The sequence below is a fragment of the Lactuca sativa genome, chromosome 2, assembly GCF_002870075.4.
Source record: "Lactuca sativa cultivar Salinas chromosome 2, Lsat_Salinas_v11, whole genome shotgun sequence".
Classification (NCBI taxonomy): Eukaryota; Viridiplantae; Streptophyta; class Magnoliopsida; order Asterales; family Asteraceae; genus Lactuca; species Lactuca sativa.
In genome coordinates this window covers 220,484,095-220,556,183 of record NC_056624.2, presented here as the reverse complement: position 1 = coordinate 220,556,183, position 72,089 = coordinate 220,484,095, and the positions used below count along the sequence as shown (strand labels likewise).

Below are 72,089 nucleotides of genomic sequence, written 5' to 3'. Positions count from 1 at the left end.
TGAGAAGTGAAAAAATAAGCACTTTTGTAAGTGTGACGAGGAATTCACTTGTTACAAGTGTGGAAAAACTGGGCATTACACCAATTAGTGTACATCCAACAAGAAGGTGTGTTATGGATGTAACGAATAAGGGTACATTTATAAGGACTGCCCGAAGAAGAAAGAGACAACAAGGCCTAATGTTCTGCCGATGCCAAAGGCAAGAGCATTCCAGATGACCCTGGAAGCAGCAAATGATGCAACAAATGTCGCTTTAGGTACCTTTCGTGTAAATGTATTTCCCACCAATATTTTGTTTGACTCTGGAGCAAATTACTCCTTTATGTCGCATAAATTTGGTGGAAGACTAGCATTGCTTGTAGATAAACTTGATAATGCTCTAGTTGTAAAAGTTGTCAGTGGCAAATTCATATCTATTAGCGATTGCATTAAAACCATCTTCATCAATTTAAACGGGAATAAATTCCATGATGAATTGTTACCCATTGAGTTCAATGGCTTCGACATCGTACTAGAAATGGATTGGCTTAGTGCAAACAATGTCGAGATACTATGCAAGAAGAAGATGGTAAGAGTAAACCCACCTGGAAAAGAGCCATTTATGGTGTACGGGGACAAACATAGAGTGAAGTTTGGAATCATTTCCCTGATGAAAGCCAGAAAATATTTATCCAAGGAATGCACGTCATACTTGGCATCTATGATCGATGCAAATAAGGATAAGAAATAGATACAAAGAATACCAGTGGTGTGTGACTGTCTGAAAGTCCTTCCCGAAGATCTTCCTGGATTGCCCCCTGATAGACAAGTAGAGTTTCGAATAGACTTGTTGCCAGGATCGACGCCAATAACAAAACCACCATACCGATTAGTGTTGGGTTTTGAGCATTCTAACACTCCTAAGTGTACATGCAACCATAAATACCTTGGATCTATGTTTTCTCTATTATACATGCAATTATGAACATTCCAAGGTATTATCCTAATCTAGCTTACAAAATAATGAATATAACAAGATAGAATACATACCTCTTTGATGTAGAATGTCTTCATGAAGCTTGAGTGCCTAGTGCCTCAAGTGTGACACCTCAAATGGTTCACACAACACCAAATACACTTGGAATAACTTGAGAGAAACTTAAACACTCCTAAAATCGGCTAGCCCTTTCTTTAGAATAATATTAGTGCTGATTTTGGTCAAGAATAAGATGCACATATAGTTAGGGTTACACCATGTAAACCCTAATTGGCATGGCCTTTCATTTCCATGATCCATGGGTACAAAAACACCATGGAGCATCCATGAAGTATCATATGGGTTTTAGCCCAACTAGATAATCCATGGAGCATTAGCCCACTATATAAGTATGGATGATTTACACAATCAACCCATATATTTAATTAGTCTTCTTTTGGTCACTTAATTAATCCTAGATTAATTCTTGATCAATACTAATTAAATAATCTTATTAATATATTAGAACTTATAATATATTAACCAACCTTAAGTGTTATTTCTCTCATTATAGTCTATCCAAATGCATGATGCCATGCAACCCAAATGGACCATGCCGGGTCGGGTCAAGTCTTACCAATTATAGTTATGGACTTAGACATTAATCCAACAGTCTCCCACTTGGATAAGTCTAAAACTATTATTGTGAATGACTTTAAGAACCGACCGGCAATCGTAGCTCTCAAAAACTTCTGTCGAACTCTGACCTTGTAGATGAACTCTGACCTTTGTCAATGACTTGTCCATTAGATAAGGGATCATATATTCCTCCATTCTAGATATCTTATGGGCTAAGACATGGATTATAATCATTCTCTCTGTCCATTTGTTGTTTCCCGATTTCCGATTTATGATGACTGACTAATTGAACAAATCAGATCAGTCCTGGCCCGACCGAGCACTTACATTTGTCATCATCAAATCATAGAGGGTCCCATGGATATCGCTTTTATCCCGAAGGTAAAAGGAATGGATAAACTTCGACTCATATGGCTTGTTCTACTACTTGTTGAATCATACACAAAGGCACGTTTTATAACACCGAGTTACCGAATGCGTTTTCGTGCAATCAATGTACAACCAACTCATATCTCTAGGTTTGAAGAATATAATATATTATCGTCTCCTGATCTCTCGTGATAAAATCCATGAAGTGATTCCAATGAGCGCGGTTTAAATCCAATACTCAGAACTTATGAGCACTCATGAGTGTTGTAGCCCTTTGTCCAACATCTTAGACATCTACAAGCCAATCCATGACAGTCTTAATTTATATCTACTTCCAACATTGTAACATCCCAAAAATACGAGCCAAAATTTTCATTTTTAAAACATATACTTAACAAGACATTAGAAATAAAACGTTCACCGATCAAATCATTGCATAAAAGATATCGCATGTCTGGAAAAACATTTTATAAAACATAATAATGTCAGAGTACAAATCCCCAGGAAGATCTCATATTGCGGAATACAAGGCATGTGTGTGATGTGCCGCTACCGCGCCAGCTCCTTCCCCTTCGAAGAAGAGGTACCTGGAACCCAAACTGAAAACTGTAAGCACGAAGCTTAGTGAGTTCCCCCAACATACCACATACCATACAATCACATAACATACATATATTGTCAGGCATATTTGGGTGCCGAACCTACCCCTTCGGTCCTCTCGACCGGATACTGACTAGTATATCTGGGAGTGGCCTCCCCTTCAGTCCTCTCGACCGGATACTGACTAGCATATCTGGGAGCTGGCCTCCCCTTCGGTCCTCTCGACTGGATACTGACTAGCATATATGGGTGCTGGTCTCCCCTTCGGTCCTCTCGACCGGGTACTGGGGACTATTTCACCCCCTACTACTACCACATAACACATATATCACATAATATATCTAGCATGGTTGGGCATGACCGCCCTTCGGCCCTATCGACCGGTAATCTGGGGGACTATCTCCCCCTACTGTCACTAGCACGTAGCATCATATCATACTAGCACAATAACATATCACAGGTAGTAGCAACCCTAGATGAATATCACAGAGACAATCATCTATCATACAATTCCTAATGGTGGGCCGGCATTGTGGCCGTAGACCCACCACTACTGGAAGGTAACTCACCTCAAAGTAGCTGCTGATCTGCGTGGGAACTGACTGTCTTCTGCCGTTGTTGCCCCGGAAATCCTCCGGCTATAATTCCCACAAAACACTCAATCAAATACTACTAACCGACCTCAGGGTAAAATGATCATTTACCCCTAACCAAGCCAAGAGTCAAAGTCAAAGTCAACTTCCAGTTGACCAGACTCGCCGAGTTGGCTTGCCAACTCGCTGAGTCCCTATCCAGTCGATTAACCATAATCTCGTCTCTACTCGTCGAGTTAGGCATTGACTCGACGAGTTTTCCTTCTAACCGATGTCCAATAGTCCTTCATCCTACTCGCCGAGTTGTATGAACAACTCGTCGAGTTCATCTTCATCCGAAGAACATTCTATGCTGAGACTCGCCAAGTTGTATGAACAACTCGCCGAGTCTGATCTCGAGGCAAGAAGATTGCCTTGGACTCGCCGAGTCAGGGCATTGACTCGCCGAGTTCCTTCATGGGTCATTCTGGCTTCCGACTCACTGAGTCACACCCCATGACTCACTACTCCACTCTGCAAACACGAAAAGGGGGAAAACTCGGGGACTCGCGACTCAACTCGCCGAGTCTTTCACATGAAAATACTATATACTCGATTTTGCTTGAATCCAGCTCATGCCATACATAGATCTGGGTTTCTAGGGCTTGATTAACACGTAAAGTTTCCAACTTTACGTGTAAATAAATACCAATGAAGGTTTTAGGGCTCAAAATGCACTAAAAGAGTAGATCTAGGGCTTTCATGCAATATGGCTCCATAAAGGCGGTAGATCTAAGCTCCTGGAGCTCAATCATGCCTAGATCTAACGGTTAATCAACTTATTACAAACCCTAATTCATAATCAAGATTGGAAATTGTCACACCCCCAAACCAAGGATGGCGGAAACGTTCGAGGGTGGAGGACTTCATGTAGAGTATCACAACAACGAGTATAATAGTGCTCAAAGTAAATACAACCATCATAAATATAACTGAAAAAGTTACACCAAAGTATATGTTTACATGATTTGAATCAATTACATTATGAAACAAAATGAACTGTTTGACGATTTATCGTCCCATCCTCAAAACGTTGTTGGTTTCCTGTTTTCACTGAATTCCTGAGAATACAAGTAGTTTTGAAAAAAGTGTCAACACAAAGGTTGGTGAGTTCATAAGAGATTTTATTGGAGAATTAGACCATTTTCCTTGTAAAAATGATATGATATGTATTCAGAAAATCCGATATTTTCTTTATAAAGTTTATGTAATGTAGTCTCATAACCGATGACCAAAATGTATAAGTAACCTTTCTTATTAAAGGAAAATAAAATGTGCTTAAATTGACATAAACGCACTTGAATTAAACGATGTTCCCGAAACTTCTATTGTATGTTAATATTTGATGTATATGTAGTCCTAAGTCTTAGGACTGAGAAAATAACAAGTATCGCCTATACTTAAAGCTATAAATGTGGTTTCAAATGATGTGTAGACATAAATACCAAAAACCGAATGTAGTCAGTAATATCGGTACTTATTGAGATAAAAGTGATTTTAAAATCGACATAAAAACCCATTAAAGTTTTATAAAAATCCCGTAAACTTTATGTATTGTTATATCCTTATGTGAGCCGCTATAATCATACTTAAGACTAATCAACCTGCCACGACGTTTCTCAGGCGTCGAATAACTGAAATGACAATTATCACCCGTAGACCTGCAGGTCCAACTGTAGCTAGCAGCAAGGTGTGGGGTGTCAAACCCAATATAGATCTATATATAACTATCACGTTCTCCCTCCAGGAGACTCTGATTATAACGTACAGGATTTTATATTCCGCACTCGGACGTACGGAAAGAGAATGTCTCACAATCTAGGTTAACAAGTTTACAAGTTGTATGCGGGAGTGTAAAACCTTTCTGTATGAATGTACCCTTTTCGTACGTGTGTGTTATGTGATGTATTTAAAACTATACCTATTATAGTTTTATCCAAAACGTTTGTAATATATAAGAACTCTTATATGAAAAAGTGTTAGGATTATAAAATCCATTAAACTATGCTTATTATAGTTTATATATATACGTGTTCTAAATGAATGAATAATCTTATCATGAATGACTTATTTTCAGTTTATGATGATAAAATTTACAACATATCACATTCAATACTTAGAACTTGAAATTATCCACTTTGCTCAACATTATACAAAGTGTTGTAAAAATTACAAGCTGTTAACAAATTTTCAGCCTTTCTACACTGTTTTTGAAAATTCATAGAAAAATCATACGAAGTCGAAAACTGAATCCGTAAATTCTGGGAGTTCCCAAAATGTGTCTAGTTTACTCATAATTTTTATCATGATTTTTAATGACCTGTAACTTAGGTGAAAAAGTCCATAATCACAGACTGGTCCGGATTGGTGTTTGAAATGATAGGCAGTTTTGTAGAAATCACCATAAATTGTAGAAAAATCGTATGGAGATGTGCAAGTAGTCATTTTAAAGCTAAGAAGTGGAACTACATGCACCTAAAACAGTTTTGAAAACTAAAATGTTTAAGGTGTCCAAAACAGTCCGTGAATGGAGTCTAACTTTTCTGATGAAAGCTGTTAGAAAATTTTAGTTATGTTCTTGGTGTTTTAACTTGTATTCCCCCCCTAAAAACTTATGAAAACATGAAAATGTAGGGGTATGAACTCACCTTGTGTGATTTCAGTAGATAAGTGTTGAAGAAGAGGAGTGTTCAACCCAAGAACACTTGAAGATTCGCTTGAAGATTCGAGGCTCTAACACAAATTTAATGGAGTTTGTGTAAGATACTCATGATTTGAGTGGAAATAATCGAGATAATCTTAAAGGAAATGGATTATGCTTACCAAAGGTGGAGGAAACTCTCAAGATCAGCCCTTGAATCTCGGATTTCTAGAGAGAGAAAGTGAGAGAGAAAGGAGTTTGATCTTCTTGTGAATTGAGAACAAATGAGAGAAAATGAGGAGAGAGGATGGATATCCAGCTCTCAAAACATGGAGATGGCTTGTGGGGAAGGTAAAAAGTACAAGGAAGTGACAAGGTATGGTGGGGAGGAGTGTGAGTTAATCATGGAGTGGGTATGGGGTTGCTTGTGTCATAAAATAAGGTAAAGTCAACACTCTTCTTCTTGTACTTTACCAACTCCTTTTTAAATAAGATTTTATCCTTAAAATGTGATTAAATCATAAATTTAGGGGTCTTATAATTAAAAATAAAGTTTTGGGTGAAAATCCCATGTTAAAATAATTAAAAATGGGTTTAAAATGCAAAAATATGCAAAAACGGGGCGAAAATGCAAATTTCCAGCGTGTTTCTTCGGATCTAGGCCGAGGCTCGGTCAGCTGGGCTCGGTTCGGACGCGGGTGGCTGGGTCCGGAGGCGAAGGCGCGAAGCGAAAGCGGGGGTTCGGTCAGAAGGCTCGGTCCGAAGTCAGAAGCGAGGGTCAGGAGGTTCGGTCCAAAGGGAAGCCAGAACCGAAGGAACTGTTGTGAACAGTAATGAACAGTACCTTCGGGTTCGGTTCTTCCTCTTATGCGATGATCGGTTCGGACCTTCCTTCTATGCGCGGTTCGGCTCGGATGAACAGTGGTTTCGGTTCGGTTCATGGGTCAGCAGCTTCGGTTCGGCTCATGAACAGTACTTTCGGTTCAGACCCTCATGAATAGTACTTTCGGTTCAGACCCTCATGAATAGTACTTTCGGTTCCTTAAGAGGGGTTTCGGTTCCTAAGGTCCGTTTTTCGCGTAGACTTCCATTCTTGGGCTATTTTTCGCCAATTTCGAGGGTCGGGATGCCCCGAGTGATTATAGAAAGTTGGGAGAGATTTCGAGAGAGATTTGAGAGAGATTCCTCATACTCAGAGAGATTTGGGAGAGATTTCACATACTTAGGGAGATTTGGGAGAGATTTGACATACTTGGAGAGATTTCACGTACGGAGAGATTTGAGAGAGATTCCTCATACTCAGAGAGATTTGGGAGAGATTTCACATACTTAGGGAGATTTGGGAGAGATTTCACATACTTAGGGAGATTTGGGAGAGATTTGACATACTTGGAGAGATTTCACGTACGGAGAGAGATTTGGGAGAGATTTCACATACTTAGGGAGATTTGGGAGAGATTTGACATACTTAGAGAGATTTGGGAGAGATTTCACATACTTAGGGAGATTTGGGAGAGATTTGACATACTTGGAGAGATTTCACGTACGGAGAGAGATTTGGGAGAGATTTCACATACTTAGGGAGATTTGGGAGAGATTTGACATACTTAGAGAGATTTGGGAGAGATTTCACATACTTAGGGAGATTTGGGAGAGATTTGACATACTTAGAGAGATTTGGGAGAGATTTCACATACTTAGGGAGATTTGAGAGAGATTTGACATACTTAGGGAGATTTGGGAGAGATTTGACATACTTGGAGAGATTTCACATACAGAGAGAGATTTGGGAGAGATTTCACATACTTAGAGATATGTGGGAGAGATTTCACATACTTAGAGATATGTGGGAGAGGTTTCACATACTTAAGGATATGTGGGAGAGGTTTCACATACTTAGAGATATGTGGGAGAGGTTTCACATACTTAGAGATATGTGGGAGAGGTTTCACATACTTAGAGATATGTGGGAGAGGTTTCACATACTTAGAGATATGTGGGAGAGGTTTCACATACTTAAGGATATGTGGGAGAGGTTTCACATACTTAGAGATATGTGGGAGAGGTTTCACATACTTAGAGATATGTGGGAGAGGTTTCACATACTTAGAGATATGTGGGAGAGGTTTCATATACTTAGAGATATGTGGGAGAGGTTTCACATACTTAAGGATATGTGGGAGAGGTTTCCCATACTTAGAGATATGTGGGAGAGGTTTCACATACTTAAGGATATGTGGGAGAGGTTTCACATACTTAGAGATATGTGGGAGAGGTTTCACATACTTAGAGATATGTGGGAGAGGTTTCACATACTTAGAGATATGTGGGAGAGGTTTCACATACTTAAGGATATGTGGGAGAGGTTTCCCATACTTAGAGATATGTGGGAGAGGTTTCACATACTTAAGGATATGTGGGAGAGGTTTCACATACTTAGAGATATGTGGGAGAGGTTTCACATACTTAGAGATATGTGGGAGAGGTTTCACTGGTGACCTTTTTGAGTGTCCGACTACGCACTGCAAGGTCCTTAAACCCCGTTAAGCCTTGATTTGGGATCTTGCATACTCCCGATGAGTATGTAACATTGTTGTATCGGTTTGGCTTTCTACGTACCACCGTTTTAGGTTAAGGAGATTTAGGTGAACGCACTTTTCGATTTATGATCTCTCATTAGAATAGAGAGTTGTTTAGAAGTTACGTAACGTAAACTCTAGTACTCACGGCAAATTGGGTTGACCGGTTTGACTTGTTGACTTTTGTTGACTTTGACTTGACCGAAAATTGACGGTTGTCACAGAAATGGCTCAAGAAGGACTTTAATGGAGCTATAAGGGACTATAAGCATGAAAACATATGGAAACTGAGTTATACCTCAAGGAAATCACTGAAATAACACCAAGATGTCTGGCCTCCTTCTTCTCTTCTTGATCTACTCTCCTTTGCTCTCAAAATCTTCAAGAAAACACACCAAAGCACTTCAATCTCACAAGGAACAAGGGCTGGACGATATAGGGAGCTCTGAGGGTGAAGGGGGCAAGCTTGGGGGCGCATAAGATGACTTAAATAGGGTGCAAACCCTTGAAATTAGGGTTTCATCAGACAACGGGGACTCGCCGAGTCCAGAATATGGACTCGCCGAGTCGCCAACTTAAACGTGCTCCATATCCCGTCTCTACTCGGCGAGTCGGGCCTACAACTCGCCGAGTCCAAGGCTAAAAATCAAAACACTTAGATAAATTTTACATACCAGGAACCAGGTGCTACAAACATATGACCGATTGTGGATGGTTTGAATAACTTAGTCATCCAGAACAATGACCTAGTTTATTCTGGAAGTCAAAACATGCAAAATGAAACACACGAATAATTGAATCTAATATGGTATCAAAACCTATGAACATAAATAAAACACCTTTTATTTATCACCATATGATTACACATTATTCATTGTATACTATTTCAGCTATCAACTTTATTCTTTAACTTAAAACAATAGTTGTCCCATGCTCCAAGCATGTACACTATGTTTTCTAAACACTAGTCATGCCACACACCAAGTATGCATACTATGTTTGGCTATTGATCTTTACTTTGTGAAATAGATCAATTGAACATAACTCCAACGATCCTCGTTTCACAGTCCCAAACCCTTACTGCAAATGCAAGAATTCCAAATTAATGTCATTTACTGAAATCTGTTAGATTCTAAACTTATATGCATTGATCCTCTTGTAATGATTATGCACAAATTCAGAAAGACTTGACAGCAACCATTACAGAGCATTCCAAAGGAGATCAGCTCCTTGGAAATATCCTTCTTGCATTAATTTTCCTAATCTTACACAGATTGAATAATTTATAACTTTGAAACATTTCCAGATTCCATTTTGACTATCACTTCTGAACAAGAGTTGCCTCCTTACAGATTATGTCAATATGATCTTTCCAAAATTATCACTATACTTCCAACTGTCCTTGAGCAAACAATCTTTGGTAAACCTTAGATTGTCTTCGACAATTGTTTAATCCTTTTAATCATATCCAATTCTAGACCTTTTCCCCTCTTAATGCCCCAGGCAGTTGGAAAATTTTAGAAATGATGAATATAGCACATGTAATCGATCCTATATCTGAAGCATATGGGACACGGTTCATGATGTCTCACATAAAGACTAAACCAGTCTTTTGCTATGACATTTCCATTTCTATTTGCCAAGTTCTCATAACTCATATTATGAAAAAGGATGTCATAATCATAATCGAATTTTAGAACGCAGATAATGGACTCATATACAAAATTTCCTTATGTTGAGCCATTCCAACATGAAATTCATATATATATATATATATATATATATATATATATATATATATATATATATATATATATATATATATATATATATATATCCTTGACTAAATGATTAAAACCTCGCGATCTAAGCTTATAGATTTGAGATGAAGTATAATTTCCTCTCCCTTAATTATAGCAAAACAACTCTTTCCCAATTGAAACTTTTTATTTTCTATAATTGACATTGCTAACTTGCAACCTTTATCATAATTATCATGCTCCCACTAACATGATGATTATTAGCATAACACTTATGCTCCTACTAGCTTTGACATGTACTCAGAAATCAGTTGACTTTCTTACAAAAGTTCAGATTTCTGATACTATATTGTTTTGATAAAACTTTATCAAAATCATACACCTCTTTTAGATAGCTCACAGGTGTGTCTAAACAATTTTAGAACTATGAAAAGGGATGTCGTAATCACAGTCTCAATTGTTTAGACCTTTTTGCCACTTCTTACGAGTCCATGTTAGTGTGTCGATTAACCACACAGCTCCACTAACGACTTGGAGAATGCAAATATCACAATTGCTATCTAGCTAAAATCTACTTAGTGGAATTGTTTCCTCACCATCATTTTCATAAATCGGAGAGAAACCTTATGACACTTAGATTTAATAGTGTATGTGTAACGACCCGTCTCCGGTATGATAATTCCTTGGTATTTATTTGAATCTTTGCAAGAGGGACTCGGCGAGTTCATAGCCTGACTCGCCGAGTAGGGTCGGGAATTCGAGCACGTGATTAGCTGGCGACTCGGCGAGTCCATATTCTGGACTCGGCGAGTCTGTCCGTCTGGGAGAAACCCTAAATCCCCGGGTTGCCCACTATTTAAGCCACCTTATAGCCCCCAATCTCGCCTCCTTCACCCTCTAAAGCTGTGAGAAAACCCTAATTTGTTCTTGAGTGATTCTAAGTGATTTTGTGTGCTATTGTGAAGGCTTGAAGAAGGAGAAGAAGAAAGGAGCAAGGAGAAGGATTGTAGAGCAGAGATTCAAGGGGAAAGCAAGAGCTCTTAGAGGTATTTTCGGATTTCCTTCTCTTTTATGCCTTAAACCCTTTTTTTTAGATCTTGTTAATGCCTTCTTAAAGCCTTATGTTGATATGAAAGCTCTCTTATGCCGAGATATCTTTAGATCTGTTTATTTAGGAGTTGTAGAGCCCAGATCTATTGCCTTTATGGGTCTATTTTGCATTTTAACCCTAGATCTACCCCTTTTAAGCATCTTTTAGCCTTTATTCCCTTGTTCATGTGTTTGTACACGTAAAGTTGGAAACTTTACGTGGTAAATCAGCTTATTGGACTCAGATCTATCATTTGTATGTTTTGGATTCGAGCAGAATCAAGTGTAGAATAGTTGCATGGCTGTGACTCGGCGAGTCGGAAGAACGACTCGGCGAGTCGAGTCGCGAGTCCCCGATTTCTTCCTTTTTGAGCGGTGTCGAGTGGGACCAGTGAGTAGTGGAGTGGACTCAGCGAGTTTGAGGGTAGACTCAGTAATGGAGGGACTCGGCGAGTTGTTCATACAACTCGGCGAGTCCAAGGCAATCTTCTTAAGCTCAAGAACAACTCGTCGAGTTGTTCATATGACTCGGCGAGTCGGATGAAGATTGTCTGAGTTTTTGGATCGAATGAGTACTCGTCGAGTCGATGCCATACTCGACGAGTAGCAGCGAGTAGGGTCGAGGAGTGAGAATAGGGACTCGGCGAGTTGGCGGCCCAACTCGGCGAGTCAGGTCAACCGAGAGTTGACTTTGTCTGAGAGTTGAACTTGACCAACAGTTGACTTTGACCAAGGGTAAAAGAGTCATTTTACCCAGTGCAATGTTTAGTATTTGATTGAGTGTGTTTATGGACTTGTAGCCGGGGAGATACCGGAGCAGCAGCAGTTAGCCCTTCGAGCTATTCACTCAGCAGCCAGTTTACGAGGTGAGTTCCCTTTCAGTAGGAACGGGTCTAAGGCCTCAATGCCGGCCCGTTTAGCTAGCAGTAGTATCCGGATTTTTATCCGATGCAGTAGTTAGCATGTTTGATGCCTTCGTGGCTCAGACAGGATTATGTGTGTTCATGTTAAGTGATACGTTTATGTTATGATCAGTCAGCTTCGGACTTCGGTCCGATGTCAGTTTCGGACTTCGGTCCGATGTCAGCTTCAGACTTCGGTTCGATGTAGGGGACAAGGTCCCAGTCAGCTTCGGACTTCGGTTCGATGTAGGGGACAAGGTCCCAGTCAGCTTCGGACTTCGGTCCGATGTCAGCTTCGGACTTCGGTTCGATGTAGGGGACAAGGTCCCAGTCAGCTTCGGTCTCCGGTCCGATGTAGGGGACAAGGCCCCAGTCAGTCAGCTTCGGACTTCGGTCCGATGGAGGGGGGCAAGGACCCAGTATGTGCTTGATATATTATTTGTATGGTATGTGGTAATTTGGGGGAGCTCACTAAGCTTCGTGCTTACAGTTTCAGTTTTGGTTTCAGGTACTTCCGCCAACAGAGGGAAGAGCTCGGGTTGATGGCATCGCACACACCACAGCTTCAGTTTTTATCCTGGGAGTTGATCTAGTTCTTGATCTTTATATGACATGGACATGATACAGTTTTCCGCACAGTGTTTTATTATTATTTTGAGATACATCATGTATGGTTTTATGATATGACACTCAGATTATGGTTTTTGGTTATGTTGAAAAATGAAATTTTTGGGTCGTATTTTGGGTCGTTTCAGTATGTGTTCTTATCCATGTGAATTGTCAAAACCATAGTCACAAGACAAAGATAATGTCCAATCCAAGCTTATATGGACTGAACTCAATCTGAATTTGTAACATCCGGAATTTCAGGTATTATATTTATTCATTTTATTTTGAGTTTTGTGGAAGAACTCGGCGAGTTGGTGCGAAGACTCGTCGAGTAGAGACGCGATTTCTCACCCGGATTAATGACCGGACTCGGCGAGTCTGCGCTGTTTAATGAAACCCTAATTTCTCGAGTTTGGGGCCTATTTAAAGGGCCTTATGGCTGTCATTTGTGCTCACCAGTCCCCATAGTGAAACCCTAGTGAGCTTGAGCGTTTGAGTGAGATAAGGAGCCATTGTTGACCTTGGAGGTGTTATCTAGCAAGGGAAAGGAAGCAATAGCCAAGGGGAAACAAGAGGATCAACTTCCTGAAGATCTGAGGTCCAGAACATCACGTTTGAGGTACTACTTTTCGATCCATTTATGCTAAGGTGATGTTCATGTTGATTTAGGGCATATTGAGCCCTTTTGTGGCTAGATCTAGTGTTTCCCTGGTCCCTTAAGTGAATTAGGTCCTGGATATGGACCCTTGGAGGTCCAGAGTGTCCCCTTGTCCAAGTTTTTTATGAATCCATGGAGGTCTTGAGTTGGGATCTTTGTGCTTGAGGTCAAAACACCATTTATGAGTCATTAGGTGTGTTATGAACGCTAAGACTTGAACTTTACGTGATGAATAAGCTTGGAAGGACTGGATCTATGAGTTAGTGGAGCGGATCTGACCTCAGAAGGTCGTTTGGTGTTGTGCATGGAATGCACTCGCCGAGTCCATTCCCAGACTCGGCAAGTTGGTGCGGGTTGTTCAGTGATTTCGAACCAGGAGTTGAGTAACCGAGTCGGGTGAGTGACTCGGTGATTCGGAAGGGACTCAGAGGAATCGGGTCCCCGTAGAGACTCGGCGAGTCCACGCCAGACTCGGCGAGTTGAGTTAACCATTGACTGTTGACCAGAGTTGACCAGTGTTGACTTGATAGGGTTAGTCAACCTTAGTTGGGAAAGTGTTAATTAGAGATGTATTGTGTTATAGGAGGACTATAGCTCGGGAGATCGAGCACTAGTGATTTCAGAGATTTGCGAGTTATCGAGATACGCGAGGTGAGTCTTCTCACTATACTATACCTTGAGTAGGTAATCAGAGTTATGTGACAGAGTATTTGTATGCTATATGTATGTTATGTGTTGTACTGCATTATTTCTATGTGATTTATGTTGTGCATGTTTATAGAGTTGGAACCGGAAGGTTCACAGAGTAGGGTCCATGGACCCACAGAGTTATAGCCTCGAGTGGCTAATATGTGCTACGTGTGGTATTTTGGGAAACTCACTAAGCTTTGTGCTTACAGTGTTTGGTGTTATTTGTTCCGGGTACTAGTGATGACCGCGGGAAGGCGCCGACCTGATCAGTACACACACGAGATTTTTATGTTATGAGATCTTGGGATTTTTATATGTTATGGATTTGAGTTTAAAACACTGATGTTTTTATGAATACTAAATGAATTATGCTTTTATAAAATGCGAAAAATTGTTTTGAAATTTACGGTGTTACAGAATCCCTTGCCACCTGGTAGCTCAAGGGTCTGTCATTGCTTCCAAGTTGTTATGCAACCAATTAAGAACTTTAAGAACTCATATGTGAATCCAACTTTAATTGGAATGGGCACAGAATATGTCAACACGATAGGTTATAAACCTCAAGTCGTGTGCTAGTGAAGAACTTCAGGTTTTATTATTGATTAGTTCTTGAGACTTTCAAGACCTTTAAGACTCCCACTGTCCTCTTGACATATAAGGCTTTCTTGTCAGATATTCAAGAGATAGTGTGGATTCTAATCAAGACACGCACTTCACACAATTGGCCTGAGTTGGTCTTTGTTTTATCCAAAACATCACAACTTACTAATTTCAAATGTACAAGAGTATAAAACTTTTACTCTTACATTTGATAAGTGTTTTAAACCTTATTTAAGACATGTCACTCAAGTTACAATCTTAGAGTATAACTATAAGAATTGTTTTTGGAATGAAGTATGAATCATCTTCTTGATTTAACCACTTCAACAATTCATAACTCATCTTCTTAACTATCAGAATGCACTTAGAGGATGAATTGTGATAAGGTCTCAAAATCATTAAGATGGTCTTAAAACATGATACTAAAGTACTCTCCCATCTTTTCACATTTGAGAAACTTTTATCTTTCTGCCTAAATTGATTCTTCTTATTCGCTCCGCCATACATTGGAACTTTTTCCAATGTCTCAGAGTTACACTTAAGCTTGTAAGTATAATCATATTTACTGAGCTTTAGTAAACTATGACAAATAGTCTTATCGATCTTTTGTGGTGGACTTAATCAGTGCACAGGAAAGTGTACTCAATCCTTTACTTGACTCACACATCCATGTGAACAAGTAGTTAGTCTTAATTCTTCCAATGCTTGAAAGTTCTCATTCATCATGCTATACAACTTGCATGATTTCAAGTTTCTATCCAACTGAAACTTGGGTGATGAGAATCTTTCCTTATTTGGTAAATTTAGACACTATCATAAATGAAAGAATCAAATTCATATTTCCAATATTGCTCTTAATGGAATCTTATAATCAACAAAAATTTCCACAAACGCCATTGTAAGGATACATAAAATAAATAAAATCTAAAATTTCCTTTTATTTTAAAAACTTTGCCGAAAAACTTATCCTTACAATCCATATGAAAACTTGTTGTTATCTATTCCTAAGCAAAATATCATAACTCCTAAGAAGTAGCTCAAGAATCCGATGTTTAAACTATGCGATAGAAATCCATCTATGCGATCAGATTCAGCATATTCTTTCTTTAAGTTCCTTCACTTTTCTTTGATTCTTAAAACATCAACATGTGACCAAGTCACATCATGTAATAAGAATCTCATAATAGAAACTTAGCAGAGTTAGATAGTGAACTTTACCTAAAGTAGAGTCAAACTTATTGACTTTAACATCCTTAGGTAAATTTGGCAGCTTCGCAACCAATTCCCCTCCTTTGGCAATTTAAACATATGGACCCTTTGGTAATGGTACATGGGACTATCACTGAATTAGATTTTCTCTTTACCATTTGGTCAACCTAGTTGACTATGGCTGATCCCTTTCCACTGGGAAGAGAGAACTTTACTAGATATCCAATGTCATCATTGTCAATGTCCATAAAGTTTTAGGAAGTTGATCTTAGCAAATAGATAAGATCATTAAGGGTCTTGTCATAGTCTATTTCATAGGAGTCCCAAAGGAACTCACTATGTGACTTAGAAAGTGATTGAACCACCAACTTTCTCAAGACTTTGACACCCAACTCTCTCGGCCTGTCAGTATGTGACTGCATCTCCAAGATGTGAGCACACCTAGACCTTGCCTTGCCAATAGGGCTTGAGTGACCTTCAACTTTTAGGAACTTGTGGGTTAGGGAGAATAATTGGAGGAGGTGAAAGAAGTATGATTTCCATGGGAAATCATCTTCATTTAGGAAAGCTTGTTTCAAGAGATCTGGGAAGATCATAAATGTCTAAACCAGACATGTTTTGGGAGATATTCAAGATAGTTGATCTAAAGTCCTTAATATAACACCCAATATGAAATATTAAGGCTAGGACCCTACAAACTATTTTATAACTTAGAAGAGGGATGTCGTAATCCAAGCTATAAAATATTTGAAGGTAGGTGAATGACGATTCACCAATTTCCACCAAGATAAACGAAATGTATTATTAGGTTTTAATTGGATTTGAAATTCCTAGATCTTTTGAGATTCATTGAACTGTTCAATGGAATGTTTCAATCTTGAGTGTGCCCTTCAGGTTTTGTGACTGGGATGCCGAGGATCACAAAACAAGGTGTGAAGTAACCATGCAAATTACTTGGTACCCTTAAGTGTTTACCCCTCAATCGATGTGTCGGTTAACCACACACGCTCCATCGATACTATGATAAACATTAAGTTACCCTTTTCCTACCTTGTTAAATACGAGTTAGTGTGTCGGTTAACCACACACGCTCCACTAACCGACTTAAACAAAGTGCAAAGTGTAATTTCATGGATTAGCACCTTATTCATATTTTCCTAAGTAACTAAGATTAGGTATTTATAAATGGTTTAGTTACTTAGTATTTATCATTAATACTTTTAATGAAGGGAGAATTCTAGTCCTTGTCCTACCCGTTCGGCTAACGACCCTCCACCGGTCAAGGAAGCGGTGGGTGAGAGTAGACACCCATTAAACAGCCATTTTATAGGCAGTAACCTTATACCCACCTTATTGACTGGCTTCGTGAATGAGGCCTACTAACGGTAAGACTGACTTTACTCTTATATATATATATATATATATATATATATATATATATTAACTTATAATATTATAAAGTATAAGGGTTGAATTTTAACTTTTAAAATTCTAAGGGCTAACTTGGAATTAAAGTATTCATAAGTGAAAACTTTTCAAATTCCAAAACTTTAGGGCAAGTTTTGAAACTATTGAAAAATAATTAATTCCATAACCTATGTGTTTAAAGTAGTTTTAATCCAAAAACTCTTCAAGTTCCATAACTTGAGGACAAGTTATGGAAGACTTTAAACTAATAAAAGAATTAACTTTTCTTTATTTTATAACTTATATAATTAATTAAGGTTACACGTTTTATTACTTAATGAAGTGACTCTTGAACTTCCATAACTTGAGGACAAGTTATGGAGTCATAAAACCATTCAATGAGACAAGACTCTTCATTTTGTAACCTTTGCCAACTTTTATGAGTTTATGAAACTTAAATGTGACGTTTCATATAACTTGATGACAAGTTACAAAAACACATTTTAGAATCAATTGTTAGATTAAAATGGATTGAAAACACATAATCAATTAACTTTTTATATTAATCTAAGCAACTCATAAGAACAAGATAATTCAAATCAAACTTTTTCATGTAATTAGCCTAATCACTAAACTAATACAAAACATGAATCTATTGACAATTATCTTTGAAATTGGATTAGCATGAACATTACCACATCAAAACAAGTTTATAAGTCCAAAAACAGCTTAGGGTAATGTTCCTAGTCCATTTCTAGCCAAAAAAGTCGAATATATGCTGTCTGGGGGTCCAACTCGTCGAGTGCATGAACCAACTCGGCGAGTTGGATCGATTTGATCACTTTTTAGGCATGGAATCGCCGAGTCTGATGCCCAGACAACAAACAACTTCGATTCTTTAAGCAGTTTTGCAAGTATAACAAGAAAACAAGCCTAGGGTCTGATACCACTGTTGGGTTTTGAGCATTCTAACACTCCTAAGTGTACATGCAACTCTAAATACCTTGGATATATGTTTTCTCTATTATACATGCAATTATGAACATCCAAGGTATTATCCTAATCTAGCATACAAAATATTGAATATAACAAGATATAATACATACCTCTTTGATGTAGAATGTCTTCATGAAGCTTGAGTGCCTAGTGCCTCAAGTGTGACACCTCAAATGGTTCACACAACACCAAATACACTTGGAATAACTTGAGAGAAACTTGAACACTCCTAAAATCGGCTAGCCCTTTCTTTAGAATAATACTAGTGCTGATTTTGGTCAAGAATAAGATGCACATATAGTTAGGGTTACACCATGTAAACCCTAATTGACATGGCCTTTCATTTCCATGATCCATGGGTACAAAAACACCATGGAGCATCCATGAAGTATCATATGGGTTTTAGCCCAACTAGATAATCCATGGAGCATTAGCCCACTATATAAGTATGGATTATTTACACAATCAACCCATATATTTAATTAGTCTTCTTTTGATCACTTAATCAATCCTAGATTAATTCTTGACCAATACTAATTAAATAATCTTATTAATATATTAGAACTTATAATATATTAACCAACCTTAAGTGTTATTTCTCTCATTATAGTCTATCCAAATGCATGATGCCATGCAACCTAAATGGACCATGCCGGGTCGGGTCAAGTCTTACCAATTATAGTTATGGACTTAGACATTAATCCAACAATTGGCACCAACAGAGATGAAGGAGCTTATGATGCAGCTTCAGGAGTTGTTGGACAACGGTTTCATTAGACCTAGTTCTTCACCCTGGGGAGCTTTGGTGATATTCATAAACAAAAAGGATGGGAGCATAAGGATGTGCATAGACTATATAGTGCTGATCAAGGCAACGGTGAAAAACAAGTATCCATTGCCAAGGATTGACGACCTGTTCGATCAACTGCAAAGTTCGAGCTATTTCTCAAAGATTGATCTATGGTCAGGATATCATCATCTGAAGGTGTGAGAACAAGATATTGAGAAAACTGCATTCAAAACGAGATACGAACACTATGAGTTATTGGTTATGTTATTTGGACTAACCAATGCTCCACAAACATTTATAGATTTGATGAACATGGTTTGTAAACCATTCCTTGATAAATACGTGACAGTGTTCATACACAACATTTTGATTTACTCAAAGACCAGCAGGAGCATGTCAAGCACCTACGAGAAGTATTAGAAGTTTTGAAAAGGGAGAAGTTGTACGCAAAGTTATCCAAATGTGAATTTGGATTCGAGAATTCCAATTATTGGGTCATATGGTTAACCAGGAAGGAATAATGGTTGACCCAGCACAATATTGAAGTTGTGATGAAATAGGAACGGCCAAAAAGTCCCACTGAGATTCAAAGCTTTTTGGGATTAGCTAGATATTACCGAAGGTTTATCCAAGGCTTTTCTTCGATAGTTGCTCCATTGATAGTTTTGACCCATAAAGGAGCTACATATACATGGAGTGAGAAACATGAAGAAGCATTCGAGAAATTAAAGAAAAAGTTATGTGAGGCACCGATTATTTCTTTACCTGACGGAGTTGAAGACTTCAAAGTCTATAGTGATGCATCTGAAGTTGGGTTAGGTTGTGTTCTGACCTAGAGAGATAAAGTGGTAGCATATGCATCCCGAAAAATGAAAGAGCATGAGAAGAACTACCCCACTCATGATCTGTAGTTGGCAGCGGTAATATTCGTATTAAAGATATAGAGACATTATCTTTATGACACAAAGTGCAAACTCTTCACTAATCATAAGAGTCTCCAATATCTCTTTGATCAAAAGGAATTGAATATGAGATAACGACACTGGATAGAGTTGTTCAAGGATTACAACTGTGAGATACTTTTCCACCCTGGTAAAGCAAATGTCGTAGCTTTTGATCTAATTCGAAAAGTAAACCTGAAAAGAAAAAAGGCCAATAGCGCTAAGAATAAAAGTTGTTTGAACGATTGTGGAAAGCATTAAGAAAGCTCAGGAAGAACCTTTGGAGAAAAATGACCGAAAAAGGATAATGTTTAGGCAAAACGTTGGTGTTCGGTACAAATAGTCAAGGATTGAAGGTATTCCAAGATAGGATTTGGGTGCCTAAGATGGGAGGAATAAGATATCTTGTGATGGAAGAAGCTCACAAGACCATGTACTCGATTCATCCCGGCAACACTAAGATGTATAGGGATCTGAAACCTTACTACTGATGGCCGATGATGAAGCTCGATGTTACAAAGTATGTGGCAAAGTGTGTAACTGATGGGTTTTATGCATAAGAACAATCCTATGTGCTCATACAAACCCTAATGCTTGGATCTAGGTTTCTCTATTGCACATGCTTTGAATCCAAGACTAACAAACTTAGATCTAACAAATTACAAACTGAATTAGGGTTTATAGAATTACCTTTGATTGTTATATAGCAATAACAATCAATTCCTTGCTTGAATTGGCCTTAGAAAGCTTAGTGCCTCAAGTGCTGCACCTCTAATGGAGTCACAAACACCATATACAACTTGGATGAAGAGGAGAAGGAGAGAGGCTGCCCAAAAATGGCTGGAAACCCTAGAGAATGAGTTGTCCACGTTTTTGGGGCATAGGGGCCCTTTATATACATGTAGGCTATTAGGGTTTACAACTAGGAAACCCTAATTTGACTGCTTAGGCCCTAAGCAGCCCATGGACTCCTTAAACATATCCCTTGGACGATTTCTAATGGGCTTCCCATAGAATTCGTCCAACCTATATATTATTAGGTGATCCATAGCCCAATTATAATTATCTTATAATTACAACTTCAGTCCCCTAAGTTTAATTAATCTCTTTTAGCCACAAAATTAATTAACAATTAATTCTTGACTAATATTAATTAAACAATATGATTTCTCCTTTAATATATTATTCTCATAATATATTAATAAATCATATTTAAACCTTTCTCTCCTTAAATCATCCTACATATTGCTATGGTGAAGGCAACCCAAAAGGACCATGCTCATAATCGGGTCAAGTACATACCAAAATAGTTATGGACTTAGACACTAATCCAACAGTCTCCCACTTGGATAAGTCTAATAACTATTTCCCATATGACTTCAGAACCTGATCAGCAATCGTAGCTTTCAAAAGCCGCTGTCAACTCTGATCTTATCAGATAGCGTGTCCTCTAGATAAGGGATTATATATTCCTCCATTCTCAAGATATCATATAGACATAAGACATGAATTTTAATCATTCTCTCTATATTGTTTCCCGACTTCCGATTTATGATGACTGACAACAGACTACAATTGAACACATCAACTTAGTCCCGGCTTGGCCAAGCGCTTAGGTGTCATCATTAAATCATCGAGAGGCCCACAGATATCGCTTTTATCCCACTTTGGGTAAAAGGAATGGATAAACTTCGACTCAAATGCTCGCTTGCATTTATTGATCGAGTCACACACAACAATAAGTTTTATAACACCAAGTTACTGGTGCGTTTACTTATTATCAATGTGTAACCGACCAACAAATAACAACTCACACGTCTCGGTTTCAAGAATATACAATATTATCGTCTCACTAATCACTCGTGATAAATCCATGAAGTGATCCAAGTGAGCGTGGGTTTAATCCAATACTCTAATCTTATCAAAGCACTCATGAATTCTGCAGCAAACTTGTGCCATGTCTCAACGCTTCAGACAATCTACAGACAGATTCATGACAGTCTTTATTCATACCTACTCCCAACGTATGACCGACTGTGGATGTTTGAATAACCTAGTTATTCTGGAAGTCAAAACATGCAAACTGAAACATGACAATAATACTTAATCCTATATGGCCCCAAACTTGTGAGAGTAAATAAAACACTTCTATTTATCCACCATATTGATCACTCATTATTTATCATTTAATGTTTCGAATAATCAACTCATTACTTGAATTACAACAACAATTGTCCCATGCTCTAAGCATGCACACTTTGTTTCCTATGGTCCATGCTTTGTGAAATAGAACAATTGAAAACTTTTCCAATGATTCTCATTTCACAATTCCTCAATCCCCATTATTAGTGTAAGAACACAAGGTTCTTCCACTACTAGAATATGCTAGATTCTAACATTTTACGCAACGATCCTTTTGTAAAGTCATAGCACAAAAAGTCACCAAGACTTGGCTAATGAAATTACAAAGTACTTTCTTAGAAATTGTTACAAGACAATGCCATAGACGTGAAGTCTCACATTCAAAGTACATTCCTTTGAACATCCTTCTTGCATAAAGTTTTCTAATCTAGACACAGAATCTCAATATCCAACTCCCAATATGGAAACATTTCCACATTTGCCATATGACAACTCATTCTTAATAGAATCTTATCTATTCATAATAATGTCGATATGGTCCATCCAATATCACACTTCCAACTACTCACAAGCGACCAATCCTCAGCGACCTTTGGATCGTCCTTTGATAGTTGTTTAATAATTTTAGTCAAAACCCATTCTAGTCTTTTTTCCCTCTTAATGTGCTAGACATTTGAAAAATTTTAGAATGGTAAATATTATAGCATTTGCAATCGATCCTATACCCGAAGCGTATGGGACACGATGCATAATGTCTTACATAAAGATATGATACTTTACCAATCTTTTGTCATAATATTTTATGTGTCATGTTCTCACAATTCGAACTATGAAGAGGGATGCCGTAATCATAATCGAATTTTAAGAACACACAATGTATCCTTTGACTGAAAATGTTAAAATTTCTCAATCTAAGATTTAGATTTTGAAATGAAGTATAATATTCTCTCCCTTGATTATATTAAAACAACTTTTCAACCCATGCAACTTTGCAAATTGAATCTTTGTTTTTCTATAATTAATATTGCTAACTTGCAATACTCGCCATAATAATCATACAAGCATAACACTTATGCTCCCACTATCATGATGATTATTATCATATAAGCATAACACTTATGCTCCCACTAGCTTTGACATGTATTCAGAAAACAAATGAACTTCCAGAAAACAATGCCTATTGAATTTCTGAAATTCATATTTCTAATACCAGATGCTTCGATAAGTCTTTATCTAAGCTTCTTAAACTTATACACCTTCACCTTAGATAGCTCATATGTGTGTTTAAGCAATTTAGAATTTATGTTACTAAGTTCCAAATGTTCAAACCAATTGCCAAATCTCACAATTCGAACTATGGAAAGGGATGCCGTAACCATAATCGAATGTGAGAATACAATTTTCACAATTGCTATCTTCTTAAAACCTCTCTTAGTGAAAGTATTTCCTCACAGTCATTTTCATGAAGGAGGGAATCTTATGACACTTAGATTTTATGGTGTATGGGTTCCTATCCATGTGAATTTGCCAAAACCAAGGTTTGCGACAAATCCAAACTCATATAGACTGAACTTTCTTAATCTTAATTTCTTGCCCTATGGTATCACGAGTGCCCACCATGTCTTCCAAGTAGTTTAGTAACTTGTCCTTACATATCAATGTACTTTACATCGACTAAGGCTCTAGTATGCATTCAAATGAGAATTCATAGAACTCACATATGCAACTAACTCAATTGGAATGGCACAGAAACAAGATAATGTCAGTACGACAGGTTGTAAACCTCAAGTCGTGTGCTAGTGATGATCTATAAGGTTTATTCTTGATTTGTTCTTGAAACCTTTCAAAACCATTAAGACTCCCACTGACTCCTTGATATATAAGATTCTCTTGTCAAGAAACATTTCTTGACAAAGCAAATATTCAAGAGTTAGTGTAGTTCTTATCAGGATAAAACATTTCACAAATTGGTCCTAGTTGTTCTTTGTCTTATCCAAGACATCACAACTTACCAATTTCTAATGTGCAAGAATAAGAAAACTTTTCCAAATTCCGCATTTGATTAGTGTTATAAACCTACTTAAGACTTGTCACTCAATGTCACAATCTTGGAGTATGACTCTAAGACTTGATATTGGAACGAAGTATGATTGACTCTTTGATTCAACCATTTCTACAATTCTCGATTCCTCTTCTTAGACATGCAAATGTACTAAGACTCACTTAGAGGATCAATTGAGATATGGTTCTTAATCATTAAGATTTCATCATAAAACACAATAAAAGGTACTCTCCCTTCTTCTTAGAATGGAGAAACTTTTATCTTTCTGCCTTCTTGATTCTTCTTATTCGTTCTGCTATTGATTGAAACTATTTCAGTCAACTCAGAGTTATACTCAATCTTATAAGTATGACCATATTTACTAAACTTTAGTAAATCATGACGAATATTTTTGTCACTCTTGTGGTAGACTTGATCAACGCACAACCTAGTGTACTTGATCTCCTAGTCCTTCAATTGACACTTTGTCAAAGAGTTAGTCTAAGTTTCCCAAATGTGAAAGTTTTTCATTCATCATACAATACACATTGCATGATTCCAAGTTTCTGTCCAATTGAAACTTGGGCGATGAGAAACTCTCCCTATTTGGTAAACTTTTGACATTTCCACAAATAACATAATTAAGAATCAAATCCACTATTGCTAATAATAGAAACATTCAAACATCAATTTTTCATACATGCCATTGCAAGGATAAATAAATAAGATAAAATCAAAATTCATTTTATTGCGGAAAAATTGTCCTTACAATGCAATTCAATTGAAAAACTATGTTATTACATATTTCTTAACAATCTATTCTAACTCCAAGTAGTAGTTCAAGAATCCATTCTTCAAGTAATGCGATCGAAATCCATTTCTTCATGACTAGATTCAGCTCACTTCTTCCCTCAAGATTCCTCTCTTTTCTTCGATCCTACAAAACATCAAAATGTAATCTTATCACATCATGTATTAAGAATCTAGAATAGGAACTCAAAAGAGTTAGATAATGGATTTTACCTGAAGCAGAGCCATACGTCTTGACTCTCCCATCTCTTAGATCTCTCAGGTAGATAGGGCAGCTTCGTCTCCAATGCCCCTTCTCGTGGCAATAAAAGTAAATGGACTCCTTTGGCACAGCACATCGGACAATCACAGACTTAGTTCTTTCTGCACTTCCAATGTTGCCAGTGTCCATTGAAGTTTGGGAGTTTGATTCACCAGACAAGTTTGCTTGACCAGCACGCCAAATCATTGCTGATTCAGCAGCTATAAGCAAATAGGTGAGATCAATGAGGGTTACGTCGTGATCCATCATATAGTACTCTCTAACGAACTCACTATATGATTCAGGAAGTGACTGAAGAACCCAGTCAACAACCAACTCACTTGAAATCTCGACACCCAACATGTTTAACCTATCAATGTGTGTTTTCATCTCTAAGACGTGCGCACACACAGGTTTCCCATCTTCGTGTTTACTTGCCAAAAGGGCTTGAGTGAGCTTGAACTTTTCAAGCCTTTGAACTTGTGGGTCAGGGAGAACAATTAGAGGAGGTGGAGGAAGTGAAGCATGACTCTCATTTCCTTGATCGTATCTCGGAACGTCATCTTCATTCGGAAAACTTGTTCCATGGGATTTGGGAAGACCATTTTAAGATTCAGACATCTACAAAACGGGAGAAAATTCAAGTTATGTTGATTAGAATTCTTGATGTAACACCCAAATGAAACATCAAGCTAGGATCCAACACCATACTCTACAACCTAGAAAAGGGATGCCGTAATCTAGTTGCAGAATATTTGAAGGTAGGTAAATGACGATTTACCAATTTCCACCATGTAAAACGAAAAAGAAGTTTAAGTTTTAAATTAATTGAAACTCCTAGATCCTTTGAGATTCATTGAACTTTTCAATGGCATGTTTAATCTCGATTATGCCCTACTATTTGTGACTGGGATGCCGAGGATCACAAACAAGGTGTGAATAACCATACAAATCACGTGGTGCACCCAATGCTACAATCACCTAATCAATGTGCCGGTTAGCCACACACGCTCCATTGATCTATGATAAGCATCGAATACAACTGAAACCAATCAAGGCTCTGATACCACTGATGGGTTTTATGCATAAGAACAATCCTATGTGCTCATACAAACCCTAATGCTTGGATCTAGGTTTCTCTATTGCACATGCTTTGAATCCAAGACTAACAAACTTAGATCTAACAAATTACAAACTGAATTAGGGTTTATAGAATTACCTTTGATTGTTATATAGCAATAACAATCAATTCCTTGCTTGAATTGGCCTTAGAAAGCTTAGTGCCTCAAGTGCTGCACCTCTAATGGAGTCACAAACACCATATACAACTTGGATGAAGAGGAGAAGGAGAGAGGCTGCCCAAAAACGGCTGGAAACCCTAGAGAATGAGTTGTCCACGTTTTTGGGGCATAGGGGCCCTTTATATACATGTAGGCTATTAGGGTTTACAACTAGGAAACCCTAATTTGACTGCTTAGGCCCTAAGCAGCCCATGGACTCCTTAAACATATCCCTTGGACGATTTCTAATGGGCTTCCCATAGAATTCGTCCAACCTATATATTATTAGGTGATCCATAGCCCAATTATAATTATCTTATAATTACAACTTCAGTCCCCCTAAGTTTAATTAATCTCTTTTAGCCACAAAATTAATTAACAATTAATTCTTGACTAATATTAATTAAACAATATGATTTCTCCTTTAATATATTATTCTCATAATATATTAATAAATCATATTTAAACCTTTCTCTCCTTAAATCATCCTACATATTGCTATGGTGAAGGCAACCCAAAAGGACCATGCTCATAATCGGGTCAAGTACATACCAAAATAGTTATGGACTTAGACACTAATCCAACAGTAACATGTACGAGAGTTAAAGCACAACATCAAAAACCATATGAGAGTTTAGAACCATATGAGATGTCACAAAGTATTTGGGTGCCTAAGATGGGAGGAATAAGAGATCTTCTGATGGAAGAAGCTCACAAGACCATGTACTCGATTCATCCTGGCAGCACTAAGATGTATAGGGATCTGAAACCTTACTACTGGTGGGCGACGATGAGGCTCGATGTTACAAAGTATATGGCAGAGTGTGTAACATGTACGAGAGTTAAAGCACAATATTAGAAACCATATGAAAGTTTAGAACCTTTAACGGTACCCATAGATAAATGGGAAGACATCACCATATATTTTGTGACTTAACTGCCTAGGACGAAGAAAGGTCACGACATGATTTGGGTGGTCGTGGATTAGTTCACAAAGAGTGCACACTTCATAACAACCAGTGAGTATGGATAAGCTTGCAAATGCTTACATGAAGGAGGTAATAAGACTTCACGGTGTTCCATTAACGATTGTGTCGGATTGGGACAGTCATTTCACATAAAGATTTTTGAAGAGTCTACAAGAGTAAATGGGTACAAAGTTGTGTTTAAGTATAGCCTACCATCCGCATACTGATGGTCAGAGTGAAAGAAAAAATTAAACATTGGAAGATATGTCAAGAGCATATACCCTAGAATTTCAAGGTAACTGGGATAATCATTTACACCTGGTAGAGTTTTCCTACAACAATAGTTACCATTCAAGCATTAAGATGGAACCTTATCAAGCATTGTATGGACATACGTGTCGTACGCCGTCTTGTTGGCTTGAGGCCATATAAAATCAGTTTATGGGTCCCGAAATAGTCCATTACACTACTGAAAAGTTAGAAGTGATTAGAGAAAGGATATTAGCATCTCAAGATCGCCAAAAGAGCTAAGTTGACGAAAAGCGACGACTAATGTCATTCGAAGTTGGAGATTCGATATTGCTCAAAGTCTCACTGTGGAAGGGACTTATAAGATTTGGAGAGAAAGAAAAGTTGAGTCCAATACTTATTGGTCCATTCAAGGTTCTTCAAAGGATTGGGAACCAAGCTTACAAGTTGGAATTGCCGGAAGAACCGGATGGTATTCATAACACTTTCCATGTGTGTTATTTGAGGAAGTTAATGGGAGAAGTTCACGATATAATTCCACTTACAAAATTAAGGATAGATGAAAATAAGAGGTTAATCGAAGAGCCTGGAACAATTGTTGATCGTAAGAAAAAGATGTTGCGACAAAAGATGGTCAAATTAGTGCTTGTGCGGTGGAAATATACGAATGGGCCGAACCTCACTTAGGAAACAGAGAGTGACATGATGAGTTGCTATCCACATCTGTTTGCTGATGCATGATTCCAGGACGGAATCATCCTAAGGATGAGAGAATTGTAACGCCCACGTTTCTGGCTAAGCATTAATGTTATGATGTAATAGGTAGGGTCGACAATTGTAACCCATTTTGGAGTAATGAAGAGGAATTATTTAATTATTATGTGATTCATGTGCTACATATGTGCTTATAACGATGTAATAAAATAATAATAAAAATATGTGTCAAAAATAAAATAATAGATAGACCCAATATCTATGAAGAAAGTCGAAGTAGTTGTAACAAGGATTTCAGGGATATAAGGAACGTTGAAATCCGACTTATAACGAATAAGTTATGACCCGTCGAAGTTTTGAGACAAAACCGACATGACGTTGTGTATCGTAAAAAGTGAGTTTGCGATAAAATACTTTTTATTCTTAGCGGTCTAAACGAAAGTCATAGTATATGTTAAACTGCGAGCGTGCATATAGAGAACGTCCAAATCTGACTTCATTAGAGGAAGTTATGATTTTTCTAAGATTTGGTATAACAATATGCAACCCCGAAATCGAATTTTAGATCGATCGATTTTTAGCCGACACAATCTAAACGAGAATCTAAGATCTTGTTAATAGGAGCTCAACGATATAAAGACAGACGAAAACGGACATCGAATGACAAAGTTATGAATTTTTAATAGACTTTAAATGTTTAAGTCTGTTAAAATATAACTTTAAAAATAGAGTCAAAATTTGTTGGATTAGTGCCTAAGTCCATAACTATTTTGGTATGTACTTGACCCGATGGTGCATGGTCCTTTTGGGTTGCCTTCACCAAAGCAATTTGATAGGATGAATTATGGAGAGAAAATATTAAATATGATTTATTAATATATTATGGGAATAATATAATAAAAGAGAAATCATATTTTTTAATTAATATTAGTCAATAATTAATTGGTAATTAGTTTTGTGACTAAAAGAGATTAATTAAACTTAAGGGACTGGAATTGTAATTATAAGATAATTGCAATTTGGGCCATGGATTGCCTTATATTAAGCAATGGACGAATTCTATGGGGAAGCCCATAAGGAAATCGTCCAAGGCCTTAATTAAAGGAGTCTATGGGTTGCTTAGGGCTTAAACATCCAAATTAGGGTTTCCTTGTTAGATAACCCTAATAGCCTCACTATATATAGAACCCTTAAGGCTCAAAAACGTGGGCAACTTATCTTCTAGGGTTAGAACACGTTTTTGGGCAGCCTCCTTCCTCTCTCCCCTTCATCCTCTTGCTTATGGTGTTTGTGAACCATTAGAGGAGTGACATTTGTGACTCTAACCTTCTAAAGTCAATAGAAGAAGGATTTGGGATTGTTATTGCTACATAACAATCAAGGTAATATCTTAAACCTATTCTCATGTTAATATGATTACTTGAATGCTAGAATTAGGGTTTATAGTCTTGGATAACTTGCATGTACAATAGAGAAACCTAGATCCAAGCATTAGGGTTTGTATGAGCACATAGGATGTTCTTATGACCAAAACCCATCAGTGGTATCAGAGCCTTGATTGGTTTCTATTGTATTGATGCCTTATGTGTTTATTCAAGTTGAAAAATCGATTTTTGGGCTCCCTGGCTGATGAACTCGGCGAGTACCACAGTATACTCGGCGAGTAGGCCTCAACTCGACGAGTACAGTATGGTACTCGGCGAGTTCGAACGTCAGATGGAGCTATTTTCGGGATTTCTTGTTGTTTATCTTTGAGATACTTGCCTTTATCATATTAGATCAATATAAATCCGATTTTATGATATATATATATATATATATATATATATATATATATGAGTATTTTCTTGATCTAATTGAAGATATTTATCAATTAATAAAATATTTGTTTCCTTATGTGATAATTGATTAATTATTTTGATAAATTGGTAAATTGTTTTGCAAGAAATCATTAAATAAATCAAATATGGATAATTATATGATTAAATGTTAATTTAGATTATTTGTTATTTGATCCTTGTGTTATGAAATGTTACATATTTTCCCCTTTAGGTTTTATAGTTTAAATTTGACCTCAAAAGTTTTGTTGTTTTGAAATTTAAATAGTTGAAACCCTATTGTTTTGAAAAAGGTTTCAAAACTTGCCCTCAAGTTTTGGAATTTAAATTTTGATTAATTGTTTAATTTTGATGTATATTTAAATTCTAAACCCTAATGTTTTGAAATGTTTCAAAATTTGCCCTCAAGTTTTGAAATTTAAAAGTTGATTAAAAGTTTAATTAGGAATATTAAATTCTAAAACCCTAGTAATGTTTTGAAAAGTTCAAATCACTCCCTTATGGTTTTATTAATTAATTAAGGTGTATAATTAAAAGATGTTTAATAAATCCATAAAAGTTTAGGTTAACAATTTAATCGAATTAAAAGTATAATTAAATTAAACCACCTAGTATTTTTAAAAGTGGAAAATACACCTTATACTATATATAACATTAAAAGTCTAACATTATATATATGTATGAGTAAAAGTCAGTCTTACTGTTAGTAGGCCTCATTCACGAAGCTGGTCTATAAGGGGTGTTTAAGGAAATTGCCTATAAAATGGCGATTGAATGGGTATCCACTCTTACCCACCGCACTCTTGACTAGTGGAGGGTTGTTATCCGAACGGGTAGGATAGGACGAAACCTTCCATTATAAGTATAATGAATTACTAAAGTAACTAAATGTTTTTCAAATTCCCAATCTTAGTTACTTAGGCAAAGTGAATTGATGCAATTCCATGAAATTACACTTTGTGCCCTTGCGGAGACGTTAGTGGAGCGTGTGTGGTTTACCGGCACACTAAATGGTTTTAAGCAAAGGTAGCAAAGGGTGACTCAATGTTTTTCATAGTTCGGTGGAGCGTGTGTGGTTTACCAGCACATCGAATAGGTGACTATAACATGTGAGGGCACCATGTAATTTTGCATGGTTATTCACACCCGCTTTGTGATCCTCAGCATCCCAGTCACAAACAAGAGTGGCATATCGAGATTTAAACATGCCATTGAAATGTTCAATGAATCTCATAGGATCTAGGAGTTTTCATGGATTTAAAACTGAAATTTCTTTTTTCCGTTTTTCATGGTGGAAATTAGTGAATCGTCATTCACTTACCTTCAAATGTTCTGCAATTTGGATTACGGCATCCCTCTCCCGAGTTGTAGAATATTGTGTTGGGTCCTAGCCTTAGTATCTCATTTGGGTGATTTACTAAGGACTCAATCAATCAACTAACTTGAATTCGTTTTCTCCCGTTTTGTAGATGTCAAAGTTCGACAACTATGGTCTTCCCAAATCCCGTGGAACAAGTATTCCACATGAAGATGGTATTCCACGATTCGATCGAGGAACAAGAAATCATGCTTCACTTCCTCCACCTCCTCCAATTGTTCTCCCTAACCCACAAGTTCGAAGGTTTGAAAAGTTCAAACTCACTCAAGCCCTTTTGGCAAGTAAACATAAAGAAGGAAAGTCGGTGTGTGCACACGTCCTAGGGATGAAGTCACACATTGATAGGTTAAGAATGTTGGGATCCATTGTCTGTGAGGAAATGGCTGTTGATTGGGTTCTTCAGTCACTTCCTAACTCATATAGTGAGTTCGTGAGAGAGTACTATATGATAAACCGCGACGTGACCCTTATAGATCTCACCTATATGCTTATTGCTGCTGAATCAGCAATGGTTTGGCGCAATAGAAAAGCAAAGTTGATTGGTGAATCTGCCTTCAAGACCTCTATGGATATGGACAATGGCAACGAAAAACATGCTATGATCGAAAAGTTTGAGAAAGGCAATGTCTGAAGTAGTTCCATGTCATGTTCCAAAAGAGTCAATTTGCTTTTATTGCCAAGAGAAAGGGCATTGGAGACGAAGCTGCCCCATTTACCTAAGAGATCTAAGAGATGGGAGAGTCAAAACGTATGGCTCTAATATAGGTAAAATCCATTAACTAACTCTTTTAAGCTTCTATTCTAGATTCTTAATACATAATGTGATAAGATTGCAATTGATGTTTTGTAGGATCGAAGAAAAGAAAGGAAGCTTAAGGGAAGAAGTGAACAGAATCTAACCGTGAAGGAATGGATTTTGATCGCATTTCTCGAAGATTAGATTCTTGAGCTACTACTTAGAGTTAGAATTAGATAGCTAAGAAAGACGTATTAGCATAGTTTTTCAATGAATTGCATTGTAAGGACAAAATTTTTCCGCAATAAAATGAATTTTGATTTTATATTATTTATTTATCCTTGCAATGGCGTACATGAAAAATTGGTGTTTGAATGTTTCTATTATTAGCAATAATGGATTTGATTCTTAATTATGTTGTTTGTGGAAATGTCGAGAATTTACCAAATATGGAGAGTTTCTCATCGCCCAAGTTTCAATTGGACAGAAACGAGAAATTTCATATTTGGAAATTAGACTAATTCATTGACAAAGTGTCAAGTGAAGAACTTGGAGATCGAATACACAAAGTTGCGTGTTGATCAAGTCCACCATAAGAGTAACAAAGATATTTGTCATGATTTACTAAAGGTTTAGTAAATATGATTATACTTACAAGATTACGTGTAATTCTGAATTGATTGAAAAGGTTTAAATCAACAGCAGAACGAATAAGAAGAATCAAGTAGGCAGAAAGATAAAAGTTTCTCCATTCTAAGAAGAAGGGAGAGTAGCTTTTATGCTTTATGATAGGTCTTAATGATTAAGAACCATATCTCAATTGATCCTCTAAGTGAGTCTTAGTACAATTGTATGTTTAAGAAGAGGAATCAAGGATTGGGGAAATGGTTAAATCAAGAGGTCAATCATACTTCGTTCCAAAACAAGTCTTAGAGTTAAGATTGCGACATTGAGTGATAAGTATTAAGAAGGTGTATTGCATTCATCAAATATGGAAAAGTTGTGATGTATTGGATAAGACAAAGACCAACTAGGACCAATTTATGAAGTGTTTTGATAAAAAAACTACACTAACTCTTGAATATTTGTTTGTCAAGAAATGGTTGTTGACAAGAGAATCTTATATGTCAAGGAGTCAGTGGGAGTCTTATTGGTCTTGAAAGGTTTCAAGAACAAATCAAATAGACCTTATCGATCATCACTAGCACACGAGTTGCGGTTTACAACCTATCGTGTTGACATTATTTTGTTTCTGTGTCGTTCCAATTGAGTTAATTATGCATGTGAGTCCTATGAGTTCTCATTTGAATGCATAACAGGCAAGTACCTTGATCAATGTAAAGTACATTGATAAGAAAAGGTGAGCTGTTTAACTACTTGGAAGACATGGTGGGCAACTGTGCTACCATAAAGGCAAGAAATCGAGATTAAGAAAGTTCGATCCATATGAGTTTGAATTTGTCGTAAACTTTGGTTTTGACAAATTCACATGGATAGGAACAAATACACCATTTAAATCTAAGTGTCATAAGATTTCCTCCTTCATGAAAATGATTGTGAGGAAATGTTTTCACTAAGAAAGATTTTAAGAAGATAGTGATTGTAAAATTGCATTCTCGAATTCAATTATGGTTACGGTATCCCTTTCCATGATTTGAATTGTGAGGTTTGGCAATTAGTCTTAATTGTTTAGACACACATATGAACTATCTAAGGCAAAGGTGTATAAGTTCAAAAAGCCTTGATAAAAGGTTATCAAAGCATTAAGTATTATAACACATGGACTTAAGAAATTCAATAGGTATTGTTTTTTCTGAAAAGTTAAGATGTTTATGAATACATGTCGAAGCTAGTGGGAGCATAAGTGTTATGTTTATAATAATCATCATGATAGTGGGAGCATAAATGTTATGATTGAATGACTATTAAGGAAAGTATTGCAAGGTTAGCAATATTAATTATAGAAAACAAGAGTCATACTTTGCAAAGTTATAAGAGTTGAAAGGTTGTTTTACTATAATTAAGGGAGAAAATATTATGCTTCATTTCAAATCTAAACGCTTAGGTTGTGGAATGTTAATAAATTTAGTCAAAGGTATATAGTGTGTTCTCAAAATTTCGATTATGATTACGGCATTCCTCTTCACAATTCGAATTTTGAGAACATAGCAAATGAAATATTATGGCGGAAGATTGATAAAGTATCAAATCTTTATGTAAGACATTATGCATCGTGTCCCATGCGCTTCGGATATAGGATCGATTGCAAATGCTATAATATTTGATCATTCTAAAATTTTCCAAATGTCTAGCGCATTTAGAGGGAAAAAGGACAAGAATCGGTTTTGACTAAAATAATTAAACAACTATCAAAGGACAATCCAAAGTTTGACGAGGATTGGTCGTTTGTGAGTAGTTGGAAGCATGGTATTGGATGGACCATATCGACATTATTATGAATAGAAAAGATTCTATTAAGAATGAGTTGTCATATGGAAATCATGGAAATGTTTCCATATTGGATGGACCATATCGACTTTATTATGAATAGATAAGATTCTATTAAGAATGAGTTGTCATATGGAAAATATGGAAACGTGTCGATATTGGGAATTGAATATTGAAAATCTATGTGTAGATTAGAAACTTTTATGCAAAAGGATGTTCAAAGGAATGTACTTTGAGTGAGAGACATCATATCTAAGGAATTGTCTTGTAAGAATGTCCAATAGAGGACTTTGTAATATCATTGGCAATAGTCTTTGTGACTTTGGTGCAGTGACATTACGAAAGGATCGTTGCATAGAATGTTAGAATCTAGCATATTTTATAAGTAACAAGAATTTGATATTCTCACACTTATGAAAAATGATTTGGAGTTGCGAAATAAGAATGATTGGAAATGTGTTCAATTTGATCTACTTCACAAAAGTAAGAACCATAGGAAAACATTGTGTGCATACTAAGAGCATGGGACAAGTGTAATAATTCAAGTAAGAAGTTGATAACCCGAAACGACAAATAATGAGTAATCGATATGGTGATAAATAAAAGGAGTTTTATTTATACTCAAAGGTTTGAGGCCATATGGGATTAGTATTATTCTTGTGTTTCACATTTGCATGTTTTGACTTCCAGAATAATTGAATTTATTAAGAATAATCGAATTATTCGAATGGGCCACAGTCGTTCATATGTTGGAAGTAGATATGAATGAAGACTGTCGTGAATTGGTGTGTGGATTGTCTAAAAGAGTATTAGACATAAGCAAATGTTTGCTGCAACGTTCATGAGTGCTTATGAATATGATTTGAGCATTGGATTAAACCCACGCTCACTTGGATCACTCCATGAATTGTATCACGAGTGATTGGTGAGACGATAACATCTTATATTCTTGAAACCGAGATGTGTGAATTGTATCTTACAAATCGGTTGCACATTGATAATATGTAAACACACTAGTAACTTGGTGTTATAAAACATATTGTTGTGTGTGATTCGGTGAGTAAGTGCAAGCAAGCATTGTATCAAAGTTTATCCGTTCCTTTTATCCAAAGAAGGATAAAAGCGATATCTTTGGGCCACTCGATGATTTAGTGATGACAAACGTAAATGCTCGGCCGGGCTAGGGCTAATTTGATTTGTTCAATTAGTCAGTCGTCATAAATCGGGAATCGAGATATAGTACAAAGAGAATGATTTGAAATCATATCGCATATGATATCTAGAATGGAGGAATATATGATCCCTTATCTAAGGACACGCGTATCTAATAGGATCAGAGTTGACAGCGGCTTTGGAAAGCTACGATTGCAGATCAGGATCTGAAGTCATACGCAAAATAGTTATTAGACTTATCCAAGTGGGAGACTGTTGGATTAGTGTCTAAGTCCATAACTATTTTGGTATGTACTTGACCCGATGGTGCATGGTCCTTTTGGGTTGCCTTCACCAAAGCAACTTGATAGGATGAATTATGGAGAGAAAATATTAAATATGATTTATTAATATATTATGGGAATAATATAATAAAAGAGAAATCATATTGTTTAATTAATATTAGTCAATAATTAATTGGTAATTAGTTTTGTGACTAAAAGAGATTAATTAAACTTAAGGGACTGGAATTATAATTATAAGATAATTGCAATTTGGGCCATGGATTGCCTTATATTAAGCAATGGATGAATTCTATGGGGAAGCCCATAAGGAAATCGTCCAAGGCCTTAATTAAAGGAGTCTATGGGTTGCTTAGGGCTTAAGCATCCAAATTAGGGTTTCCTTGTTAGATAACCCTAATAGCCTCACTATATATAGAACCCTTAAGGCTCAAAAACGTGGGGAACTTCTCTTCTAGGGTTAGAACACATTTTTGGGCAGCCTCCTTCCTCTCTCCCCTTCATCCTCTTGCTTATGGTGTTTGTGAACCATTAGAGGAGTGACATTTGTGACTCTAACCTTCTAAAGTCAATGGAAGAAGGATTTGGGATTGTTATTGCTACATAACAATCAAGGTAATATCTTAAACCTATTCTCATGTTAATATGATTACTTGAATGCTAGAATTAGGGTTTATAGTCTTGGATAACTTGCATGTACAATAGAGAAACCTATATCTAAGCATTAGGGTTTGTATGAGCACATAGGATGTTCTTATGACAAAAACCCATCAAAATTAGTCGAAAGAGTCTAAATGAAAGTTGTAGATCACGTCGCTACCTACGCGTGGATATAAAAAAACATAAAAAATGGAGCTCGTATGCGAAAGTTATGAAATTTAAAAGATACTATGATTTTTGAATAAAGCATAAACAAATCGGTCTTTTATGTCCGTGAAATTGAGGATGTCACATATACACCTATTCCCAGTTGAATTAACACTGCTAAACAACACAATCATCGAGCTAAATATACTCACTAGGCTTTCCTAGGATTCCATTCACACCTTTCTCCGCCATTAGCTGCATACGAAACTCCATCTAGTACTTACTAACTACATCACAAATACAATTATTTGCCACAAACACTAGATAATTCTTCGACCGTCAGGTCTCACCCTATAACAGTTGGATTCAGACAAGAGTTGTGAAATAGAGTTAAACCTAACATTCTAAAATTATCTAATCCATGTAACATGTAACCATATGTATTCACTTAATAGTTAGTTGACATTAGTGGAGGTCTCTAAAAGCACAAAGCAAGCAACATTCGAGCATCAAGTTATCCAAACCAGAGCATAACCTAATCAAGCCATTCTATCCACTATATGAATCCATATTATCATGCAGTTCCAAAAGCTCAATCAATAGGCATATACAAACATCTCTCCTAGCATACTATCATGCAATCCCGAGCAGATTCTTAGCCTAATCTAGCATGCAGTTCTCATATACTCATATCAAACATCAAATATAAAACATGTATGGGTACTTTGGGAAATACTTACTTGAGCTCGGCTGATTGTACGCATCGCACCCCTTTTTCTTACAAACGATTATCAACATCAATCCTGCAAATATGTATGGTTTTTGATATAAGTAATCAAATATCTTACTTGGGTAAGTTGAAATCTTTGGGTTGCCATCTCCAGTTTTGATACATCGAATCTTTTCTCCTGTTTGACATATAATGTTTGGCGTGTATTTAAAAACGATTGATAAGTTTAAAGTTATAAAGGACAAGTTTGAGGTTTGTAGTTAATTTAATTAAGATTTCAATTTAGATATTGATATGGATATGAATGAGAAGAGTAAAGGCAAAGGCATACTTATCATTTCTTTTAAAAGGCTTTAGAAATCCTCAGTTTGAGTTCAAACAAATCCAAGAGTATGCCCGAATCCCTCAAACCAAGGCTCTGACGCCAACTTGTAACATCCCAAAAAATTTAGACAAAAATTTCATTTTGAATTCATTTTAAAACATCCAATAATCATGCCAAAACAACCAAATTTGTAACGTAGTGAAATAACATTAGAGTACAAAATCCCAAAATCAAATAATGCGGAAAACCTGGGCGGATACAGTGCGATCAAGTCCAGCCCTTCCCTTTTGAGTTGGTAGTGCCTGAAACATAAACTGAAAACTGTAAGCACAAATCTTAGTGAGTTCACCCAAAATACCCCATACCATACATACATAACAATCAAACATAACTGGGTCTATTTCACCCTTTTTGGTCTCTTTCAATTGGTGCTAGGTATATTTCAACCCCTTCGGTCTCTTTCAACTGATATTGGGTCTATTTCACCCCCTTTGGTCTCTTTCAACCAGTATTGGGTGTATTTCAAACCCTTCGGTCTCTTTTAACCTGTACTAGGTATATTTCACCCCTTTGGTTTCTTTCAACCGGTATTGAGTGTATTTCAACCCCTTCAGTCTCTTTCAACCAATATCGGGTCTATTTCACCCCTACAACTAGCATATAATCATATCAACAAGAGTCATAGATACAACAAACACATACATGTAATACATACATGTAATACACGAAATTGTCACGAAGACAATTATCATCTTACTAACATAATCTAATGGGCCGACATTGGTGCCTTCGACCCACAGTTATAGTAAAGGAAAATCACCTCACAAGCAGATCGAAGACAAACAACTCACGATAAATCCAAATCGGTGCTAAACGCCTCTTAAACACATACACATGAAAGACCCTTAGTCTTTCTTTCTAAAACTATACATTTGGCCAAAGTCTACAAGTCAAAGTCAACCATCAAAAGTCATTGGTCAACGATATTGGTCAACAATCAAACTTCTCAGTTCAGTGCCTCGCCACGCCGTGGCACCAAATCAGACAAAACAGTTGATTGATCCTAATACGCCACGTCGTGGCGACCTAGGGCCACACAGTGGTGATTCATCTGAATGACTTCAACATGTTAAGCCATTTTTAACTCATTTCTAAGGGTTCAAAAACCCATATATACTCCTTCTCAACGCCTTACAAATAAAGTTCCAAACTTTATCCATTAAGACACTCCTTTGAGACATGGTCTCTGATCAAAGGTTTAATAAGTGTAAAATCATGACATAGGCTTAACCATAAAGCACCTTTCCTCAAAGTTCTTAGCCCAAATAACTCCAGAAAAGTTTCTAATACCATATTTAGCATAAAGTTGGGTCCTTTATGGCCATGCATGCACAATGCATTTCTAGAATCCATTTTAGGTCAAAAGGGGTAAAAAGGTGACCAAAACTCAACCAAATCTCAAATCCATTGGATATACTGTTCATAAGACCCTTAAGAAGCATAAAGTTGCAAAGTCTATTTCTTCCATCTTTTCGAATGCAACCAAGAGTCCAAAATATGCTAAAACTCTAGATATATGAAGATAATACCAGCAATAATGGATTTAGAAGGCTCATCAAAGGTCCAGAGAGTAAACACAAGGAGTGGAGATGAATCTCTAGTCAAATCTTGCACCACACTTCCTTCTTCTTCCTTCACGGATCACCAAAAGCACTAAAATGGGCTCACAATATGCAAAGGATGCAAGAGTTAGGGTTTCTGAGTGTTGGAAGGTGATGTAGGCTGATAAACCCTAGCTGCTACTTCCTTTAGATATGGCTCATAGTTTGAAATTCAAGGTTTTGCTCATACAGCCGTCACCATGTTGTGGTGCCCTATGGCCACGCCGTGGGAGGCACTAAAGATACGCATGTTTCCTGTACACTGCCACGTCGTGGCGATCCATTCACCACGTCGTGGCCAACCCAAGGATGACAATAAACTTTTTAATTAACATACGAGAAACCAGGCGTTAGAATATATTTTTAAATGTGTTAGTAAATTATTTTTTTAATATTATAACATATTTATTTTCAATATTACATATAATTTTTTCTAAATTATAAATATGTTAGATTTCACCATTAATATTTTTTATTTTTAGATATCTATTAAATAAAAATATTTATTTATTGTTATATATAATTTGTAAATCCTTTTTTTATCATATTATTAAGACAAAATTACGTCGTTGGTCCATATAGTTTGCCACAAGAGACTGATTCATTAGTACTATCAAAAACTCTACATGCTTGGTTCACGTGGTTCATTTCACGCGTGTTGGTCCTTTACACACATAACATGACAATTATATAATTTTCAATTTATTTTATACTGTTAGCTATTATTTAATAAAAAATGAAAAATAAGAAATGACAATTATAAATCTTTTAAAACCATATTATATCATTTCTCACTCTCTTCTATCTTTTTCCATCTTTTACCGACATCTCCAAGTCCCGTTGCTCTCTCACTTTCGCCTATGGCAACAAGCATTTGAAAAACTCGCATGAAGATATGAATGATACATTTATTGATTTCTTACCTGAGTGTTGATAGTTTTATCTGTTTTTCAAATCCCATACTTACACTATCGAGCTCATCATTTTCTTATATGTAAATGCTAATTATTTTCAAGATAATGACACGACCTTTACGGCTACAACTAACCACCAATCATCTTTATATTTCACCATTTAATAAAATTCCATTTTGAAGACGACCCACCTTTTTTCTCATTCTTCAAAAGTGTAAAACCCAAAATCAGAACACATGAGAAGCTCAAAGAAATTGCATTAAATGATAAACCCCATAACGAGTTTTTTTTTTTTTTTTTATAAAATTGAATTTACCCTTCGATTCACGTACTCATACTTTGACCAACCTTTCCATTAAACTAATTGGGTACCTAGAAACCCCTACATGCTCTCATTTTGGGCCAGGTCAACTTGAACTGACATGGGCTGACATGGTGGTTCTGTTGCAACAGGTAGTCAACATCACCAAGGTAGAAGAAGATATAAATGTTGTTCTTGGGAATCCATTGTAACGACCAAAAATTTCAGCCAAATTTTAAACATTTTCTTTCATTCAAAAACCATCAAGTTCATACATTTCGTTTTCAAAATAGTTTAAACATCAGAGCATCCCCAGAACCATATCACATAAATCATAAAACATGAGGAGCGGTACGATCATGCCTTCGCCTTGCCACGATCTCTTGAAGTACCTGAAACATAACACTACAACTGTAAGCCCGAAAGCTTAGTGAATTACCCCCAAAATACCAACCACACAAAACATACTCATATCATATCACAAATAGAACAGCCGTTCACATCGGGTCTGCTGTGTGACTGGTCCACCCGCACCGGGCCTTCAGTCCACCTGGTCCACCCTCTGAGACCAGCCATGTACATCGAGTTTACAGTGTGATTGGTCCGCCCACACCGGGCCTTCAATCTACATGGTTCACTCTCTGAGTCTACAATATGACTGGTCCGCCCGCACCGGGCCTTCAGTCGGCCTGGTCCACTCTTCGAGCCTCGACACGTCTGGTCCGCCCTCTTGGGGCCTTCAGCCTATCCGGACCGCTCGCTGGGCCTTCGGAATATCCGGTCCGCCCTGGGTATGTTGGCCTACAGCACTAAGCAGGACCCGCCTCAACCCAACCCCCGTCAAACAACCATGAGCACATAAAACAATCAATCACATAACAAATCTCTAACCAGACAAGCAGTCTAACAAATCACGTAGCATGTCAACATCTTAACTAGGATTCCGACCTAACCGGTCACTAGCATAACATTACCCTATATCCGGGGTACCGACCTGAACCAGGTCACTAACACTATACCATCCTAAATACCAGGATGCAGATCTAGCAAAACAATAACGTAACAAACAATACCCGAATTTCCATCCGATAAAGGGCCGACCTTGGTGCCGTAGAACCTGTCGATATAGTGAGGATAACTCACCTTGCAACTGCCGAAATCCTGCAAATCTCCGACCGCTGACTCACCGGGACTCCCAACTATCACATGATAATCACCAAGTTAGATTCCAATCATGACTTTCTAGACCAAGGGCCCACAACACTCATTAAGTCCATCATCCTCTTATTGGACCAAGTCTCAAAATCAAATCCTCATGCAAAGCCCAATATTGACCCAATTTACTAGATTGGGCCCACCTCACCAAATGGGCCTAGATCCAAGGTCCATAATAATTATTGAGTCCAAAATACTCCATCCATAATGTTTGGTCACGACCCAAGCCCCACTAGCCCAATAACAACCCAATCACTTAAGGCCCAAAATAAAAAACCCAACAGAGGGCGTACGTTGGGCGTACTCCTCTGGTACGCGGGGCGTACCCCGTCTCAGGTTGACTAGAAAACGGGCTGTTGACCCTGTACGCTGGGCGCACAGCTTCCTACGCGGGGCGTACGCGAGTTCCACAAAAATCCTCATAAGTGCTTAATGGCTTAAGCTCTTAAGCCCAAACCTCAGATCCATCGACCAATTATGCCTAGGAATCATAAAGTCTCGAACTTTATCACTTTGGACGTCCAGAAAGTTCTTAATCCAAGGTCTTAATCCATTAAGACCTTCATACTACTTGCATGGGACCTCATAAGCTATTGGGACCTCATTTTTATCACTCAACACCCCATCAAGAGTCTAAAAGGACAAATCATTTCGCCCAAAACACAACATACATCAGCTTGGGACTTTTGGGACAAGAAATGGTTCCAAAATGCTAGAATGGCTAGAGTTCCAAGCTTTTTACCTTCTAGAGCTTCAAAGACACAAACCAACTTCAGATCTACAAGCCAATCTTCTTCTTCAACTTCTTGGTGCAATGCCTTCACTTCCAAGAGCTCAAAATACCCACCAACTTAAACTCTCACACAAGATCTAGGGTTTGGGACGTTTCTAAAGGATGGAGGCTGAGAGTGATGAGAGAAAATGAACCTTAAGGATGCTTATATAGCTCTCAAATCGGGACATTAGGGTTTTCATCTTTTACGAGTACGCCTAGCGTACACAAGATTACGCCCAACGTACTAGGGCGCGCCCTAGTACACCCAACGTACCCTTATGTACGCGCGACATACTCCTCCTGGTCCCAAATTTACAAATTAGTCCCTAGGCTCTTCAAGACTTTACCCCATCCATTCCCATGGACTACAAATGGCAAACTTAGGATGTTACATAAACCTTCTCGAATGAAACCCGTTGCCCACAAAAGACCGAAACGCCCTTACTCCTGATCTCGTAAATTCATAAATAAGTACTTTTAGAAAAGGGCGTTACATCCATCATCATCACTTCTTCCCTCTTCCTACCACCATCGTTGCTTCTCCATTCTACGACTCTCTGTCGTGTCATGGAAACCCTAACAACCTAAAAACAAAGTCCTACATTCTTGGTTTTGAGTTTGACGATGGTTTAGGGATTGGATGAATGAAACCCACCATCATTATGGCTTTTCCGGTTACTAATGGATTTCATCTTGTTTGCAGGTTGGACTAAACAAATTTGTGAAGAATTCCATCAGATAACAATCAAAATGATTAATAATGAGTGAGCATTTAACTAAATTACTTGGAATTGAAATGCATATACTAGAGCACTATTCATATCCTTTCGTTTATTAAATATTATTTTGTAATAGAAAAAAATAAAATTTAATAAAATATTCAATAAAGTATAATAATAATAATTTTAGACCAATTTTGAAAAATATGAAACCATAAAGACTAAATACTTAGAGCATCCACAATACATGTAGTATAAGAGTTGAATATGATGATAACTATGATTGAATAAGATTTGAATGGAGTGATTCATGATATTGAAAAGACTTGAACGAAGAAGTTGAATGATCATGGTTCAATAAAGGGAATAAAATGATTATTATGATTGAATATGTGTTTGATGGGTAGGAGGTGATATTGTATAAATGTTTAACGAAAGATATAATAATAATCCATATATGAATCAATTTGTTTAAAAAAAACGTCCATGTGAAGAATTCCATAACAACGGTGCTGACTCCTGAAGTCGGTGGAGCTCGGGCTAGGGTTTTACTAGTTTCAGCCCGTTCTTACTAGAAAACACAAAAAAGGGCGGGAGACGGGAGCATAGACCCTAATTTTAAACAAAACCCCTTTCTTTCAAGCAATTCATCGAACACTTTGATTGCAAAGGAGACAATGTCATCAATCGGGGTCCGACACCTCACTATTCTTGGAGAGTTCAAGCCATTCGGTCTTATCGCTGAAGCTCTCGACGGAAAACCTGCCGACGAGGTCACTGATGAGTATGAATACTTCCTATTTGATCCAGAAGTTACTAGACAACAAGACGAAGCCGAGTCAGCTGACAACGAAGCGTCGTCTTCATTGAGTGATCGAAGCGATCACGAGCTATTCATTAGAGGAAATCGGTAATTTCATCATTTTTAGTTGTTGTTTCACTATTCTTTCTCGAATTATAGCTATTCATTATGCTTAGCGATTGCCTTTTAAAAGTTATAGACAGTACAACATGGAATAATAATTACATGTTGTGTACTAGAGAACGCCCTATCTGAAATACAAATCAGTTGCATCACAGTTAGAAATCCAGTAAATTTAATCATGCTACTGTTAATGGTGAACAACACCGATTTTATGCAGTGTAACACCCCACCTTCTGCAATTATAGTCAGAGCATGTCTGCATTGTATTCGTCCAAGAAGTCAAATTGCTCCTCCGTTCATTTTGAATTACAGGAATTCGAATTATTAAGATGGGTATAGGTTAAATGTATACTTTTGTTTCTAGGTAAACATTGGTGTGAGAATTAGATCTAAGTATACTGGGGGCTGTCTACTTTATTAGCTAGGAATACACAGTAATCTACAGATACAAAGCTGGATGCCTACATCTAGAAGAAATGCCTGCATGTTTTCCAGAGTTTAATTGTTTGATGCTTCTGCAAATTTGTATGGCTACTACTATTAGTCCATATATCGGGGGACTCAAAGATCTAAAAGTTTTATTTTTTCATGTGGATACTGGTTTAACATAATACATAGATAGATACCTGATAATGTAGACCACTCTACATTGTTGTTTCTTTGCACATGATGCATAAATTCAACAGCTAGGCACATAGCTAGAGATGCATTTTTTTTATTACATCAACCATCTGCTAAAGTGTAAAGTTTCTTACATGCATACATACAGGTGCACATCATACATACATATATTGATATGTATGTTTGACCAACATGTATGTATGTATATTCAACACCTATTAGCTCAAGTTTTCAAACTATTCTATTTGTAAAGTTTGCACAACATTACTGACAGAGAATAATAGTCTCAGTAAATTACAACAATCCAGTAAGGTAGATGATTTCGTTAAACACCACTCTATAAGATCTTGGAGTGCAAATGATTAGTACAACAAAAGGGAAAAATATGTTTATTTATTGAACTTATGTAATCTAGGGGGATCCTAAGACTATGCTGTTGGGAGTGAAGACTCTGAGTTCTTTGATCTTGGCCGAGTTTATGGCTTGTTATTTATTGTCTCTCTCTCTCTCTCTCTCTCTCTCTTGTGGGTCAAGTAAGGATATTCAAAACTGGCTTGGTGGCATTATTGTGTTAGAGAGACTATCTTTTTCACCATTGTTTTTTTTGCTAGCAGGATAATATGGACAGTAGGAGCAAGAGTGTACAAGAGATTCACCTTACCTGGGCCAGTTATTATGGTATTTCTTTTTTTGCTTTTTTAGCTCATTGTGCTTGATGTAGCAAACAGTGTTGTAAAATTCCCGACTAGCCCCCAACTAGTCTTTGATTAGTCCCCAGGTACTTAATCCCCACCCAGGCATATAATGAAGCTGTATGAGCTGATGAAGTTCCAACACCTTGAAGAAGTTTTAGATCGATAGACACGTTCTGAGGAAAAACCAATGTTGTACTATTCATATATACATGTTTGCTTATGATATCAGTCATAATTACCTTACCTATTTTGTTTTTATATTAGTAATATATATATATATATATATATATATATATATATATATATATATATATATATTATAAAACTAATTGATTTTCCTTGGTCAGTTGACCTAGTGCTGCCTCGGTTTTTGCAACATTGGTAGCAAGTGATCTCCTGACATTGCTTTGACTATGTTGCTCCTTATGTGCATTGCTCATAACTCATTTATTTTTAAGATGAAAAGGGTTACCTTCATTCTTGTTGATGTTTAGGCCTGCTGGTGTCGTATGGGAGATTTGTCTGAAGCTTGTCTTTGTGTTCTACAAGTGGATAGTTTGACTGTCTATAGCACATCAGGTTTGTAGATCTATCAGTTCCTTCTGTAGAAATTCTATCAATAGATTAAAGTTATAGTTATTATGAAGCATAAATAATAGAGCAGGTTAATGTCTTCTTTCAATTGGTTTTGCCTTCTTTGTTTTTTTCATTTTTATAATACAATGCAATTGATTTAAGCAGCATTTTGGCTAGTTACCGACTTAAAACAATGTATTCTGTTATATCTTGGATCTACTGATTATTATTTTAAGAATCTTACATTAGCCATGCCAATCTTACTATCGAATAGAAGTGGCCATTTATTTCCATTTTAAAGGATGATGCTCTTTTTGGCAGGTGATGCGGTATCTATTCCTCTTCCTCGTGCTGTTGCATCGATATGGCCTCTTCCATCTGGTCTACTTCTCCAACAGACAAATGAATCAAATTCATCAACACATTCTCTTTTTTCATCTTCAAGTCCATTACTAACTGCCCTTGATATACCTCGCTCAAAAAAAGATATGGGTTACAGTCCTCAACAAACTTTTAATCTAAGAAGTTCATGGGATCATATGATTAAGGTCGATAGAGCTTCCGTGTCTTCACATCTGATTTTAAAGGATCCGCTGGAAGAACCACAGGTCTGTAAACACTTCTCCTTTTTAACAAATGAAGATGGATTATTTCAAGTCTTTTCAGTCTTGTTTCTTCTCTCATTTGTTTAAATAGCTGCATTAGGCATGCATATTTGAATGTTCAATCTTCTTCCTGTTAATCTTTTTTACTATTTTGTGGCTAGCCAATCCATATTGAGGAAAGAGGGAAGTTAAACACCATGAAGGAATATGATGAGAAGACAATATGGACTAGTGATCTTATTCCGCTTATGGCATCGTATCATAAAGGTTTTCTCATTCTGTCCTCTTTGCTTACACTTTTATATTCAAGCATAGCAGCCTAGAGAAGCTAATTTGAGTTTTATTCTCACATGCATTGGATATGGTTTTCTTTCAGGAAAGATGCAACATTCCCTATGGACTGCAGAAGTTATGAATTCCAACCTCGAAGCTGTGGATTCTGTACTTCCTGATGTAATGTTATCTAAGAAGTTCTTTTTTCGAAGAATATGGCAAGGGAAAGGTGCACAAACAGCTGCAAGTGAGGTGACACATTTCATATGCATTTCTATGATGTCTTTTAACACCGGACTTGATGTTTTGCTATCATCAATCCCTCTATGTAATGCATTCTCATGTATTCATAAGTTAAAATCGACATATTATTAAACAATAAAATATAGAGCGAGTGAGGGAAAGCAAACAAAGTAAGGAGTGAGGAAGGCATGCTAGTGGTTTATATTGTTTTTTCACTACTACTTGTGATTGAAACCTTATTTTCTATTGGAATGGCATGATTTGGTTTATCTTGGTTATTTTTAATTCGTCTGACATTAGTAAACTATTTACCTAGTGAAAATTAACCAATAAATGCATACGATTATGTCCACTATATCATTAATCCTATTTTCTTTACTCCCTATCGTTACTCATTGGATAAATGAATTCCTTTACTGTATGTAAATGCTTCTGTATGCTTTCCAAACGAGCCAGTTTACGAGTGTAGCTTTCTATTAAACTTAAGGGCCTTGAATTTTCATGAACTTGGGTTTTCATATTCGTGGACTGTTTTTCAGATGAAAAGATATATGAATATCAACACTCTTTTGTTTTGCTTTCAACTGATCCACATTAGTGTTTAGTCGTTTTAATTATGTCTCGTATCTTATTTTTTTGGAATGATTTTATACAGGTTTTTTTGGCAACAGATAATGATGCAACTCCCATTATTTGTTTCCTTCTTCAAGAACAAAAGAAGTTATTAGCGGTGAGGCTTCAGTGTGTTGAACTCAACAGTGAGATCCTCTATGATATTAGACCTGACATGAGCTGGAGCATACCAGCCATTGCAGCAGCACCTGTTGTTGTAACTCGCCCAAGGTAGGGGATGCCCATCATTGCTTTTGTTTAATGATTGCTGTAGTTGGTTATTATTTCATAACTCGATAATGTTATATAAACCTTGTTTCACTCTTTTTGTTATTCTTTCCAGAGTTAAAGTTGGACAGCTCCCCTATCGAGATATCATTGTTTTGGCTCCTGAAAACACTCTTGTACTTTATGTAAGCTGGTTAAGTTTGTTGCTCTTGCCATCTAGTTGTTATGATCAATAACTTTGTTAACAGTATATATATATATATATATATATATATATATATACATACATACATATATATATATATATATATATATATATATATATATATATATATATATATATATATATATATATATATAGAATATTTATGTGTGTATATAAGTAAAAGAAAAAGCTCAAAGAAACATTTGTCTTTTTGTGTCTCCAAGTGCTTAACATTTTATAGTGAACTTATATGATCTTTACTTAATTAGTCAGGGAAGCAATGCTTGTGTAGATATGTCCTTCCTTCTTTTCAAGACCATGGTGGTGTTTCACACAATGTCAAGCCACTGGAAGCACCGACTGCTTTCCAAGATGTAAAAGTTGTTGGATTGGCTGATGCTGTTGAAGGGAGAATCAATGTCATTGTAAATAATGGACAGGTTTGATATCAGCTCACATGCATATGTTCTCACTTGCTAAACTTCTTTCAGTTAACTGTTACATTTTTTTTTCCATTTTATTATTACAGATGCTCAGGTGTACTTTTCGTAGATACCCTTCATCATCATTGGCAAATGATTGCATCACAGCAATGGCCGAGGGACTTGAAGCTAATTTATATAATCATTTTGTGGGTCTTCTTTGGGGCAATGGTGATTCAGCTTATCTATCTAAGGTGGATTCTCCTGTTGATACCGAATGGGAGTCTTTCTGCGCTATCATATTATACATTTTTGGGAAAGATAGGAAAAATCCTCAGATACATTCAGGTTCATCATGGGACTTTCTTGTCAACAGCAGCTTTCACGAGAAATATTCTAAATCTCATTTCATGAGTGGATTTTCTCGTAGAATATCACTTCAAAGTGATCAATCACGTACTGCTTCTCAACACCTGGATACTTCCCACACAGTTGAATCTTTATTAGAGATTCTTGATTTACTACATGCAGTGTATGAAAGTCTGAAACTTAATCATCTTCGTAAAAGGTACCCTTTTCATTTTCTTTTTATTATTTCCTCTCTTCCACTTGATGCATGGAAGTTATCCTGTATATCCATGTTTTTTCAGGGATCTAGGGCTTCTTGTTGCTCTGTTATGTGAAGTTTCAAAGTTTTTGGGGGAATCCGGTTACCTGGACTATTATATACGTGACTTTCCTACTCTTTCAAGAAAGTACTCTTTTCACCAAACTTCACTATCTCAAAGAACTCCTCCCAGTTTGTTTAGGTGGCTAGAGAACTGCTTGCGACATGGCTGTACATCCACCAGCAGTGCTGATCTTCCAGATCTGATGCGTAAAGATGGAAGTTCTGTTGTGAGTTGGGCCAGGAAGATAGTTTCATTTTATAGCGTGTTATGTGGTGGAAAAATTGAAGGAAACAAACTGTCATCTGATGTTTATTGTAAGTTTGCTACTGGATCAGCTTCTTCTCCCGAGGAACTAACTGTACTTGCAATGGTTGGAGAAAGATTTGGATTGCAACAACTAGACTTGCTGCCTGCTGGTGTATCACTTCCCTTGAGACATGTAAGTTATGTTTTGAGTTTTGTATTACCTTTATATGTCCAAATAACTTGATGTTATTATCTACAAAACTTATAGGTACTAGACAAGTGTCGGGAATGTCCACCTACTGATTGGCCTGCTTCTGCTTATGTTCTTCTTGGGAGGGAAGACCTCTCTTTGTCTTGTTTAGCACACTCGAATAAATTCACAGAAATTAATTCCTCCAACACCGTGACTTCTGTTTCCATGTCTACACCTTACATGCTTCATCTACGCCCAGTTACCATTCCTTCTTCAGTTAGTGATGCGACTGGATTGGATAATTCAAAACTTGAGGATACAGATTCTGTGGATGGATCTACAATTGATGGCATGGAGCATATTTTCAACTCCAGCACACAGTTGCGGTATGGTCGTGATCTGCGACTAAATGAGGTTTGTTTAAGTTTATTTTTTGTAGAATATTTCACCCTCTTTTGATTCGATGTGGGTATAACATCCTTATGCATGCTGTTACTTCTAAATCGGTATACCATCCTTTACGTGTTTTGCTTCATTCTTGAACTTATTTATGTTGGCAGGTTAGACGGCTTCTATGCTCTGCAAAACCTGTGGCGATTCAAACACCTGTTAACCCTACCGCATCTGATCAAGATCTTCAACAGGTAATCTTTTTCTTTTCCTCTTATCTCTTAAAAGAGTAGAAAAATATCTAGCGATGACAGCTATCTGTTTTCTTCTGTTCTTGTTGTGCAGGCTCAGTTATGGCAGCTTGCACAAAGGACAACTGCTCTTCCTGTTGGTCGTGGTGCATTTACCCTTTCAACCACATGTACTTTGTTGACAGAGGTAAGTCCCTTTGTGATTATGTTTTTTTTTTGCCTCTTTATTACTGTGTACCTAAAAGAGAGAGTTTAACAACCTCCTTTGAAATTTTCCGCAGGCGCTTCCTGTCCCTAAATTGATGTTAGCAGGTCGATTGCCTGCCCAACAAAATGCTACTGTATGTTTATTACAACTCTTTCTTTCTTTTTTTATTTCAATGTTTTCCAACAGCTTTGAGACCACATGAACTGAGAAACTAGTAGATAGGTGTACCACTGAAGCTTTGTTTTGTTGCTTCCCGAGATCCAGTATCAGGGTTTCAATTTCAACTTTAACATTCAATTTTTCTAGATACTTTTTGTTTCAATGGCTATACCAAGTACCAAATTAGATTTATGTCGTGCATGCCTGGGAAACACTTTAAAGGAGAAAAAAAGAACACGACTTTTATAGGCATATTGTTGTAAGCTACCTATATTTTTGGATAAAGACTTTGGAAGTCATGCTTATTGTTTCGTGAAAAAAGGGAATATTTATATGTACATTAATTAAATCTTACTCTTTTCATGCTTCATAGGTTAACTTGGATCCGAACATAAGGAATATACAAGAACTTAAATCCTGGCCTGAGTTTCACAATGCTGTAGCTGCTGGCCTACGGATGGCACCTCTCCAGGTTTGTTGTTTCTTCTGAAAATAATGTACACAGCTTAATTCTTCTGTGTATGTGAAAATAACTATATTGTTGATTATTCTCTCAAAATCTGAGAGGGTTTTTTTTCGTCTGACATGTCAGTTTCCCATGATTTATTTTGTTGGCCCATTTTATCTTATCTTTGCTTCTGGATTCTAGTAATGAAGCATTATCCTTTCAGGGTAAAATGTCAAGGACTTGGATTGTCTACAACAAACCCGAGGAACCAAATGTTACCCATGCAGGTCTTTTACTTGCTCTGGGTTTGCATGGTCACTTGGATGTTCTGAATATAACTGATATATATCAGTATTATTCACAGGTATGGTGTTATCATTATGATCTATCCTTTTTTGTAGCATCAATTTCCATTTTGATATTTTACCTTAGTCTGGATGTTCAAACGTATTAGGTTAGTTATTTTAGAGATTTTAATGAGTATTTGAAGGGGGTCACTTGAAGTTTTTTTGGATATCTCTTTTTCCATGTTCATTTCATCTGTATAGTTGATAATTTTTTTTGAAACCAAAGTTGATTGTATGCTGATATAAGCTACATTTCATTACACAAAGCTATCCTTCAATACTCGCCTTTTCTGGAACATTTTTATCGCACTTTAATATTAAGATATTGTTGTAACAAGTTATTCCATTGTCTCCTTGCATTGTACTAGAAGGATGTTAATATTGTCCAGACTCGAGCTACATGTTTCTGAAAACTGCCAGGTTACAAGGATGCATATGTGATAAGGAACTTTGGCGAGACATAAATTGATTTGATAATTTTGGATGAACATCAGAAATGGCTTAAGTTCATTTATATTAACTTCTTTTAGGTTACGTGATGAATTTTCAATATAAATGATTTACAGGCTTGAATGACCAACAAACTTATAATGCTTTCATTTCATTCTTCTTTATAATGCTACACATGAGTATGACAGCGTATATAGCACTCAAGTTGCACCTTTGATCAAATTCCAATATTTCTTTCTACTTACTTGAATAAGGCATCAACACCATGTCATAGAGTTGCATAGAAAATTACCAGTGATGTAGTCTATGTAATGTTTTCGTCTTTTTAGGAACATGAGAGCACTACAGCAGGACTAATGCTTGGACTTGCTGCATCTTATAGAGGAACAATGCAGCCGGCAATATCAAAGGTTACTCATGTGATTTTTGTACCATAATTTTCTACATATTAAAATTTATATCCCTCATTTTTCTTTAATTTTAATGCTAGTCTTTTGTTATGGAGGAACTATGCAGGATATAGTGTTTTCGTCACTAGTAAGGCCATCTCCAACCCACTTCCATTTCCCCCCCAAAAATAGAGTAAAAAATAGGGTAAATAGTGTTTCATCTCCAACCCTACTCCGTTTTTTACCCCAAAAAGAATATATTCCATTCTTCTAAGTTATATAAATTGTCAAACACACCCCTTCTATTAATTTGGTTTTAACAAATATATAATCAATATTTTCTTCATTACAATAATATTAAATAAATAAGATTATATTTATAACACTTAATTATAAGCTTTTGTAAAATACGTTATCATGTTTTAAATTTCAATATGTATTTAAATTTTAATATGAATTTGATAAACAAAAAACAAACTTTATATTTATAATTAATTAATATAATTTAATATATAACACAATATTATATAAGTATTAAATATTACATTTAAATTATAATTAGTAGATAAAAAAACCAAAAATGTATAAATATATAAAAAGAGGGACTAAAAGCGACAACTCAAAGATCATCCCCATTTTGGGGGAAATGAATAGTATAACACCAAATATGGTGTTATACTATTCATTTCTCCCAGAATAGGGGAATAAATGGGGTAGGGTTGGAGAGGAATGGGGGAAGAAATAGAGAAGATAATGAAAAATGGGAGTGGGTTGGAGATGCTCTAAGAAAATCGATTTTTCAGATCCAGTTTCTTAAATCGCCTACATTTCTTTGTTGTTGATGCTAATTTTCTATCATTTTTTGCCATTGGCCTAACTGTAGCTAGTCATTTAAAAAAAAAAAATACTTTTCTAATTTTCTTGATGAATTCTGGGAACCACTATTCAGAACTCAAGCACTTTGGCTTAGCTTCTATATACATTTGCTTTTGCATTTAGACATGTTGCTGATGCTTTAAAATGCACCAAAACCATTATTCTTTTGCAGTCTCTATATGTACACATTCCAGCTCGCCATTCATCTTCCTTTCCGGAACTGGAATTACCAACCCTTCTTCAGGTAATGCATAACCATATTGCTATTAATACTCGTGTAATATATACTTCCATTTAAAAAATAAGCCACCCTCCCTTTAAATGGGACAGTTACACATGGCTTTTATTACATATATAACATTCATGACTATTTAGCTGGGGCATCTCATGAAACCTACACTACCACATACATGATAGTCACATTCTAATATTGTTTTCAAATTATATCCATGTTTTTTCAACTTTATTCCTTTTCATGTCCAGATACTTAGAAAATAGTAGTTTGAATATATTGTTTATTTCACCAATTTTCAGTCAGCAGCGCTTGTCTCGGTTGGGCTTCTTTACGAAGGGTCTGCACACCCACAAACAATGCAAATTCTTCTGGTGAGTTTCCATGTCTTTACTGTCTTCATTTGTAATGACTGTTAGCTGTTATTTTAATACATGGTTGCATTATTCAGTTTTTTCTGCCAGCTCTTAAGTTTATAAACTTTTACAGGGTGAGATAGGGCGTAGAAGTGGAGGAGATAATGTACTTGAAAGGGAAGGATACGCTGTATCTGCTGGATTTTCCTTGGGTCTTGTTGCTTTGGGTATGTTGTTTTATCAATCACACATTCTTGAAGTTGGACTTGTTTCTTAATTTTGGTCTCTTTAACTGAAGGGCGTGGGCTAGATGCGACTGGTTTCATGGATACATTAGTTGGGAAGTTGTTCCAGTATGCAGGCAGCAAAGAGTTTCATCTTGTAAGTGCTCTTTGAATATGCTCATCACATTTATTCTACAAGATTTCAATTATCAGTACTCATTTCACTATACTTTGAAGATGACTAAAATTAATATTTCATGTAGTTGACTTTTTTTTTTTTTTTTTTTTTTTTTTTTTTTTTTTTTTGTTAAATTGGCTTTTCTCAGGAAAGATCCCATCTCTCCAACGGATCAATGGATGATCACAATCGTGGTTCTGGGCAGGTTGTGCTTTTTACTTGTTTTTGTTAGAAAATTGATTACCCTTTCTCTCTTTTCATTAATTTTCTGTTGCTTGCAGATGATGGATGGAACCCAGATCAATATAGATGTAACTGCACCTGGAGCTATAATTGCTTTGGGTCTAATGTACTTAAAGGTAACTCTTTGGCAGGAAGGATGACTATATATATTTTTGTTCATGATTTTACGTCAGCTCTGTTCTCAAGATTTACAACTTTGAAAAAATATTCTGATGACAGACTGAATCGCAAGTGATTCTATCCAGGCTTTGTATCCCACAAACACATTTCGAATTGCAATATGTGAGGCCCGACTTCATAATGCTCCGTGTCATTTCCCGTAATTTAATAATGTGGAGCAGGTACTACTATTTAAAATTCATATGCTACATTAATATTCCTGCTGGCTATATGTAAAGAGTAAGAGATCTCTTTAAACACCTTGCATTTATTTTTAGGATTTATCCATCAGAAGATTGGATTCAGGGTCAGATACCCAAAGTTGTCTTGAATGGCATCAAAGGTCTCACAGATGAGATGGAAATGGACAGTGAAGCAGTTGTTAAGGCGTATGTGAATATTGTTGCTGGTGCATGTATTTCACTTGGTATGTGATCCTTGAAATTGAACAGCTGTTTAATTTATTATTTATTTGGATTAAATATATTCCCATTAATGTTGCCAGGGTTGAGATTTGCTGGTACAAAAGACGGAAATGCCCAGGACTTGCTTTATAGTTATGCTGTTGCCTTCCTCAATGAGGTATAATGCATTTGGTCCTAGTGCAAAAATCCATATTCTTTGACACTTTTTTTGTTAGTTTCAGCTTATTCTTATCTATATTGCAGATAAAGGCTCTACCTGTGAAAATTCTGCCTGGATTTCCAAGAGGATTGTCTCAATATGTTGATAGGGGTACATTAGAGACATGCCTACACCTCATTGCTCTTTCCTTGTCTGTGGTAAGTGCAATCTGCTTCCTTGTATCATGTGTTTTTAATTGATACTAAATTCGAGACCCAAGTATCTGAGTTGTCGGGGTATCAGGTTATGGCTGGTTCCGGGCACCTGCAGACTTTTAGATTGTTGAGATTTCTACGGTGTAGAAATTCAGCTGATGGACATGTCAACTATGGTACTCAAATGGCTGTAAGCTCTCTCTCTCTCTCTCTGAGCAGTTATGCAGCTCAGACCTTATGATGTCACATGTTATTTAGATTTAAGGTTTAAATGCAAGAATTGACAATATATTTTTATCTATTTGTATAAGCATCCTGCTTCCATTTTCTTCTTTTACGACATTGTATTTTCATTATTATCTTAACTTCTGTAATTGAAAAAATTATGCATGTATTCCTTTCAGGTGAGCTTAGCTATTGGTTTCTTGTTCCTTGGTGGTGGAATGAGGACTTTCTCAACTAGCAACAGCTCTATTGCTGCATTATTGATAACCCTTTATCCACGTTTACCCACTGGACCAAATGACAATCGCTGCCACCTTCAGGTTCTTTCCCCTTCTCTCTCTCTCTCTCTCTCACACACACACACACACACACAATGGTATTTGAGAACTGGAGCTGCCTATAATTTGGGTTAGTCCTGTTTGTTCCTGTCATTTGCTTATGGATAACTGTGTAAAAGAATTATTTAAATTTACAAATTATTACAGGCATTTCGACACTTATATGTGATTGCTACGGAAGCTCGTTGGGTTCAAACGGTTGACGTGGACTCGGGATTACCTGTTTATGCTCCTCTTGAAGTCACTGTCAAAGAAACCGATCATTATGCAGAAACAAGTTTTTGTGAGGTCACTCCTTGCATTCTGCCTGAGCGTGCTCTTGTAAGTTCCCTTTTCAAATGTTTTTTTAATTCCCATTCTAAAAACATGTGACTTGCATTTTATTCGGTTTTCTGATACTGAATATACTACTGTTGCAGTTAAAAACGGTTCGAGTTTGTGGTCCTCGTTACTGGCCTCAAGTAATTGAGCTTAATCCCGAAGGTGGATATGCATACCTTCAGTTCAACTTCATGTTAACAGTTTTATACATGATGATTTGTATTTTATGGCTTGTTTATCTATTTATTGTTTTACAGAGAAACCTTGGTGGAATGGTGGGGAGAAGAAGGATCCGTTTAATTCCGGTATTCTGTATATCAAACGTAAAGTTGGAGCTTGTTCCTATGTGGATGACCCCATAGGACGCCAGTCCTTGCTTTCAAGAGCAATGCACAAGGTCTAGTCGTCTACCAACATTAAATTAATTCAAACATTATGTTTTTTTTTTTTCTCACTAAAACTAAATTTGCATAATAAAACAGGTGTTTGGTTTGGGGAGCTTGAGAGGGTGTAGTAGCAGTAATAATGATGATGATGAAGCTGCAGTAAGTGTTAATCAGTTGGTGAGTACCTTCTCATCGGATCCAAGCTTGATTGCTTTTGGTGCTCTCTGCTCTGATCATTCATGGAACATCAAGTACGTAATATATCCCCTGTGCATTTTCTTTCACATATTCTAAACAAATTAATAAATAAATAAAAACCATGATTTTTGCAGATTGGATACTGATTTCCAAGAGTTTTGCTTGCAAGTGCTATTTGAGTGTGTGAGTAAAGATAGGCCAGCACTTTTACAGGTCTACTTGTCATTGTACACAACCGTTGCATCTATGGCAGATGAAGTTACAAGTGGCATACCACCGCTTCTAAACGATTCTCAATTTCTCCCCAGTTTGAAGGTAATAAATACTATAGATAAATCTCTCTTTTTGTTTTTTCTTTCAAGTTAAATGAAGGTTTTTGTGCATTAAATTCAGCTTGCACTAGCATACAATGATGCTCTGGTGAAGGGAAGATTCATGAGTTCAAGGGGTAGTATTGTCCAATCGACATTTCTAGGCTCCCTTAACAAACGTGTACAAGAGCTTCTAGCATATTCTCCATGCTTAAGAAACAACATAATACTCAATGATTACTTTAGAACAGGGAAATGGTCAGAGGATGATAACATCTCGACACTTGTTTCATGGTATCTCCAGTGGTACAACGTGCCACCACCCTCACTAATCCAAGCAGGTATCAAGAAATTAAAGTCCATACAGTCACAGACACAGACACAGAGGCAGAGGCCCTCTACAATCCCATTATTACGTTTATTATTTCCAGGTACCCATATCAATGCCATTAATGAAATCCATAAATTTATGCTCTCTGATAGATGATGAACCTAGCTACCTAATTATAATGTATGTTGTATCATTGTCACTGTCACCTGGAACATCTTAATTTGAGATGTCATAGTTGCACACTATTTTGTATAAGTGAACTAATTTATGCTCTCTGATAGATGATGAACCTAATTATTTTTAAAAGGTGACTACTTTAGTGAGTATAGTTTTAGATGTATATATAGTATATACGATTTTCTTTTGAAGTTAAACTTTGATATGTTTACATTCTAAAACCTATGCAATGCTATTGGGTTTAAAATCTCAATTTCAAAACTTAAGACAAACTTTTTCTGAATAGTCCTAATAAAAGCTACTTCCACTTTCAGCTAATTTTCACAAAGATACCCAAAAAAAAGTTGGTCAATCTATTCTCTTAAAAGAGAGGTTACTATATGGTTGTCTTTTGTGTTGTTAACGCTTGCAATGCTCATTGGTGGAAAAATGCTCTATTTTACTTTTATTATTCCCCCTTTTTTCTTTTAAAAAGTACATGTCCTAAATATTGTATTCGATTTTTACTAGTTGTACGTATTTTTGGAGACTAAATTCCAAAACTTTTATTGTTTGTACCTTCAAAATCAATCAATATTATTAATTTTCACCCAAAATTTAGAATATGAATAAGTAATAAAAACAATGTATTTTACATGATTGTTAATTAAATTAAAGAGGGGGGAATTGGGTATTGCCGTAAAACTAGTGAGACTCGATAGTGGAGCCGGTGGTATAGTGGACGTTGTCAAGTCCCTTAAAAGCGAAGGTGAGAATAGAAAATGTGATCCATATATATATATATATATATATATATATATATATATATATATATATATATATATATATATATATATATATATATATATATATAAAACATGAGTGTGAAGAAGTTTTTGAAAACTAAAATTATTAAAATCCTTTTAAGGTCATCAATATCAATAGAGCAACCTTAAATGTGTTATATATGGGTGGATCTTCATACTATTATTAGTGCTTTTGCATTTAAACACTCTTTAAAAGTATTTTTCATAAACATTTATTTTGTGTATTATTGGAAACTTTTGGATGGCTTATTTGTATTAATGATTCATTTTTGCCAAGACATTTGTAGGTTTTAGTATTTTGAAACGAAAAAACATCATAACTGGTCCCTGTGGTTACCCAAAATCTGAAGTTTAGTCCCCGTGGTTTAAAAACCACATATATGGTCCCTGTGTTTTCAAAACTTTTGATGTTGGTCCTTTTTGTTAACTCCGTTAAGTTTGTCCGTCAACTGAAGGGTATTTTCGTCATTTCACCACCACAAGGACCATTTATGATGTTTTCTTTTCTTTTATTTTTTTTTAAATTAAATTTAATATCCAAGGTCCCTCTCTCTCTCTCTCTCTCTCTCTCTCTCTCTCTCTCCACCTGCTAAAGCCTAGACCTAGATAAAACCCTCATTTCTTTCAGCCACACAGCCGCTCCACCCTTTTTTTTCCCATGTATCACTTCCTCATCTCCGTAATCCCCAATTTCTCCTAATTTACACTTACAATGCTTCCATTTTTGCTACCCAAAATGTCGAAGGAGATAGCAAGCACTGATCCTGAAGGAATCAACGATGTTTGTATGCCCTGGAACCCTTGGCCACACACAAAAGTCGAAGCCAGCAAGACCACCACCATCTTTGTTGCTAATTACTTCACCCACATGAAGCTTCCACGCCCTTACAAGACCACCAACATCAACCGACATATCTCTATCACTTCTTTCTCACTTCCTCCTTCCACTGTTTAACCGCCCCGTTCCTTTAGTCGTTGTCTTTGGAGCTGTTAAATCCAGCAGGTGTAGCTGATTGGGAGATGATATCATCTACCTCATCGATTTAGATTCAGATTCAGATCATAGTTCGTTAATATACATGAATGTGTATTTAGGTTTTGTAGATTCCTCTGCTTCACACTTGTGTTTCATAATCGAGTTTGATAATACTTTAAATCTATTGTATCGATTTAGTTAATATGGGAAGGGATCGATATGAAAATTATGAAAAGGATTACAATTTGGATCAAGCACATATACCTATAAAATATTATCTGGGTTTTGGGTCGGGTGTACTCATACTAAGCCTGAACATTTGGTTCTTGCAGTTTCGATTGATCTTTTGAACACATATGAGAACCTAAAAAAATTCTGGTTTCGTGTGTATGTGTGTTTTTTTGAGTTTTTGTTTAGATTTATAATGATTATTGTTAAAATTGGAACCAGGTGCATACAAGGAATATATGAGAGCGAGAACAGAGCAAAGGACTGTGTCTTCGTGTTTGACTGGACTTATAGATCGCCGGAGGTGGTGATGGCAAATAGAAACCTATGTTTGTGTAGGAAGACGGGGAATGAACAGTCGATTGAAAGGGACAAATATTGAGGAATCGTGAATGGGAGGTGCGAATACAAGGGAGGTGGGAGTAAGTGGGAAAAACTTAAACCTAGAATTTTTATGGAGGGAAGCTAGAGTACATCTAGGACTAATTCCAGGAGGAAGAAGATATGAGAGAGAGAGAGAGAGAGAGAGAGAGAGAGAGAGAGCTTTTGGATATTAAATTTAATTTAAAAAAATAAAAGAAAAGAAAACATCATAAATGGTCCCTGTTTGAAATGACGAAAATACCCTTCAGTTAACGGACAAACTTAACGGAGTTAACAAAAAGGACCAAACATCAAAAGTTTTGAAAATACAGGGAACATCTATGAGGTTTTTAAACTACAGGGACTAAACTTCAGATTTTGGGTAACCACAGGGGCCATTTATGATGTTTTTTCTTTTGAAAATTAATGCAAGTTGACGAAGAACATCCTTTTTGATAAGAAGCATATTGTTGTCATGTTTGTAAAATTTAGTTGTATTTTTTTTTTCAAAATTAAACTTAAAGAATTTTATGTTGGGGAGATATATTTCTACATTATTACAAATTTGATATTAACTTTTAAATCTGTCTTTAGAAAAACTGTTATAATGATATAAATTTGATATTAACTTTTAAATTTGATAGACTGAGGGCCTCCGCATGCTTGTCCTCCTTTCTAGATTTCATAATTTATACTTCTCCGTCCTAAAATACACTAAAATACAGACAACAATTACATAGATTAAGAAAAATATTAATTACCATTAATTTTATTAGATAAAATGACAATTGTACCTTTTTATTGTATTTAATTCTATCATTTTGTTGCATATAATGAGAGGTATTTTGATAAAAGAAATATTTATTTTTAGAAGTAAGCTATTATTTTGAGACAAAATAAAAAGGAAACATGAACTTTAATATGAGACAAAGGAGTATTAATCAGATGGATCAATGTGTTAAATCACTTGCATTTTACACTAACTAATCAAGGTCATTTTATATATTCTCTTAGCTAGCAAAGGTGGAACATATATATGCTCATTGAACTATCCATGTGGATACTTCTGTTATTCCCTTTCCTTTCCAAAAAAAGTGTTTGAATACCAATTCCAATATCATCTAATTTCTATATTTTTTTTTTCTGAAACCAACAAACATTGTTTTCCCAAAAAATGAAAAATGAAGTACGAAAAAGTATATCAACATATCAATCAGTTATTACTCAGTTGAGTTTTATAATATATTATGATTATGATAAAATCATCATGCACATAATATAATGTTTTCAATCCGCTTGAACATGCCATGCCATGCATGAGAAGTCCAAAATAAGCAAACGAGATTTGAAATTTGTATTTGGCTTCTGTTTACGAATTGCTGGGGAACTGAATATTTCATCCCCACCAACAAGACATGGAAGCTTCAACGTCCCTCAACAACAAAACAACAACCTTTAATTGAATTCGGATCGATGAGATCACAAACAGAAACCAATGAAAATTAAACATAAATCAATAAAAAATAAACATTTAAAAGATAGATAGATAGAGAGAGAGAGGTACATGTATATGAACGATTGAAACTATGATGCATGGATGTATATATAGAGATGAAGAATGGTTTAGGGTTTTGATCCAACGGCCCTTATTTTTCTGTCATTGTGGGGATGAGCCATTGCTGAGGTGCCACGTTCCATTCATACTAGTGTTTCTCCTTTTTAAAGGTAGATTTTAGATTCGTACTCTAATTATTAATTAATATATGGAGAATAAGTTCCATTGTCAAATATTCTCTCTATAATCATTATAAATTTTGTAAATTAAATGTTAACTTAGGAACGTTGACTACATAATGATGTAACTGTATATATATTTCCTATATTTGAAGTAGTTGTTAGAACTCCTAATAAAAGGATTGTACCAGTTTTGTGTTGCAAAACTCGTACAAAACTATGGATTATGCATGAAGATACACAACCACCTCTCACAGCAAATGATGCCGCGATATCTTTAAGTTTTATTACATCTATACTTTCATTGCCCCAAAACATTTTGTTTAATTGACAAAATATGCAGCATAAATAAATCATTATAGATTTAACGTTGTTTGACGATATCGATATTCTTCGCTTTACACATGGATCATAAGCATTAATAATTATCATATAAAGGTAACAAATGTTGCACGGATTTCAAATTAAAATTTTGTTTTTCAATTTTGCAAACATCGCCTAAAGTTCATATAATAGTTTTCGTTTAAGAAATCGTAAATTTAAAATTGATTCTAAGAATATAATGGTACATCAGATTTGTTATAACAAATGACGAGCATCTGAAACATGATTGGTAGCCCTCTTTCTTGGCGTTTGTATAAAAAGAGTGATATATATGTCACTGGTTTTTATATAATTAAACAAAAAAAATCCACATATAATATAAAAAATTAAAACGTAATATCTAAAATAACAAGTACGTGAACACTTATATGAGCCACTTGCGATTGAAGCAATGCACACTAAAAGCTGGCCTAACACAATCCTACTTACAATTTTCGTTTTCTTTTATTCCACCTTTCAACATTTCATTGTACATTCAGGACAATTTTGCATTTGTTATCAAATGTCTAGCACAAAATTTTTTTTAACAAAAAATAAAATAAAATACATGAATATAAAATTTGTCCTCTCCTTAGGTACAAGGTATGCGAAAGAAAATATCATTTTTTAAATTCCTACAAGAACCGTAAATAAAACCATATTGATCAGAGTTGATACTTCATCAGTCAAGAGCGAGAAATAATACGTGTATAAAGAAATTCGTTCCACGTGTCAGGCAACCCAGGAAGACACCAATGTATACAATCCGCATAAGTATTTGGGTCTGCCTTTTGCTCATCTGTTAACATCTTGCCTTGGCGGATAGTGTACACGGAAGTGTGTGCATCTTTTCTGTATTCCGAAAGAGAAGTTATATTGAGAAAGTGGACTGGGAGTTTCATTGACCTGATCACATCTGTTGCGACCCTAAAGAGTCGTCTGTCAGTGCCCACCTCTACGGGCATGGACATGTTAAGGATTGGACTAGTCTCCTTCGCGCATTTGATGCCATTGGGATTGTTCCAGTCCAAACTCCTACAAATTGCGTTTTATTTAAAAACCATTAATTCTCATATATTTTGTCAACAATAATTAAAGTAATTATTTAAAACATGTATTTGAAATAATCTTAGATATTTACTGTAAAACTTATGTAATAACTTTTTATATGTTTGTTATACTATTAATAGATATTTAGTTATTAAATTAAGTGGTTTACTTGAAAGCCGATCATTACCCAAAAGTCGCATCTACTTCCAACAAATATCCTTTTGGTTAGTTGAAATGTATCTATTTCACCTAATACATGTATTTTATAGACACTGGGATTCTTTAAATTTATTTTATTATTGTCTTTTCTTATATACGAAAATTAAGTAGAAATTGTACTTGATATGTAGAGGAGACATGCTACTGAAAAAAACCGTTGTACGGTTTGGGTCGATATTTTTATCAACCCATTTAGCCCATGTCTTCAACACTCTTGCATATGCCACAGGTCTTTCAACCTCATCGTATTCTGTTGCTCCTTTGTCAAAAGATCCACGCCTATATTATTAGTTTTCATCAGAAACTTATATAAAATTTCGATAAGTTTATTATTTATATGAAAAATGAAGAATTTTGATAAGAAACTCACAGGACTTTCATGGAGAAGGTGTTCATCCACCAAATGTAGGTGTTGAAGACCAAATAATCGACATTTTTCCAGTTTTTACCATGTTTTTTAATGGATCCGGGCATTATGATTCTGTTCAATATACTATGCATGTTTGGATCATCCGAATTCGACTCCACCAAAAATGGAGCCCAATAAAATTCCACGGTCGCATTATAATCCTGCATAATATATATAATAGCATCAACTTATTAATTTTTAAAAACTAATTAAAGTAAAATATTATTAGTTTTTGGCCATACAACCTCGAAAATGAGCACATGTTGTTTCTTTCTTCCTTTGGCTTTATTTCATATAAAATTAATGTCTTATGTCGTCCATCATAATATTTGTTATAACCCATGCATCAATGTGCACGGGTACAATATAAATATACCGTATTAATGCTCTGTTTTTCTGTTAAATTAAAGTTATTACAATTTTATTACGTCTATTATGTACTTATATAATTACTCGTACAAACGCGAAAACAAGATATGAAAAGAAAGAAACCTCAATTCTGAAAATGGAAAGAGAACCGGTTTTGTTCAAGCTCTTTCTTCCCGGAGGAATAATGGATTGAGCCAAACACACCATTGATTCCCACTGATTTCTATTCAATGAATCGCCAACGAACATAAGCCTCTTGTTCCTCAGTTTTTCCAGCAATAATTTTGCCCTAAACCTTCATTAACAAACGATTATCAACATCAATCCTGCAAATATGTATGGTTTTTGATATAAGTAATCAAAGATCTTACTTGGGTAAGCTGCAATCTTTGGGTTGCCATCTCCAGTTTTGATACATCGAATCTTTTCTCCCGTTCCTCATACATGTCACCTGAGCAGTAAGAAATTCACACTGATCTTCTTTATATAATGGGTGTGTTGAATCATCATAAACCCAATTTCCATTATACAGATCACATTCTTCAGGTGGCAATTCGATATCCTCCTCTTCTTCCGGTTCTTCCTCCACCGCAACAGCCACTGGAACCGGCAACTCAATCACCTGATCCTCCTCTGTTTTTGACTCCACCACTAAAGTCGTCCTGGAAGTGATCTCAACCACCCCATCAACGTTAGATTTCTGAAGAGCGTTTTGGTGGGTTACGAATTTGGGCCTGGAGAATGGGAATTCGGCTATGGATTTGACGTCTTCATTATACATGAAGAATCCGAATAGGAAAACAGAGAAGACGACGACGAAGACAGAGAGGTTGTTGTTTTTGCGGTGTTTCATGGCGGTGGTGTAGGAGGAGAATAAGGAGACTTTCCGGCGAAGGGGATGCATGGGAGGAGGAGATGGTATACGAGAGAGAGACGATGGTGGTGGTGGTGATATAATGATGAGAAACACATAGAGACATTGAAAATGGAGGATTTGTTTAAGGACAGATTTGGTGAAATGGGATTGTCTTCAAGTAACTGCTTTCTATGGTGGATAGAGGGTCGTCTTCTTCAACAATACTTTATTTAATTTTCTGCGTAAAAATCCCATTTTGTTAACTAATTTCTTCAACCTCTTTGCTTTGACACCCTGTTTTTTGAGAAGAGTGAGAAAAAAGTTTTGCAGAAGTTCGGTGGCTTCGCTCCCTTTCAATTCCGGTAATGAAAACTGAAATATGTGTGTGTTGTGGGGTGGGGGTGGGGGCGGGGGGGGGGGGGGGGGGGGGGGGGGTACAGTTTACCACTTTTTAAAGAATATTATAAAAAAATGAATATTGAAATTTGAAACTTTATAATATGTGAGACTCGATTGCTTTGCATTCTATTTTTATGTTTTTGATAGAACGTTGTATTTGCAGTTTAAAACTCTTTAACTTTAAAAACGTTTTTTTACGGTAGAAAGTAAATTAAGAAACTTATTATTAAAAATGTTAAAAATAACAATCTAACAAACATAACACATATTTTAACATATTTGTTTTTCCTTAAACATATCCAAAAATAAAATAACAATCGTTAGGTGATCTAACACAAGCCTCGTCCATTGACATGATATATAGATAATTTGTCATTTTCTTTTTTGATTTTGTTCAACTTTTAATTTTTAATATTTTACATTGTAATAATAATGTTGGTTATGTTTGTTGACAATAAATTAATAATTGTTAATTTTGCAACATCTTGTTTAAATATCGTTCTTTAAAGTATGTTACTGTATTGGGTACTTGATAACATCCAAGATATAGATATATATTGAACTTTTTATGATAAGTTATTATAAAAAACAGTAATGTTTCAATTTTTTACGAGTAAGTTAAGGAATATTGACATATAATGTTTGGTGTGTATTAAAAACCGATTGACGAGTTTAAGGTTGGAAAGGACAAGTTTGAGGTTTGTAGTCAATTTAATTAAGTTGTCAACTTAGATATTGGTATAGTTATGGGTGAGAAAAGTGAAGGCAAAGGCACACTTATCTAATAGAATTTGACCTCAAGGATTTCTTATTTTTCTTTAAGTATATATCAATTGATTGATTTTGGATGCCTTATTTTCTAAGCTAAGAAAACTATGCAATCTTTACTGTTATGGGAAAGCTAAAAAACAAATCATATTGCTCTTGGTGTACTCCTCATTGAATGTTGTTATTTTGGGAAAGAGACGGATCTAGAGCTATGAGACTATAGTAGGTGTCTTCGGTTAGGCAGTACGTAATGCATGGAAACGTTTTCTGGATTTGGGGACAATTATTTTTGTGGTATATTACAATTACTCAATGGATAATTAATGTAGTGTCTCCACAGAAATACTTCAAAAGTCATATTTGAAAGCAAAAATCTTTACGTTTTATTATATTATGTACTAGGTTAATACCCGTGAGAACCAAGGTTATAAAATAAATTAAATATTTATTGTAATAAATTAGGCAACAGATATTACAAATCAATTTTTTGCTGACGTGTTTCATCCGTGTAAAAGGGAGGAGTAAATTAGTGGAAATATAATTAATGAGGAAAAACCAAAGACTGACAAGTGGCAAATAATTAATTTCAAGCTCTAATTGATTGACACATGACAAATTTACTACTCTTTTATTAGGTGAGGAGATGTATCCATGTACCTATTGAATGGAAATTGATTTCTACATAATAATTTTTCTTTATATAAAATAATTTATGTTTTAAAATGTTATATTATACAACCATATAAAATATAAATTATTATGTAAGAAGAAAAAACTATTGAGCATGAATCACTTTTTTTTTTAAGTATTTGAAACCAAAACTTCTACGGTATTCTAAGATTGCAAAAAAAAAAAAAAAAAACCGATTTGTTTGGGTTTTGAAACCGGTTTACGGTTGATCCAAAAAGTTATTGAGAGCCTCTGAAAGACTAGTCAAGAACATTTAAGCCCAAGTTCGTGTAGCACTTTATAGACTGAACTCACTGAAGCTCACCGCTATATGTAATATAAGTAGCCTTTTTTTTTTTTTTTTTTTTTTTTTTTTTTTTTTAATTTACATTTATTTTAAATCCTTTTAAAACGAACAGATAAATTCGCACATCAAATCATCTTGTTTATGAATGTTTCCAAACTAGTAGAACATATAATATAGTGTAATTTTTTTATTGATCGAATCATCTTATTTATGAAAAATAAAAAAAAACAGATCGGATTTTAAGAAACGATATTACAGTCGATAAAAAACAAAAACTGACTTTTGTCATCCAATTTAATTTGCTGAGGTGGAGTTTTTATTCCACTTAAAATTCAAACCATCCTATCCCCTTTATACTCACCGTTCATCCTCATCGACATATAATATCCCAACAACAAAATCCATCCCTACCGTCCCTTTCTCTTCGTTCTGATCGTCCCCCTTTCCACCGGGCTATTTGCCACTACTAGTCTACCACGTCCAGAACTACCCAACCCCCTCAATATATATATATGTAATTTCATAGACAACTTAATTATAATTTCATCATTATCAATATTGATGATGCATGATGATTTCGTGAATATATATATATATATATATATATATATATATATATATATATATATATATATATATATATATATATATATATATATATATATATATATATATATATATATATATATATATATATATATATATATATATATACGCTAGCTCTGCCACCGACATGAAGTACCCAATTATTAAATATACACGCGAACCGAAGTTGTGTTTTACCTGTACATGCATGCAAGTGCATGACCAGCTCGAAACGTGTCTTCTTCTTCAACACAGAAACAGTCATCAAACAAATTCTTGATCGGGCTTATATAGATACTAGCTGATTATCTTCTCAATTAATTCAAATTAATCAAACCTTAATTTGATAATTTCCATGCCTGCATGGAATATTCAGCCAGATCTCAAACAGAATTCCAGACCTTCTTCCGGGAATGGCTGATCCAACTGGAGCGCTACCTTAATCAGCTTCTCAACCTTCTTCAGTCCCCAGATGATCATCAACAAGACGAGCCCAATCACAAACAACTCATTCGCCGAGTCATGGCTCACTACCATGACTACTTCCTTGCCAAGGCCCGAGTTTCTAGCCGGAATGTGTTTCTTGTTCTGTCACCACCGTGGTTCAGCCCCTATGAGAGAATCTTCCTATGGGTGGCTGGGTTCAAGCCGGGTCTTTCCATCTGTATCGTGAAAACATGTGGGCTGGAGTTGACTTCCGATCAGGCGGAGAGGATTGAGAGGTTGACGGTGGAGACTAAAGATGATGAGAGTGCGATTACGGAGAGGCTGGTGAGGTTGGAGCAGCAGGTCTTGGCGCCGACCATTCTGGCACTGACCAGGATGGGAGGAAGGGAAGTGAATGGGATGATTGATGATGCGGATGCCGCCGTGGATAGTTTGGCAAAGGGTATGGAGTTTTTGGTTGGGTTGGCGGATTTTTTGAGGGAGAAGACGGTGGCGAAGGTGGTGGGGATACTGACGACGGCTCAGACGGTGATGTTCTTAGCGGCTATGATTCAATTTCAGCTAAGAATTAGGAGGTGGGGGCAGCTGAGGGAGACGGAGATCCATCGCGACGCTAATAATCCACTGTCGATCGGATTCGGAGGTGGGGGCAGCTAGCTAGCTGAGGGAGACGGTGATGTTCTTAACGGCTATTTCTCAAAAGATAGTCGTTAATCTGACATTTGCATGGCCGGTTTCATATATAAATACCAATCGCTTTCCCTTGTGTTATGATGTTTAAATTTGTTTCGTTTTCTTTCTCTTTCTCTACAACAGAAAAATAATCCACTCTCGTCCGAAGACAGGTGGCATGTTATCGGATGATGACAGCTATAATCGTTGTTTTCCTTTAAATTTTATGTTTCCACTGTTTTTTATGGTTTTGTTTTGTAATATATTGTGTTTGTTTTTTTTCATAAACTACGTACATCTTTGTTGAATTCCTATAAATTTTATATTTCTTTTTATGGTTCACCACCCTTTGACCGTTCAAAATCTACTCTAATAAATGAAAATGACTTTGCCACATGTCCTTTTATCATAAAGTTAGACACATGTCAATTTGTCATAATTTGAGATATATTTATTTTCTACTTGTCATTACTTTAATTTTCATTTTCAATATATCATTAATTTACTTTCCATAAATTAATCTACCATAATGACTATCAAATTTTAAATTTTAAGTTTTAAATTTCAAATTCAATTCCAAATAAATTTACAGTTTAAACCTGTATGTTTAATATTTTGTTATAATTAACCCGTTTAGTAGACACTAAACACATAATTTTAATTAATTTATTCTTTGCATGTTTTTTTTCATAGTTTTCACTTATTTCAATTTCAAATTCAAATAAAATTTATATTTAATCGTTCGTACTTAACATTTTGTTTTAATCAATCCGTATATTATACGGGTCTCACAACTAGTTCGTGAACAAAGACAAATGAGTCAAAAAATATTAATAAAGGGAGACCATACATGGTTCGGACTCTCTGATATTTCATTCAGAGACAAGAAGAAACCTACCAACTAAGCTAACAAATTTCTTATTTTTGTCATCCCCTTAGATTATTTTACAAAATAATAAAAATTTGTTTTTGGAAACACATTTTTATTTCGTAAATATCTATTTTTCAGTAAAATCATATTTTTTTCGCATATGGATAAAAACACTTTTTTTTTTCCGTAAAAACGTAATTTTTTATATATGTATAAAACACATTTTTTTTTCATAATTTATTTCTTTGAGAAATAAATCAATATTTTTTTCTTTGAGAAGATTGTGATGACTCATTTCTCATGACACGACTATGACATAAAACCATAAGAAATGTCATGAAACAAAACTATTATATATTACATCCATAGCATCACTTGTCCCTTCAAGATATACAAGATAATCGATAATATCCAAATGTCCTATTTTTGGTTGATCTTTGTGAAAATCATTTTGAATAAAATTTGTTATGATATTTTATTTTCTTTAGATTTTAGTGAAGCTTAATAAAGATCAACAAAATGCTTTACACAGTGGCATGCACGAGACTAATGATCAGTCATTCCACATCGGTGACAAATATTTTCAATTTTTTTTGCCTTGACCACTTTGTTAGGGAAAAACGAAAATAGGGTTATTGGAAATCTGGATTACAAACAGGAATCGTGTAAACACTTTCCTTGTTTGATATTTCGACCCTATATGCCCTGGGTATCACGAAATCCAAACTTAGGATAATTCTTGATGCAACAATTCTGATTATAGGCACAAAAATCAGAATCAATTGAAGAAGATGAATCAAGAAGCGTTTCCCGGTTTTCTGTGTTTCAATGAAGTCGTTTTCTCGGAATTTATCCACTCAACGGATAACGAGATCAGTTGACATCTTTCAAGAATAACATATTAGTCCTTGAATTTGACATCTTTCAAGCGGGACCCCCGACTTGACACAGTAGATTAGGGTTCAGTACTAACAATGTTTAGTAAATACAAGTGTGCACTCCTGCACCTCCTAACTTATATTATAACTAAAACATTGTTCTTGAAACACTAGTTAAATCCATTACACTAAAATATATTTGGTGATAAAATCACCAACACACTTTTATCATTAGGATGTGGATTTTTGTTATTTTTCAACTTCTGTGGTTACTTGCAATTTTGTTCTTTTTGCTATGGTAATTATGACGATCTCCACGACCTCGATTAGACCCATGCCTATTATGATTATATGATGTTGCATTCACTTCTGAGAATGGACTAGAACCGATCGGGCATGATAGATGATTTTTCATCAGCAACTCATTGTTTTTTCTGCCACAAGAAGACATGAGATTAATTCAATTTTTTTTTTATCGTAAACCTTTCTCACGATTTGGTGCTGCAAGAGCATGTTAGTGACATGAAAAGTAGATGAAGTTTTCTTTAGCATGACTTTCCATAGTAAAAATACTAATCAAAATAAAGACTTGTATGTTTAGTAATTATTATTTAAGAAAGTCCAAAAAAAAAACTTGTAAGCATTGTATATGTGAACTTATAAAAAAATACATACCTGAAAATGACAAGAGCGATAAAGAGTTAAAGCTCTATGGTAGAGTCGAGCTGATAACGCGTTATAAAATACGATCAAATAACAAGATAAATTATAGAGTAAATAAAGACATGAGAGTATAGAGAACTTTTATTCCAATACT

At 35.8% G+C, this 72,089-nt stretch overlaps 3 protein-coding genes across 3 annotated transcripts; 2 read left to right on the top strand and 1 right to left on the bottom strand.

Annotated features, from left to right (window-relative positions):
* Positions 1–44,298: 44,298 nt before the first annotated feature.
* Positions 44,299–58,452, top strand: LOC111901265 (anaphase-promoting complex subunit 1). The gene is made up of 36 exons (XM_023897122.3): positions 44,299–44,722; positions 45,973–46,036; positions 46,548–46,632; positions 46,951–47,237; positions 47,396–47,501; positions 47,611–47,759; positions 48,406–48,593; positions 48,706–48,775; positions 49,065–49,235; positions 49,325–49,785; positions 49,868–50,327; positions 50,403–50,741; positions 50,888–50,971; positions 51,063–51,155; positions 51,250–51,309; positions 51,709–51,807; positions 52,007–52,147; positions 52,910–52,990; positions 54,018–54,089; positions 54,380–54,451; positions 54,567–54,660; positions 54,732–54,814; positions 54,984–55,040; positions 55,117–55,194; positions 55,298–55,419; positions 55,516–55,664; positions 55,743–55,819; positions 55,906–56,019; positions 56,105–56,206; positions 56,421–56,561; positions 56,727–56,900; positions 56,999–57,062; positions 57,158–57,297; positions 57,383–57,537; positions 57,619–57,799; positions 57,878–58,452. The coding sequence occupies exons 1-36, from the start codon at positions 44,490–44,492 to the stop codon at positions 58,280–58,282; spliced, it is 5,451 nt and encodes a 1,816-aa protein (XP_023752890.1). The 5' UTR covers positions 44,299–44,489; the 3' UTR covers positions 58,283–58,452.
* A 4,764-nt stretch (positions 58,453–63,216) lies between these two features.
* On the bottom strand, positions 63,217–66,039 carry LOC111901266 (xylan O-acetyltransferase 1). Its single transcript, XM_023897123.3, has 5 exons — positions 65,192–66,039; positions 64,944–65,115; positions 64,413–64,612; positions 64,163–64,321; positions 63,217–63,808 (listed from the first exon to the last, which is right to left on the bottom strand). The coding sequence occupies exons 1-5, from the start codon at positions 65,722–65,724 to the stop codon at positions 63,460–63,462; spliced, it is 1,413 nt and encodes a 470-aa protein (XP_023752891.1). The 5' UTR covers positions 65,725–66,039; the 3' UTR covers positions 63,217–63,459.
* A 2,506-nt stretch (positions 66,040–68,545) lies between these two features.
* Positions 68,546–69,865, top strand: LOC111901366 (protein DOG1-like 4). The gene has a single exon (XM_023897225.3). The coding sequence runs from the start codon at positions 68,768–68,770 to the stop codon at positions 69,506–69,508; it is 741 nt and encodes a 246-aa protein (XP_023752993.1). The 5' UTR covers positions 68,546–68,767; the 3' UTR covers positions 69,509–69,865.
* The last annotated feature ends 2,224 nt before the right edge of the window (positions 69,866–72,089 follow it).

What these genes read in the sequence shown, in the direction of transcription:
- LOC111901366 (XM_023897225.3), top strand. Translation starts at nt 68,768, where the DNA reads ATGGAATATTCAGCCAGATCTCAAACAGAATTCCAGACCTTCTTCCGG.
- LOC111901266 (XM_023897123.3), bottom strand. Translation starts at nt 65,724, where the DNA reads ATGCATCCCCTTCGCCGGAAAGTCTCCTTATTCTCCTCCTACACCACC. An exon ending in TTTCCATTTTCAGAATTGAG is followed by an intron (nt 64,613 to 64,943) that starts GTTTCTTTCTTT and finishes TATATTATGCAG; the next exon opens with GATTATAATGCGACCGTGGA. An exon ending in ATGTCTCCTCTACATATCAA is followed by an intron (nt 63,809 to 64,162) that starts GTACAATTTCTA and finishes CGCAATTTGTAG; the next exon opens with GAGTTTGGACTGGAACAATC.
- LOC111901265 (XM_023897122.3), top strand. Translation starts at nt 44,490, where the DNA reads ATGTCATCAATCGGGGTCCGACACCTCACTATTCTTGGAGAGTTCAAG. An exon ending in GTTGTTGTAACTCGCCCAAG is followed by an intron (nt 48,594 to 48,705) that starts GTAGGGGATGCC and finishes TATTCTTTCCAG; the next exon opens with AGTTAAAGTTGGACAGCTCC. An exon ending in TACGGATGGCACCTCTCCAG is followed by an intron (nt 51,808 to 52,006) that starts GTTTGTTGTTTC and finishes TTATCCTTTCAG; the next exon opens with GGTAAAATGTCAAGGACTTG.